Source organism: Manis javanica, chromosome 15, assembly GCF_040802235.1.
Source record: "Manis javanica isolate MJ-LG chromosome 15, MJ_LKY, whole genome shotgun sequence".
NCBI classification, from domain to species: domain Eukaryota; kingdom Metazoa; phylum Chordata; class Mammalia; order Pholidota; family Manidae; genus Manis; species Manis javanica.
The window spans coordinates 56,239,733-56,304,580 of NC_133170.1; the positions used below are offsets into that span (position 1 = coordinate 56,239,733).

At 36.9% G+C, this 64,848-nt stretch overlaps 1 protein-coding gene across 4 annotated transcripts; it reads left to right on the forward strand.

Moving 5' to 3' along the window:
• The first annotated feature begins 258 nt into the window (after positions 1-258).
• PDCD6IP (programmed cell death 6 interacting protein) lies at positions 259-54,851 on the forward strand. Of its 4 annotated transcripts, none has more exons than XM_017648560.3 (18): positions 259-674; positions 9,567-9,621; positions 11,274-11,343; positions 15,846-15,973; positions 18,134-18,287; positions 19,453-19,553; positions 21,791-21,922; positions 23,063-23,285; positions 24,284-24,407; positions 27,579-27,756; positions 33,437-33,548; positions 34,467-34,636; positions 41,923-42,171; positions 42,518-42,652; positions 43,789-43,883; positions 51,247-51,370; positions 53,230-53,429; positions 54,179-54,851. In XM_017648560.3, exons 1-18 carry the CDS (start codon positions 466-468, stop codon positions 54,351-54,353), a joined length of 2,634 nt encoding a protein of 877 aa, XP_017504049.1. In that variant the 5' UTR covers positions 259-465; the 3' UTR covers positions 54,354-54,851. The 4 variants fall into 4 exon arrangements, with proteins under 4 accessions (XP_017504049.1, XP_017504051.2, XP_073079659.1 ...); XM_017648562.3 differs by having other exon boundaries at positions 280-674; positions 53,303-53,429; XM_017648561.3 differs by having other exon boundaries at positions 298-674; positions 21,806-21,922.
• The last annotated feature ends 9,997 nt before the right edge of the window (positions 54,852-64,848 follow it).

A 64,848-nucleotide genomic window follows, 5' to 3' on the forward strand; every position in this document is an offset into this window, starting at 1 on the left:
GGTTCACTGTGTACTCAGTAGTGCACACAGCCGCCTGCTAGGTCGCAATACGCCTGAGACTGGTAAGGTCACCGCAAACTAGTGGGTGGCTGCAACGGGAGTGCTTCATCGAGTTGTTCGAGTGGAGGAATAGTTACTTTTTCATGAAAGCGCTCTGCCCACAGGCGCGGCGCCCCGAGGAATGGCAAGTTACCACCAGCTGCGATAGCCAAGACCTGACCACACAGCGGAGGCTGATCTGGACCCAGGTGAGAGGAGCCACCGCCCCGACTGCATCACGTGACCGCGGGCGGCACGGCAAGTGCGCCTGCGCAAGGCCTCCCGGAAGTGGCCGGACCCGAAGCGCCGGCGAGCACGTCCGTCAGCCCGTTGGTCCGCCCGTCCGCCAGCCCGGTCTGCCGCCCGCGTCGGCCCTTCAGCTGTAAAGCCGTCTGTTGGGCCCGAAAGGCGGTTGAGGCGCTTGCCATGGCGACGTTCATCTCGGTGCAGCTGAAAAAGACCTCGGAGGTGGACCTGGCCAAGCCGCTGGTGAAGTTCATCCAGCAGATGTACCCGAGCGGTGGCGAGGAGCAGGCCCAGTACTGCCGCGCGGCGGAGGAGCTCAGCAAGCTGCGCCGCGCCGCGCTGGGCCGCCCGTTGGACAAGCACGAGGGCGCCCTTGAGACGCTTCTGAGGTGGGCTTGGGCCGGGCGGGGGAGGTCTGCAGCCCGCCGCCCCTCCCTCCCCCGCTCTGGCCCTTCCGCCCGGCCCCGGCCGCGCAGGTGTGGCCCGCATACCTTCCTGGTGAGCGGGAGAGGCCCAAGGGCTGACGCCCGCCCTGCGTCCGTGTCCTGCCGGCTCGCTCCAGCCTTTGGTCCGTCGGCCTCGGCAGAGGGGATGCCTGGGGGCAACGGCGTGACACGCACCGACCTTTCCAGCCACATTAATCCAGAACTAGTTTCATTCACTGTTTTGGGGTCTCTGAGACTCGCTTCAACCCTTTCCCCGTTTTACATCACCTCAAAACTTTGTTGGCAAGATTTAGATTTTGTTGTTGAGGGAAGTGGGAGAATTGGGACACTGGAACAAAAACGTTTGTTATTACATTGTCCACCCGAAATGAGCCATCTTCCTAAGTTCATCATTATCAAATGACATATGAAGAATTCCAAAGGTTAGGACCTGTAATTATTTGACATTAAACTTGAGTGACATGACAGAACGTTCTAGGTAGGTTGCTTAAGATAAGTTTGTTCTTAAGCAGGGTTACTCCATTCTTTACTTAATGGAGTAAATTTGTTAGCAAATGTTTATTGAGCTCATGCTGTAGTGAGTTTTTTTTTGCGGTTCATTACAGTTAGGGTGGCAGAACATTTTACTTTCTAGTTAAAAAATTTCACCTACCTTGTTAATGATCTCCTTCCTTGTGTGTGATAGGTTTTCCTTATTTCACAGGATAAACACAGATGTGTTAGCATGCAAGTAGAAGCCCAGGTTAAACTAGCTTATTCCAGGAACTGAAGGGTCTAGGAATATTGTTTCCTTAGCTTTAGGTGTCACTAGAGGTCATCTTGCCTCCATGATGATTCCTTCTTAGGTGAGTTTTGTTTCTGTACTGGGAGAGGGCCACTGGCGGCTCCACTGTAATCACAGTGGTCTGTAGCTCTCAGGAGCTTACATAAGAAGAGTGCCTTTCTCCTTATCTCTGGCGAAAGTCCATGGGAGAGGCCTCTGATTGGGTTGGCTTGTGCCCATTAATGATGGTGGGAAATGGACTGATTGCCCTTGTCTGAGTCACTCTGATGGCTTAACTTCTCCATCTCTCATGGATCAAAACAGTGTTAGTATGGACTAGGGAAGGAAATGAGGATACTGAATCCATAGTTCAGAGAGTGGCAGTTTTAAAGGTAAGACTGTTACCTTTAATAGTTGCAAAGATCATTAGTTTGGTACTTAGTATGAGCATTTTTTCACTTAATTTAGGAATACTTAGCCATCCTTTAGAATTAACATAATTAAAAAAAATCTCCAAAGCAATTTTTATGTAGACTGAAATCATTCAGTGAGGATGTTCCATTAGTGGTATTTAAAAAGCATGGGTGTGGTATAATGAACACTGTAATAACAATCTTGTTGAGTAGATTAGATGTGTTCCCAACCCTTAGGGAGCTTGAAATCTTAGAGATAAGACAGTTGGAGCTTGGGTTTAAGACCAGAAGAGGAGAAAATAGTGGATTCCTTTATTCTTTTCCCAGGCTTAAATGTGAGAACTGTTCTTAGGGTCCACGGCTGTTGCATAGATAGTCTCTGAAATTTACCATGTTTCTTTAGTTACCTTTGTGTTATCCTCTCTTAGGACATTGAACAGCTACATTTTTTCACTTTTTGCTCTTCTAGTGGGGTTAGGGTAAGCTAATAGAGATACTACAGTCTATTAAATTTTATAATGGAGTTGTGTACGAAAGCTCTTTGATTCTATATCCTGTAAAAATCAGTTTTGAGATGTTCATTCTATTAAGCAGAATATCTTTTTATTAATTATGTTTGGGTAATTGTGTAAACTGAACATTAATTTATGTATTTTTACCTTAACATTTTAAATAACATTTCTAAAAAAGTGGGTTTCAGCTAATTCCTAATAGAAGCTATCTTGGCAAGTGTTGATACACAGCTCCCTGTAGGGTCTAGTGATGGACTTCCTTTTCATTATTACTAACTTGTAGATGTGCTATTAAAATTTAAGATATATATTTATGTGTATGATACTGAGAAGGAATGTTATCTTTTATAAAGTGGCATTAATGAAAAATTAATTAGAAAAGCCTTGGTAAATGTTGGAACTCTAGGGTTATCAGATGGGAACCCAGCTATTTTTTTGGACAGAACTCCAGATATCAGCATATGTGTCTTTTGTGGCACTTAGTTTCTTTAGAGAGGAAACTTAGGGTTTCCTTCCATGAAAATGCCCAGTTGTCAGTTTTCTGAAATTTAATAGGGGGAATGGAGGTTGGGGATATCAACAACCACAACAGTGGTGTACACAGTCTTATAATCTGTTTTTAGCATGGCCCCTGCATTAGGCTTGGATTCAGCTGCATGTAGTTGATCTCAAGTTAACAGTGAATTAAATTACGATTTTATTTCTGTGTAAAAAATTGGTAGGTAGTTCTAGTAGTCTAGGACTGGTAGAGTGGTTCTCTGAAGTTGTTGGATTTAGGCTCCTTCCTGTCTGCTCTGTAAAACCAGTGTCCTTGTTCTCAAGGTCCAGATAGTCATTATATCCAGTGGTGATTTTTTTCCCCCTACACAACAGTAATAGTTACTTCTACACTGCAGTAATAGTATACAGCAGTGTAACAGTAGTGTAACTCCTTTTGGGTTCCGGGATCCAATTTCAATGTGCGTGTGAGTGAGTGTGAGGGTGTCTTACCCTCCCACACAACACCAAGCAATTCTCAACACCAGCAGGGTGTTAGAGAACTCAATTCTGACACTAACTACCTGGAGACAGCACCAGATTTCCCAGGGTAAGGGCTCCATGTTACAAGACTGTACTCCACCCCCTGCACCCCCCAACTCCAGACACAGGTTCAAAGCCCCAAGCTGTTCCCTGTGTTTCTGACCTACTGGCTACAGATTGGAGGTTCCCATAACCTCCCCCTTAGATTTGATTAATGTGCTTCAGTGGCTCACAGAATTCAGGAACACTTAGGTTTACCAGTTTAATAAAGGATACAACAGCTAGATGAAGAGAGACATAGGGCAAGGTCCAAAAGAAAGGAGCTTCTCTCTTTGTGGAGCTTGGGGCCTGGCTAGGTGGCATGTGAAGGCGTTCGGTTTCCCAAGTGTATAAACTCTTTCCTACTGAGAAGCAGGATCCAAGACAGTGTGATAAGTGCTTCTTAGGGTTTTTTGTGAGGGCTTCATTGTGTAGTCATGATTGACTAAATTATTGGCTATTGGCTGATTCAAACTCCAGCCCCTACCCTTGGGTGGGGGTCCAAAAGTCATTAACATGACAGAACACCTTTACTAAGACTGCAGTTGCCATACCTTAATTTGGCTCACTAATTTTATTCTGCGTAGATGAATAAACATGAGAATTTAAAGAAAGATTTAAAATCTGATCTGTTTTACTGTGTTCTGACTTTTCTAATGTGCAGTAAATGAAATACCTTGTTAGGACTATCTTTGGTCTGTGTATTCTTAAGAATCTGTGAGAATCTTCTGCATAAGGGAGGTTTAAACCCCTACTGCTAACTTTGTGACAGAGTTAGACCAAGATGCTGACCTCTTGATTCCTTAACTAGTTACTTTCTGCTATACTCAGCTTCAACAATGCGTCATTTATGATTCTTCATGTGACAAATTAGGTGGAGAAAACTGTGTGAAAATAAGGTTCAAGAAGGTTCTGTTAACTGACCACTACCTGGCCCAGCTCTTCAATCTCCTTTCTCTTCCTTGATTGATGGCTGGGAAGTTGCACAGCTCTAAATAGTGACTGGAGCTGTATTGTGAATTTGCATTGCAGTATCACTTTGGCTAATGTGGATTCATCATTCTTGAACTTCCCACATTCCCCCTAAAAAGACTTTTTTAAAACTACAATTTTTAATGGAATTTGTCCTATGCCTACCTTTGGTATATTCAAAGAAATGTATTTCCTAGGTTTTTTTTTTTCCAGGAGATTTTAAAAGTTGAGTGATTTTATATTTGCTTCAAAGTAATCTAGCTTTATGAAATATTGGAGAACATAAAAGCACTTCTGAATATTTGCAAAAAATAATCTGTAGCTACCATTTATCCAATGTACTATGTGTCCAGGTGCTATTTTAAGCATTTAGTATATATTGTTATCATTTGTTCCTCATGTTTAAATGAGGTATTGTGCTCACATTAGGAAGGGTTTAGAGAGGTTGAATGACTTGCACATAGTCACACAATTGAATTAGTGGAGTTGCGATTCAGACTCAGAGTTAGATGTCTGACTTATAGCCTGAGCTCTGATGGCATCATACCTTCTTAAGTATGTTTAGGATTTTATAGTTGATAAATTTTTTTTTTACTTCTAAAGTAAAATCTTCAAAGGTACAGATTCTGTGCAGCATTATTTCCCACAGTGCACTCTTTTGGGCAGGGGGCAACTCTGGCATAGCATACTGGCTTTCCATCTTCCTACTTTTGGAAAATTTACAGTCTACATCTGCTTTGTTAGAGTTTTATCCTGGGTTAGAATCTGCTGATAAAGTAAGGCATATTTAAGTGATAAAGAGAAGGGTGTAGTAGATTTTCTTCTTTCTGCTTGTGTTCCCTCTCTAGAGAATTTTGGTACCTGAGATCTAGGCTTGACTCTGAAAGTATGTGTGGTAGAATTATAAGTAGTGGCTCATTTGGTACTGGAGGAACAGCATTTTCTCTGTGCAAACTGCAGTTAGCAATGGCTGCTTTCTTTCTTTTGAAAAGCATGGTCTCTGTTGGAGTTTATTCCATTTACTCCATATTTGTTGGTATTTAATCCACATTGTTGATTTCCAGTGAGTGCCCTCCCCTAATACATCAGATTGCATAACCTGTCCTAAGAGAGCTGTTTTACTTGGAGGATAACGTCACATAGTTTCTAGTCATTTAAATATAGGATGTAAATAACTTTCCTCACATAACTCAAGTTTTAAGAGTTGACCCCAAAAGCTTTGGCCTGAAGAAAGTGGGTATAAAAAATTTAGTACACTCTGTTTAGTCTTTCTCTTTTTTCTCATCATTTGCAAACCAAGTGGCTTCATCTACTACTTCCTTGCTTACTTAGAGCAAAGGTCAGCAAATGAAGTTCTCCCCAGCTACCTATATTTCTATGGTCCAGGGGCAGCACTCTACTGGATTAGATCTAGCTGGGGCATTCTGTTCTGCCCCTTCCTTCTCTTTATTCCAAGTGCCCACCTCTCTGGCCAGTAGCCAGGCCTCCCTGCTGCCCAGGGCTCATTCTGGGGCCACCTACACATCAGTACCGTGTTTGCCAATAGCTTGGCACCAAATGGTAGACTCTTAGACTGGGAATTGGTGACTCAGTAGATCGCCTTGCCTCCAGCCAGTTGTGCCAGTTGCCCAAGTTGAGATGGCTGGGCTCTGGGAGGAGAGAAGGGCATGCTAGAATTTGGGTGTCACTGAGGCAGAGAGTGAAACTGACCACGTTGGCTATTACCCACCTCCCCTCCTCTGGGCCCATCTCCACCAGACTATATACTCTTCCTTTGGAGAACATTCCAGCTAATGGCAGTTGTCACTGTGTACTTAGTGTGCCCACCATCTTGAGATGGCCCAACTCAGGGAAAAAGGGTCCAGGGCAAACAGGCATTTTCTCTCATTAGATTATACCTTTATAATTCTTGGTATAATAGGTATAATAATAGTACCTATATATGGTTCGTGATTTTGCCTTTTGCTTGGCAAAGCCTGCAGCAGCCCTTTTCAGAAAAGGTTTGTTGGTCCCTGCTGCTTCATAGCCATATTGGCCCCCTTGCAGTGCCATGCACACCCTTAGGCACACTGTTACCTCTTACTTGCTGTTCTTTCCTCCCGGGCGGGTTCTTTGGTAGCTGCTGCTTATTCTCAAAACAGAGAAATCTTAGGTTTTACTTTTCAGAGATAAGAAAAAAAGTTACTTTTTAAAAGCTTCTCATTTTATCGACTCATTTGTTTGGGGCTAGCAATAAAACGATGGACCAACTCTGAAAATAGATTAGTCATGTTATTTCTTTCAATCCAAACCCTCTGATGGTTCCCCATCATACTGTATATAGTGGAAGCCAAAAGTCATACGGTTAGACTCAAGGCATCATTCCTTCTTTGGTTTCATCTCCTATTTTCTCCCGTGCTTGCTCCATGCTGGCCTTCTTGCTATGGCACGGACATTTAGGCATGCAGTTCATCTTCCCTTATTGGTAATGCTTATATCTCACATGTTTGCTTGGCCCATTCCAGCACCTCCTTCATGCATACTCTATTATTCACAGTATTTTAAGCCTTCTTACCTTTTACTTTTATGTAGTTAAATGACTGTCTGTTAATTATTTAGTTACATCTTCTCACCTCACTCCCCCCTCCCCACACTTTATCTCTCTTACATCTTTGTTTTTCTCCACAGCACTTACCACTATGTACTCTATTTTTACTTATTTATCTTGTCTTCCCCTCTTAAGCAAGCTTTTACAAGTATACAAATTTTTAAATGTTCATTTATTGTTGAATTCCTATAACTGTTGAATCCTAGAACTGTTCGGTGCACAGTAAACAGTATATATTTGTTGAATGAATGAATAAGGAAAGGCTTCTTTGTGACATGTCAACCTAGACAAGAAAAGTGGGAAGTTGTGGTGGGAAAGGTTTCTAGGTACAGTGTTAAAAATGGGTGAAGACACTAGGCCAGGAGAGAACAGAGAATTCAATGACTAGAATGTGCAGTGAATATTCTGAGATGAGGCTGGAGAGTTGAGTAATGGCCAGGAAATGCCAGACCTTGTCAGAATTTTTGGGTGTAATTTTAAATGTAAAGGAAATCCATTAAAGGTTTTGAGCACTTAATACTTCAGAGTTTATTTCCTTAGTACAAGAATACTCCTAGATAACCACAGCATCTTTTTTAAAACCGGGGTAACATTATTACCATTTAATCCATATAACTCATTAGGATTTTGCTTATTCTTCCTGGAGTTCACAGCTGAAGGATTTAATCCAGCATTGAATTTAATTTTCTCTTTAGTCTCCTTCAGTTTGGAAACAGTTTCTGTTTTCCCTTATCTTTCATGACTTGACATTTTGAAGAGTATAGGCTAGTTACTTTGTAGAATGCCCCTCTGTAAGGGTTTATTTCATACTTTTTGTGATCTTTGCATTTTTGGGGCAGTAGTAACACAAAAGTGATGCTGTGTTCTTTTTCATGTGTACCCGGAAGAGCTAGATGTTGATTTGTTTCATGCTGGTAACGTTTAACTTTTACCATTTGGTTATGGGGGTGTCTGCCAGGTTTCTTGACCTTACAATTTATAAAGTAAGTATGTTGTACTAATTAGTATTTTGTGGGGAGATACTTTGAGACTTTGTAATATCCCGTTTACATCAAACTTTTGTCTTTTAGCATCTATTGGTGGATCTTACCTAAGTCAGATGTTATACTCTGAAAGGTGCCCTTTGGTGGTTTTTCTAAGTCCTTCATTTCTTCTAAATTTGTTTGTCATTGGAGAGTAGGGTAGACTTCCCTATTCATCTATTCATTTATAATCTCCAGAATGTTCTTATTTTCCTTAATTGGTTATGAGTTCTTTATTTCATATAAATTATTCTGGAGTTGGCTAGTGGGAGTCAAAGCTAGTTACTGTGCTCTTTTGACATATCCTCATTATTTTTTTTAGTACTTTCTTTACTTTCTGGCATAGGAAGATGTTTTAGGTTTTAGTCTTCAATTTTCTCAGTTTCAGCTGTGGAATCAGCTATTGCTCTTGGGGAGCTTTGGCTCCTTTTAATGCAGACCATTATTTATCTGGGCAGTAGGTGTACTTATTGCTGGGGAGGTGTGAATGCTTCTAGGCCCTCTCAGCATATTATACACTTAGGAAATATACACACACATATTTATACCTGTTTATGTATCTCTCCAAACTGATTTAAAAAAATCAGTTCACACTGATATCTCTCCACTTCCAATCCAAAGCAACAGAGTTTATTCTAACCTCCTTTCTTCCCATATTTGTAACTCCTTTCTCTGATAGTTAGAAACCTGGCTTCCATTATCTTCAATGTATTTACTTAACTGCTTAAAGTCTGTTTGTAATGAAACTCATGGCCATGGCTATCAAAACTTGGTCTCAAACATGTTGCCCCTCCCCCTGAAGACTTGGCCTCTGAAATAACCATTGGAAAGATAGCCCGGATGAAGGGGTGGGGGCAGGTTGTAAGGGAAGGAGGACTGGTTAGAGACCCACCCCAGGTTCAAAGGTCAGCCTGCTGCAGCCTGCTGAAAGGGAAGACTAATGATCTTTCTGGCTGCTTTGTGGAGAATAGATAGAAAAGAATGAGAAAGGACAACAGGAGACAGGGAGATAGGCTAGGAAACTTGGATTAATCTGCTTTAAAGGGAGGGTGGTAGCTTTGATGAACAGTGTGGCAAGGGTGGGAATGGACAGAGGTGGACATGCCCAAAACATTTTTGAAAGTTAGTAAACCTGTTTTTAATTAGTAGTTTACCAGAGACAGTAGTTTGCCTGATGGATATAAAGTTACCTTAATGAGACATACTATATTAAATACACTGGTTTCCTGGGCAGAGGTTAGTTTGCTTTAAGTCAGTAATAGTTCATAAATATTTTTCTTTGGTGTGAGTGTGAGTTTTTTGTTCACAGTTTTTGAAATTGTATGCATTTTAGCTCCTGTATACATGTTAAGAGACTATGTTAATTAACTGAAGTGGCTGCTTAAATTTTATTTGTGGGCCACTCCAAGTAAGCATGAATAATTTTAGTATATTCTTAAACCAGTTGTGTTTACAGAAGTGTGTATAATATTTAGCTTTGGTAATTTTTAATTTTGCTGTTTTTTAGATACTATGATCAGATTTGTTCCATTGAACCCAAATTCCCATTTTCTGAAAATCAGGTAAGTCAAGTTTAATTTGTTTCAAAGTTATATGATAATAGCAAATCACCCATTTCCTTCCACCCATGGTAGCATTTTATTAAAATAAATTGTGCCTTTTCACTATTTTTAGTCTTTTATGAGACTTTTTTATACAAATTGGAAGATTTTAAGCCCATCTGATATGAATCTTATGTCTTTTTGAAGAGTCTCCTAGAATTTTGTTCATGTCATTCCTCAGTCACTTCTGGCTCATGGAGAACATTGGACTTCATATTTTTTTTCCTGCATTTATATCAGTATCTATTCACTGATCAATACAATCCACAGTATCCTTCCCTTTGGCTTTTACAGAATTAAGAAGGAAACTAATTCAGGAAGTATTAGTCGCAGTTTATATGCTTTAAAAATTATTGGTACAAGTTGTACTTACACATAAAGTTGCAAGTGCTGTTACAAATAGGTGTTAACACTGTAAGAATGTCAGCTTTACTATCTTTTAAAGGCTAGATACTAAAAATGTCGATTTCTTACAGTTTTGTTTGGGAGACTTGTTAAAAGTTTTTGATTTGTATAGCATTTCTAAATTTTAAAATAGTTAATGAAAAATATTTTAAATATTCTTGTACTAAAGTTTTTACAAGTGATTTGATACCTTGATCTGGGTGATGGTTACATAAGGGTATACACATATCAAAATTGATCAAGCTGCACACTAAGATTTCTGCATTTTATTGTATGTACCTCAGTAAAAAATGAAAAAAAGGAAATTGAAAAAAAAGGTTTACATGTGAAATAATGCACTGAGATTTACTTTAAAATACCCTAGGGAAAAAAGTGTGTGTGTGTGTGTGTGTTGGAGGAAGTGGAGATGGGCAGGGAAAGTGGGAGGATAAATAAATCAAGAAAGATAGGAGGCTAAATGGGGATTTATTTAAATAGGGATTCATTATTATTCTCTCTAGTTTTGTGTATATTCAAAATTTCTCTAATCCAGAGTTAAAAGAACTTTTGTGTTGGATTGCAATACACAATTTGAAAGAGGCTAAGTTCTTTTTAACCTTCGTATGTGGAGTACTACACAAGCAGTGTGAGATGCAGTTTTTTAATAAAGAAAGCTTTTTATTCATGTATAACATACATACAAAAAAGTGAATATGTTGTGTGTATAGCTTGAGTCTTTACAAAGTGCATATACATATATAACCACCACCCAAATCAAGAAACAAAGTATTATCTCATCCCATCCCCCAAAAGGTAACCATTTTCCTCCTTTTGTCATCCTGGAATAGTTGTTAATTTTGTCTTCTGGGAAACCTGTGGCACTAACTTTTCTTCTCTTGGCTTATTTGACAGTTATTTATTAAGTGCCTGTTCTGTTCAAGCCATGTGTGTTTGTAAAGATGATTTAAGACAGTGTTTTCTGGAGAAGACAATGATATATGTACAATTCTGAGGCAGAATGACCATTTGAAATATCCTAGTGCCAGTATTTTACTTTAGGAAATTTTATGGTTCAGGAAAAGGAAAAGGGGTTGGTTGGTTTGATAAAAATGTTTTAGGTAAGTTGTAGCTTTAGTCTCTTTCCTCATTGTGAATTTTTCTTCAAAAGTGACTTAATTTTAGTGAGATCTGGGAAGGTAACATCATTTTCTATTTTCTTTTTTATCAAGATCTGCTTGACATTCACCTGGAAGGATGCTTTTGATAAGGGTTCACTTTTTGGAGGATCTGTAAAATTGGGTATGTAATTTTTTAATAAAAATAGAAAACTTGGTCTGAACACTTTTTACTGTTTTAGGTTTTTGAAATTGGTCTCCTATTGACTCTTTGTAAATAATAAAAGTTTCTTCGTTTTCTTTTCTTTTTAACTTCAACTTCTAATGCAATTAAAAAATATATGTAGAGAGCCTATGCCTTGCCAGGCACTGTCCTAGTTATAAAAATGAGTAAGACATTTGTTATGTCTGAAGGATATATCAGTTTATGAACAAATGTAAGGGAGCATAGATGAGGAAGAAGTTAATTCTGCCTGTTGAAAGCAAGCAATGTTTGAGTTAGGGCTTGACACATGAATTTGTTTTTTTTCAGGTAGAAAATAACAGTACAGGTACAGCATTATAACCAAAGGTCAGAAGAGTGAATGCTTTTTGATCTACCAGCTTGGCAAGTTGATCTCTGTGTGTGTTAAATTTTCTCATCTGTGAAATAGGGACTAGTACTGTGATACTCTTTATCTCACTGGGTGCTTGTGTGGACTGAGTGAATACATGCAGAGTCCTTATAGCAGTGTCCAATAATACTAGCTGCCATGAATAATATTAATATATGTAACTATCTGCATATATACTATATAATATTGCATAGCAATATCATACCATGTAAATCACATACAATACATTTTAATATAATTATTGTTAAGATTTGAAATCATAGGTTCATTTGGGGATTGTGGAGGGCAAAGACATTGGAAAGTAGATTGTGAAGAGTTCCAAATATACTATGAACTTGTATTCTTCTCTCATATGTTAATAGCTAACATTTACTAAGTACTTATTCCATCAAGCCACCCGGGAAGGGCTTTACATGTATCTTAGTGAATTATCTTAGTGAAGTCCTCAGTAGCCAAGCCTCAGAATACTAATTGAGCAAACTGGTTTGGGAAGATTAAGTGGCTTTCAAAGATCATATGGCAAGGATTTGGTGAAGTTGGTTATGACTCCAGAAAGCTTAACTCCAGAGACTAGAGGGAAACAGACTATTTAGGATACTGAAAATGAGAGAGAATGAGGTTAGAAGTGGTAGTGTGTGTGGATCAGAGGAGAAAGTACGGATTTGAGAGACATTTTAGAGGTGAAACTGACTGGATCTGCTGACTACCTGTCAGAAGGAAGGGTAGGAATTGAGAATTGACTCTGAGATTTATAACTTGCTTTGACCTGTTGGATATTCCTTTCTATAGAGAGTTGAGTTCTCACTTTTCTGTGTTAGATCTGGGTAGAAATTTCTCTGGAATTTGAAATAAAAATAACAGCTCTGAAGAAAAGAGAATTGGATGTTTATTTTTAAAAATACTGATTTTTAGATTAGATATGATAGAAGAAATAAAAAAGGGTATAATTACAAGAAAAAGTTTTCATAAAATCTCTTATACGTGAGAAATTATCAAAATAAAACGACGGTCTACAGCCTGGTGTGATAATGTTTATGGAAAATATAATACCTGGGGATATATATCTTGTATATGTCTGTTTCATATTTCATTCTTCTTGAAACCCACTGATTTTCATATAGTGGATCAGTTACTTCATATTTTAGACTATGACTTTCTTGTACTGTTCTGTGTGTGTGTGTGTGTGTGTGTGTGTGTGTGTGTGTAGAAGTTTTAATTGCTCCACCAACATACACATCCTGTGCTTTTATCACATTCTGAAGATTTTCCAAACTCTCAGTGTTACTATTTATTTACCTTTCTTGAGAGACTCTTCTCTCCTATGGCTTCTTGTGTTTTCTTGTTTGAATCTGCGCTGTTTGCTATCTAAAGCTGCTGCATAACTGCCATCCTGGACTGTGACTTCTCCCTTAGGTTAGAGCCATTGTTTCTGGATATTGTGTCTTCCTCTTTTGCTGGAATACATTCTTAAGTAACTTTTCTGTGTAAAGGTCAATTTCTGAATCCCTAGGAGTCATTCTTGACACTATTTCACTTCATTCCCCACGTTCATTTAATTCATCCATAAATCCTATCAGATTTTCATTTAAAAATATATTCGAAGCCCAATCACTTCTTCGCACCTCTGCCGCTGCCGTCTGGTCAGAGCCACCTCACTGCACCTCTCTGCACCTTCCTGCAGCAGCTGCCTGTCAAGTCTGCTTCCATCCGTGTTGCTTCTCTATGGCCTGTTTTCCACAATATGGACTCAGTGATTCTCTGCTCAAAACTTTTGACTCCTACGTCACTTAGAGTAAAAGCAAAGAGTTTTATAGCATAAGTTGGCTGACTCTTTTTTACCTCCCTGACATTATTGCCTCCCATTTTTTCCCTTGCTTTCTTTTTTTCAGCCATGTACTGGCTGTAATATGTATTTGTTGAATTCATTAGAGTTACGTTTCTTCAGAACTTGAGCCTTTTACTGTCTAGTGTTACTGATGACAAGTCTGTTTTTTGTCGTTTTGTAGGTGACCTGTTTTTTTTTTTTTCTTGGGATGATTTTTACAATTTTGTCTGTCCTTCATAGTTAGAAACCTCCAACGATGCAGTTGGCTTTCATTCTTTATCACTGGTCCTTTCAGTTTGAAGACTTGTATGTCCTTTTAGCCCTGGGGAATTTTTTTATATTTCTTTGATAATTTCCACTTCACTTTTTTTCTCTTTTCTCTTTGGAATGCTTTATTAGTCATATGTTTGAGCTGTTCTGAGCTACTCATAACTCTTAGGTTTTTCATTTCTTTGACTTTATTGGCTGCCCATGTGTAACTTGTTGTTTTGTTAAACCTTTTGCAGTTGTTTTTAATCCAGAATTTTTTAAGTTCACAGATTGTTCTTTTTTAATAGCACCCTATTTTTGTTTGTGGATCTGTCATTTTTGAGTTTTTAAGGATTCTAATTAGGATCTTTGAAATATTGTTTTATGTTATTGAGATTGTCTTTGCTTACTCTGGGCTCAATCTTCAGTTCACCTTAGTTTCCGTTTTGCTGCAAGCTCTGCTCACATACTGGTTATTTTAGATTTTTCATGTATTTATTTAAGGAAGCAGGTTAGAGTAGCTGGTGCATATGTCTGCCTCTCTTCTGGGTGAAGGGCCTAGAACTGGGTGGGAGGCAAAGTGAAAACTGGCCAGTATTACAAGGGAGACTACTAGGATGCTATAACAAGGAGGGTTTCACTTTATGGCACTGCTCTGTGGCACAGACATGTACCTGTAGTGTTCTTATTCTCCTAGGTGAGTTGTTGAGTGTTTTTTTGTAGGGAGCCTTCCGATTATTTTGTTTGGTGCTTCTTGCCTGGTGCATTATGTATAAGACCCTGAATGTCACTGTGATTGAATTTGTCTTTTTTTTTTTTTTAATTGCGGTAAAAACACAGAGCATAACATTTACTATCTTAACCAGTTTAGGTGTACAATTCAGTAATGTTGAACATATTCACATTGTTGAAACAGATCTTCAGAACTTCTTGAACTTATAAAACTGAAACACTACATCTGCTAAACAACAGCTCCCCTTTTCATTCTTCCCCCAGTTCCCAGTAACCACCAGTCTATTTCTATTTGGCTGAATGTGAGTGCCTTAGTTACCTTACATGAATGTGATCATATGGTTTCTTTCTGTGACTGGCTTATTTCAGTTAACGTTATGTCCCCAAGGTTCATACATGTAGAATCTGACAGGATTTCCTTCCTTTTTAAGGCTGAATAATATTCCCTTACATGTTTAGGCCAGACACTTGGGTTGTTTCTGCATTTTGGCTATTATGAATAATACTGCTATGGGTATGGGTGTACAAATATCTCTTTGAGACCCTGCTTTCAGTTATTTTGGGTATATACCTAGATGTATAATGGTTGGATCATACAGTAATTTTATGTCTAATTTTTTGAAGTGCTGCTATATTGTTTTCCACAGTGGCTGCAACATTTTACTTTCTTACCGATAGTGCACTGCAGTTCCTGTTTCTCCATATGCCTGCCAACAATTGCTGTTTTCCACTTTTTGATAGTAGTTATCCCAGTGGATGTGAGGTGTATAGATGCTTGATCAGAGTTATATTTTAACCAAATAGTCTGCTAGCCTTCTGAGAGATGTATTGGCATAAGGCAGCAAGGCCAGCTAAGAGTACTTGCTTTGGCTTAGGTTTGCAATAGTGAGGAATTGTTGTAAATGTGGTGGGAAGATATAATTTTGAGAGAGGTGATGGAAAATGGAAAGAATTTATTTGAATTTAAGTGAGAAATGACATTAGGATGATTTTTTTAGTTTGAACCTCACTAATAGCAATGTGGATGTAGAGGAAAGGAAAGAATAATTCACTGATCTTTGGAGTTTTAAGTGATGGGACTGTTGTGGAAATAAATGCCTGGCCTGGCAGCTGGAAATATGGGGGTATATTATGGGTGAGAAAGCAGGTCTGGAAACTTGTTTTTGTGAGAATCAGTGGGATAGAGGTCATAGTATTTCTCTTTGAAATATTCATTTTCTTTACAAAAAATAATCTGATACATTTTTCCTTCTCGATTTTTTACAGCTCTTGCAAGCTTAGGATATGAAAAGAGCTGTGTGTTGTTCAATTGTGCAGCCTTAGCTAGCCAGATTGCAGCAGAACAGAACCTGGATAATGATGAAGGATTGAAAATCGCTGCTAAGCATTACCAGGTATGCAGAACAAGTAGTTACTACATAATGATCAACACTGAATTGGATTAAATTTAAGATAATTTGCTTTTAGATTTATAGATGTTTCTTTACACACAGATGCTTTCCTGAAAAGTAACATACTTCTAAATGAATTGATTCATATTTTTGAAGCCTTTAGGTATGCTTACCTATAGACCAGCTCTGTTTGTATACCCAGCACCTAGCACAGTGCCTGGCACATAAAGGCTCAGTGAATTTTGGGAGAAAAAAAATGATTAAGTATTTGAGATTAAATCCTTGGTAAATCCCTTTTAAATAAATGACCACATTAAAAAAATGTATACATTATATATTTTTTTCTTAGAATGGGCACACCCAAAATTTCACCAGTATCACAAAAATTAAGACCTCTGGGCAAGAAAATTTTAACTGAGACTTGTGGAGAGGTCATATTTAAATGTCAGATATGTAATGTTCTTAAGTTAGCTAAATTTAGATTTTAGATACTGTCATTTACTAATATGGCAAATTATTTTGTGACAATATATTATTTACTCAGCTTTTTTTTGGTTTCAACTTAGAGAGCAGTTAAGTACTATTAAGTGATAGCATCTGTAGCTGTGTTTTCAGGTTTTATATTTATGATTTACAGCTTTATTATGATTTATGAATAACAGCTTTATTGAGATAAAATTCCTATGCAATAAAATTCACCATTTAAAAGTATAGATTCTTCTATTCATGTATATTATTTAATTCTCAGGTAAATCTTGTGATGCATGTTTTAGAATGTCATTCTCATTTTACAGACAAGGAGGCTAAAGGTCAGAAATGTTCATAAAGTGATCCATTGGGTTTTCAGGTGTTCTGATTCCAAATTTTATGGAATTCCAAATGGTTCTTCCACTGTCTCCCATGGCTCTGGAATTTGCTTGTCTCAGAGGTGGGGGTCTGATTTTTCCCATTGTTTGATTTTAGGGGAGGGGTGAGGAATGATGTTCTAAGAAGCTGAGAGGAAAACATACTTTAGGCAAGCCGTGTTCTCCAAATTATGGTTTGCTATACAGTTGTGGATGGGCACAGATGACAGACATGATGCATTTAACTTTTCTTTTTGAGGCCATAAAAGGCATATATTTTAAAATGTGAAAAGTAAAATTTTATTTAGTTTTCTATTAGCTATAATGCAGTTAGTTGGCATGTGGTTTCTTAGAGGGCATTCTGAATTTTTGAGGACACATTCTATTCTGTGAGTTACCTAGTGTGATGGAAAGAGAACTGGTGGTATAGAAGACCTAGATCCTTGTCTAGGCTGCTTGCCAGCAAAAAGCCATGTGCCCTTGGGTAAGTTCTACCTCTGTAGGCCTCCAGTTCCATATTTGTGAATGAGAGTCTACATCCCTTGCTGTTTTAGTCTGTGATTCTGTTAGTTTACTGAACAAGATCAGCTGATCACGCCTTGCAGGTATTCTAGAGTTTTGTGATAGATGCTTCATGACTGCAGAAAACATGTTCACTTTAATACAGATAACCCTGAGTTATCTCTGGGTAGCTTCTCTGTATAACTCACAACACCTTTTAATCCCAGAATTTCTTTTCCCCAGGGTCATTTATTTCATAAAAGCAGTTATGTTAGCATTAACCTCAGCAAAGTATAGTTGGGAAGAAAAATTAGATGGGGAACATTTCATCAGGGAGCTCTAAAAGCCAAATAGGGACCCCTGGTAGTGGGTGGTCACCATGCTCCTCAGAGGGCTAGGCATCTGCATGGTGTGAGATTTCACCTCAGTATGGGGTGTTTAATTATTTGAGAGATGAATTTGTTTGGGACTCAAACAGCATTTTAATAATGTTTTATCCCTGTGTCAATTCTTAAGTTAGTCTTGAGGAAATATATCTAAAAATAAGCCTAACCAGTTAGTTTCATTAACTTACTTAGATTTTTGCTGCAATTTACTTTTAATAGTTATTAAATCTCCTGTTACTTTATAGCATTTTAGAAAAACACCCTTATATTGTAGGTCAGATGTGTTAAAACCATTTTGTGCACTATAGAAGTTAAAATATACTTACTGCTCATCGGAGTTAACATTTGAAATGAGTTGTGTGTAATTGGAAATTTAAGTCTTACTGAGTTCCTGTAGATTTTAAAGAAATCCTTTTTTTTCCTTTCTCTAGTTTGCTAGTGGTGCCTTTTTACATATTAAAGAGACAGTTTTATCTGCCTTAAATCGAGAACCTACTGTGGATATATCTCCGGATACTGTTGGGACCCTCAGTCTGATCATGCTTGCACAGGCCCAAGAAGTATTTTTTTTAAAAGCCACAAGAGGTAATTCTGATTTGTCTTCTGTTTTATTGCATATGAAAAAGAAGTGATAGGCTTTTAAAATAAGAAGGTCACTGGAATGTAATATGTTCAATGTGGAGCTTTCCTCTTTGAACTTGATTACAAAGATTGTTTGAAATTTTCAGGCTTCCTTTTCTGAACTTAGAGTGGTACAAATGCACATTTAAGAATGTAGGCTGATTTTGAAGTCCTTTATGAAATGGAGATTAGCTGTTATCTTAAAACACTGAACTCCAGAATAGTATTTATGTAGGTTTGTAATATGTCAACAGTTCATTCATTCAGCAAGTACTATTGGTGTGCCAGTCACTGTTCTAGGCTCTAGATAAATAGAGCTTATTTTCAAGAAGCTTACATTTCAGTGTGAGGAGGTGATAAGCAAGACATTAAGTAGTCAAGGTAATTTTATAGAGAGTCAACTGCTGTAAAGAAAATAAGACAAGATATGTGATAATGACTGGTGGCTGGCTATGGGGTAAGGTGTAGGGAAGTCACACTAATCTTAGATTCATTAGTCAAGAAGAGTTTCTCTGAGGCAGTCTCCTTTGAACCAGACCTAAGTGACAGGAAGGAGCCATTGCAGAGAGTCCTGGCCCTGTGAATAAAGAAATAAGAACAGTTCTTACAAGTCATGTATGTTATACATGTTATTACTTACAAGTTAGTATGATGGGTGGGACTGTGGGCTGAATATGGAAGTGCAGGGAAATTGGAAATAAGGAAGCAATCCTCATATGGAAGTGATTGGAACTGGGATAATTACTCCTTTTAAAATAACAGCTTTATTGAGATAAAATTCCTATGCAATAAAATTCACCATTTAAAAGTATAGATTCTTCTGTTTTTAGTTAGAGTTTTGCAACCATCACTGCTTCCTAATTTCAGAACATTTCATCACCCTGAAAAGAAATCCCATACCCTCTGGAAGTCACTCCATATTTCCTTCCCCAGCCCCGCAACCATTAATCTGTTTTCTGACTCTTTGTATTTGCCTTTGGAATTAAATTTTATGCAGAGGAATTGATTTCATCAATGAGAATTTTTGTAGATAAATGTACAAAACTAGGATCTCAGTGTCTATACTGGCTTATGATATATCAGATTATATTTATTTTATTATAACGGTCAATTTAATATTTTATTCCAGATAAAATGAAAGATGCCATCATAGTTAAATTGGCTAATCAGGCTGCAGATTATTTCGGTGATGCTTTTAAACAGTGTCAATACAAAGATACTCTCCCCAAGGTCAGTTATTATTTGTGTGAACACTTACTTATTTTGCATGTGAAGTATTTGGACATTGTTGTGGACAAGGAACAAGTTGAAAAAAATTATGTTTTATAAAGAAATTTGAGATTTTAAGAGAGGGATTTGAAGAATATATTTGTAGAAATAGTTTTCTGTTTAAGATGCATGAAAAATTCTGTTCTATTGAGGGGATACCTTTGCCTCTATTCTTTACTAAACTTGTTTTTCCAAGCTAAAACTCTTTCTGGAAATTTTTGGACATTTGTTTCCAATAATTTTATCAAATCTCAAGGCATTGTGTACCTGAATCATTGGTGATTTGGTAAAAGCATGAATACTTGAGCATGTTGATTTTTCACACTTTTAATTACTGTCCTGTTTTCTTAAAGATGAGTCTTAAAGCGCAAAAACAGTCATAAAGACAAAAGGAAAAGAAAACTTAACAGATTCATCCAATACTTTGATTAGAATTAAGTTTTGCCAACAGGGATAGAAAATTGGTCTGCTATTGGACAGCTAAGGAAGGCCACCATCTTAAACCACATATCACAGGAAGTATTACTTGTTTTAACGTAAGCTTTTCTGAAGTGGGATTTGAAAAGACTATGATCATCATTTGTAAGTGACAAAGCAGATGATTAGACTAAAAGTAAATTTGGAATGGTTAGAGAAGGAAATTTACAGATTGAGTGAAACATAAGTTTCAACTATTCTTTCAGAAATGTTCAAGGAATTGGTTTCATCTGTATGATAGCATATAATTGTTACATATTTTTTTTTGTAGGGGAATTTATTGATTTATCAGTTCAGGAATCTTTGTAAATTATGAAATTGCAGACACTTTTGTGATGAAGTAAAAGAGCATATAAGTACATCAACAATATACATTAGTCAGAAAATGAACATTAATGTGAAGCTTCCTGGAGATTGAAAATACACCAAGAGATTAGTAGAAATTTGCCCAGGACTCTTGGGTATTACTGTTTCTCTTAAAAAGAGACTTGGTATCTCCTCTCACCGTTTTTCATCTGAAAGACCTCATGTTCAGCTGCACAGGGCACCAGTACATCCTGTTGAGTCATTAGTTCGGTTCTGTCATGGAAAGAAGAATGTCGCCTACAAAGGCTTGTGAACTACCTCTGCAGCATTTCTGGTATTCCTTGAAAATGTCCTGTTTAAGTACCAAGTTGCTCCAGCCTCACCTTGAGAACCGACAATTAAGTGCTGTTTGAGATTTAGATGTCTTTTATTTTTGCCTTTTTACTAATAAATTTTAAAAGGTATTTTCATATTATAATCATAAAACTGGAATAGCTGCAAAATAGGACATTATTCACTGGGACAGGGAAGCATGCAAGGTAGTGATCCAGTTTTTGATTCTTTAATTTTTTTGTCTAGACAGTGATTGTCTAGTATATTTCTTGATTTTTATATGTCATGTACTTCCTAAAAATGAGCTTGCAGGGTAGGATTTGACATTTTGGAAGAGCTTTTCCTACCAGTAGAACGGCTGTTCTTGTTCATGTTTTTGGATCTTCTAAAAATAATTTTGACTGGAATTTTTTCAAAATAAATTAGGGTAAAATAATACACTTTATCATAATAGTTATTAACTTATTTCATTTATCTGTTCTGTGTTTTTGAGTATATGATACTGAAATGTTAGTGTTCTTACTAAATGATTTTTATATGGCTAAAAACCATCTTTATTAAGAAGTCTCTTAGGATATGAATTTAAGTGGGAACTTAATTTGCTGTCTTTTGTCTTTTGAACATGATGAAACAGTCAACTATAAAGCAATTTCATTAGTATATGTGAATAATGGTGGTTCAGTTGCCTCTAAGGGCTGGGTAAGGGTTCATAAGAGTTTCCCAAACTCTGTGCTTGGAGTTCCTCTGTGCTTGGAATGTCTACTCCACTTTTCTTTCTAATGCATGCTTTCTTTTTTCTCTTTGGTAAACAAAATGTTGACTTCATGGCTCTGTTGAAGAGAATTGTAAAAACTTAATTGGCTTCAGTTAACAGTATTTAAAAAAACCTTAATTAGAGGAAAAACATTGAATTCATTGAATTCAATTCATGCAAAATCATGTGGTCTTCTCTGTTTACACCTAATAACTAACTACCTCTAAGCCATTAATTGGGTGATTCTAATTTCTGTCTCCTTTTCCTTTTTCTTCCTGCATTCCATGTTGTCTGTGGTGGTTGTGTGGTTGGACTCTCCCCTGGTCAGTATTTTTATTTCCAGGAGGTGTTCCCTGTCTTGGCTGCAAAGCACTGTATTATGCAGGCCAATGCTGAATACCACCAGTCTATCCTGGTAAAACAGCTGAAGAGATTTGGTGAAGAGATTGCAAGGTTACAGGTGAGTCTTTTGGGAATAAATATATAAGCAACTTGTATCTCCCTTTTTTTTTTTTTAAGTGAGATTCCCAAGTTTGCTCATAAAAACCTTTCCCACTCACCCTACTCATTGTCCCCATCAACAGAGACAAGTGATTGCTCTTATCTTTAGGCTTCACCTACTCAGTTTTCTTTGAAGCCTCATATTTTATCTATAAAAATCCACACAAAATCTGCATTCAATTCTCTTTTATTTATCCATGTTTATTTTAATGTATTCTAAATTAATTACAATGCTCCAGAAAGCATGTGCAGTGTTCAGTTTGTGGCCTAGTCTGTGTCTAAATTGGGGCATGTAATTCCACAACTTGAGCAGGACAGTGGTAATGTATATAAATAGATGTTGGAAACAGCAGAGTACCTTCTATGCAGTTGAATCCATACTGTTAGCATTGGGGTTGTCAGAAACTTTCTGGGCTGTCTGGGGCTACTTCACAGCAGGGGCGAGGGCTGTTAAGTGAGTTCTTTTTTATTTTGAGTATTGGTAAGCATAAAGTAGGAAATGGACTTTAAGGAATTTTAAATATGGTCTAGACATTAGAAGGTACTTTGCAAGTGTCGTTTAGGAATTTCAGATTAATCAGCTTTTTCAGGAGAAAAGAAACTCAACTTTTCTAAAAAATAAAATGTATGCTTGTATTTGTTGACTTCCTTTGGTGCTGGGTAATTTTTCTCTGATCTACTCTTTGAGGCTTGCTTCTGCCTTCATGTGAGGGGGTGGTGGATATTTCTCAGTTCTCTGTCTGATAATTCCAGGATCCCTTTCTTGGGTCTTCTTGAAGGCTTTTAATGTATTTTAATTACTAGTCCTTTAGGTTACAGAAATATGCGACAGCCAGCCTTCCTCAATGTCAGTTTATACTTAATGGCCCATGGATTTCTTCTACTTTCTTGGTAATTCACTCGTGTTTAAAGGGATGTCTGCTATATATTATTCTTCATTTTTGGTATTTTGTGATAATGCAGATTTCTAGGTTATTCTCTTGACCCATATTGCTGGAAATTCAAGTCATCAAATTTATAAATATTTTTTAAAAACACCAATGCTTGAATGTTTGAGAAAGAAAAGCTTTTTTCTTTTTTTTGAACATTTTCTTTTTAGCATGCAGCAGAATTGATTAAAACAGTGGCATCTCGTTATGATGAATATGTCAATGTGAAGGATTTTTCTGACAAAATCAACCGTGCCCTTACTGCAGCAAAGAAGGATAATGATTTCATTTATCATGACCGAGTTCCAGATCTTAAAGATCTAGACCCTATTGGCAAAGCCACACTTGTGAAATCTACCCCGGTCAATGTACCCATCAGCCAGAAATTCACTGGTATGTCAAGTATTCAGATACACTTTAATTTTACTCATCTTTTTTATGATTAATTTAATCTGTTTTAAAATCACAATTAGTGTTGAGGCTTTGAATATAATTTGCATTCATGTTGTTCAAAATGAGTATGAGAATAAAAGTTAAGCATTGTATTATAGTGAAATTTTAAGATGGAAAATAAATGGTGGTAAAGCACATGTAAAGTATACAACAGGGTTTAAACCTTGAAACTGAGTAATGATAAAGACTAAACAAGCACTTGTTATTTTATTAACACTTCTTATTTTATTTATGATTCTGTCATTAAAAATAAACATACATACCTATGCCTTTAAAGGTACTAACTCCTGGAGTCATGGTTGTATCACATAGATGTTAATAATATTGTAGATACATGCAACCTATGGTAGCTTCTAAATGAGATTGGAGGATAGTAGTCTAAGTTATTGGGAAAAAGTGATTGTTTTACATGTCTATTTAGCAAACAAAGTGTTTACCATGTGCCAGGGGCTCTTTTTAAGCACGATACAAATATTAACTTTATTATTTATAACAACTCCATGATAAATGGACTGTTATCGGCATTTGACTGAGGAGGATCCTGATGCACAGAGGAGTAACTTGCCCAAGGTTGCAGAACTAGAAGTCCTGGAGCTGGAAATCCAACCATGTTACTGTGGCCCATTCAGCAATTTATTCAGCAAATGAAAGGTGTTTTTTTACGTGTAAATCTTCTTTTACCAAAGATCCTTTAAACTCAGTGGCAAACACATCTTAAAAAGTTAAAGAAAATTAAGTTCAAAGAAAAAGCCTTCATTGTTATTGCCTGTGAATACAGTGATTTAAAATTTCTCTTCATCATACTTCCAATAGTGATTTAGTTTTGATCTCTGAATATTTGTAGACTTTTAACATGACTATTGGAAAGGAAATATGGTTACTTTACAGTTTGAATTTTTTTCTTAAAATTTGATTGAAATTTTCATTCCTAATTTTAGATCTGTTTGAGAAGATGGTTCCTGTGTCAGTGCAGCAGTCTTTGGCTGCCTACAATCAGAGGAAAGCTGATTTAGTTAATAGATTAATTGCTCAAATGAGAGAAGCCACCACTTTGGCAAATGGGTGGGTAGAACTTAATTTTCATGAATTCATCTCAAAAGTTCTCATATTTTCTGTTTGATTGTCTTTTAACTAAATAATTTATGAACTTTTAAGTTTTCTGAGCCTAGAGCTGAATGTCAAGGGCACGTGAAATAGCAAATAATAGACACAAATGCATGCACACGCACACATACACAGACTCTTCTTGGGGATGCTATATTTATTAAGTTCTAGCAAATATATTATAGTTGGAAGAAATGTAGCTACTGAAGAAATTATTTGACCACTGATTTGTATTTTAGGGGATATCTATTTGAGGGAAATGAGAAGTAGAAGTGAACTTTAAAGTCATGATGCATGGGACAGTGTATTCTGAACCAGTTTTTGTTTCTGGTGGATTGAAGACTAAGAAAACAATTTATTGGTTTTTAAAATACCTTAAGTATTATTTTCACACAATAAAAGTATACCAATTTTTAGTGTACAGTTCGATTCTTTTTGATAAAATTGTATACCCATGTATCCATCACCACCACAATCAAGATAGAGAATATTTACATCACCCTATAAAACTCCCTTATGCCTCTTTGCCTTCACTCCCTCCTCCCATAGCCCCTAAGTCACTGCTGATCTGCTCCTTGTCACTGTAGGTTAGTTACACTTTTCATACTATTTAATAAATGTAGTCATTAGTCATGTGCAGTATGTTCATTGATGTATATGGCACATTATAGTATTGTTACTCTATGTAAAGCATGCAGTTCTTACAGAAGGTGCACCACATAGAGGATGTGCTCCAATTATGTTGATCCCCTTTCACTTACTGTATTGTTTTTGACATTCATCTATGTTGTATGTATTAGCTTGATTCTTTTTATTACTGAGCAGAATGCCATTTTATGGCCAAGTAGCAGTTTGTTAATTCTTTCAAGTGTTGATGGACATTTCAGTTGCTATGAATATTGATGTACAAATCTTGGTGTGGGCAAGTTTTATTTCTCTTGGATAAATATCTAGGATTAGAATTGCTGAGTTGTATGGTTAGTGTGTCTTCAATTTCATATGAGATCACCACATTGTTCTTTAAAGTAGTTGTTCTGATTTATCCTCCTGCCAGCAGTGGTTGAGAAATGCAGTTGCTGTGCATCCTCATTATCACTTAGTGTTGTCAGTCTTTTTAACCTTGGCCTTTGATTGTATCCTATAGCAGTATATCACTGTGGTTTAATTTGCATTCCCAATAAAGGTGATGTTGAGCAACTCTTCATGTGCTGTTTGGCCATTCATATACTTTTTGTGAAGTGTCTGTTGAAATCTTTTGCTCATTTTTAAGAAATTGTGTTTTTCTTCTTACTAATCTTTTTTTAAAAATTAAGGTATACAATCTTTTTTTAAATTAAAGTATAATTGATATACAATCTTACGAAGGTTTCACATGAGCAATGTTGTGGTTTCAACATTAACCCATACTATCAAGTCTCCCCCATCCCATTGCAGTCAATGCCCATCAGCTCAGTAAGAAGCTATAGAGTCATTACTTGTCTTCTCTGTGCTGTACTGCCTTCCCTGTGACCTACCTATATTGTGAGCGCTAATTATGCCACTTGATCCCCTTCTCCCTCCCTCTCCACCCATCCTCCCTAAACCCTTCCCTTTGGTAACTGCTAATCCCTTTTTGGAGTCTGTGAGTCTGCTGCTGTTTTGTTCCTTCAGTTTTGCTTTGTTGTTATACTCCACAAATGAGAGAAATCATATGGTACTTGTCTTTCTCTACCTGGCTTATTTCTCTGAGCATAATACGCTTTTGCTCCATCCATGTTGTTGCAAATGGGAGGGTTCTTATGGCTGAATAGTATTCCATTGTATATATTTACCACCACTTCTTTATCCATTCATCATCTGATAGACACTTAGGTTGCTTCCATATCTTGGCTATTGTAAATAGTGCTGCAGTAAACATAGGGGTGCATATGTCTTGCATACCCTTGTTGGATATGCTGTTTATGAATATATTCTCCCATACTATAGGATGCCTTTTTGTTCTGCTGATGGTGTCCTTTGCTCTACAGAAGCTTTTTACTTTGATACAGTTCCATTTTTGCTTTTGTTTCCCTTGCCCAGGGAGATGTGTTCAGAAAAAAGTTGCTCATGTTTATATTCAAGAGATTTTTGCCTATGTTTTCTTCTAAGAGTTTTATGGTTTCACGACTTACATTCAGGTCTTTGATCCATTTTGAGTTTACTTTTGTGTATGGAATTAGACAATAATCCAGTTTCATTCTCTTACATGTAACTGTCCAGTTTTCCCAACACTAGTTGTTGAAGAGGCCGTTGTTTCCCCATTGTTTATCCATGGCTCCTTTATCATATATTAATTGGCCATATATGTGTGGGTTTATATCTGGACACTCTATTCAGTTCCATTGATCTATGGGTCTGTTCTTGTGCCAGTACCAAATTGTTTTGATTGCTGTGGCTTTGTAGTTCTTATTAAACTTTAAAGAATTCTTTAGATATTTTAGAGCAAGTCCTTTGTCAGATATATGTAATTGAGAATATTTTTTCCTAGTCTGGTTTACTTTCCATGTGTTTAATTTTGATGACTGCATGGATTTTGATCTCATATTCCTTTTTCTAGCAAGAAAGTAGCAAAAATTTACTCTAACATCCCTCCATTATGTAAATGAATTAACAGAATAATTGTTACTGTGCCACAATACTGAGAACAGATGAAGATTCTGTAATTAATACCTATGTCAACTATGTTCTCTTGACATTTTGCTTAGATATGACATAATTGTTTTGTATATTATTTCTGATTTGTCAGTAACAGTATAATAATCCAGAGTATGATAAAAGATTGTATTTTTTGAGATAGAATTTTTGACTTCTAATTACTTTGAAAGAAGTTTGAGGTACAAACCAAAGGTTTCTAGTATATTTTAATGTATATTTCTTTTTAGTTTTTAATTTTTGAACTTTGTACTTAATTCTCTAATGATTTTTTTTAATTTCACCAGTCACTGATTTTCTGTTTTTCCTTCTGTCTTTGCTGTAGTTTTACATTGGTTGGGCTTATCCATGTTTTTGGGTTGCTAACTCCATTGTTGCTGATTGAGATACAGGAGATTAACATTTTAAAGGTGATTTAGACTTACAGATGATACAGTTTCTCACTTTTATTTTTTTTAGAGTGTTAGCTTCCCTTAATCTTCCAGCAGCAATTGAAGATGTATCTGGAGATACTGTACCTCAGTCTATATTAACTAAGTCCACATCTGTGATTGAACAGGGAGGCATCCAGACTGTTGATCAATTAATCAGAGAGCTACCTGAACTACTACAAAGAAACAGAGAAATCCTAGATGAGGTATGTTTTAAGAAATTTATTTTTCAAGTAAAAACTCTTTACCGTTTCGGTGTTCAGCAGGGATTAGGACTGGAGGCTTCCTCCTCTTGGGGTTCAGAGGGTAGTACTCCCCATCCTGGTGAATTTACTGTGGCCCAGAGCCTGCTCTTCAGCCTCAAGAGGAATTCTGATTGAGTGAGAATGGGTTCAGACATGTCTTCAGGGTGTATACATGCACATTAATGAAACTCATGTGACCATTGTATGAAACTAGTATACTGTGAAGAATTTTTATCACATGAACTTCTCAAAGTCTTCCTAATTAATTATTTCTGTTCTGTGAAAGATTGGGTTTCTTGGTGAACATGGAATCAGACTAAGGAAGTTAGGCCGTCGAATTATTTATAAGCCCACTGTATCCATCTTCCAATAGAGAGGGCATTTTATCAATAGAAATGTAGCACTAAAGTTTCTTGGTTAAAGCCGCTGTATACCAATGTTACTCTTATTTTATTGTGCATTCACCTCTTTCCTGTAATTGATATGTTTCTTTCTTTAGCTATGAATATATTCACACTGGTTATATTGGCTTTTGCCAGTTAAGAAGTCACATCTCTTTGAGGTGACTTCTCTTATAAATATTTTAATTCATAATGTTTTGGTCTTTCGGTTAACTTTCAGACAATACTGTATTTACATAATTTTCATACTTTGGGGCATGGGTAGAGTACTTAAGTAGTTATGACTGTGTGAACCTTAGGAATGAGAATTTTTATTGCCCAGGGTTATTGAAAGGATTAACTGAAGTAAAAGTGAGATGCCTAGGCTATAGGACATGTAGTATGTGCTTAATAAATTATAGCTGTTAGTACTATTACATCACTATGATGATAATGGTATTGCAGTTAACAATGACTGATACTGTGGTGGTGATGGTGATGGCAGTTGGTTACCTTTCAGTGCAAATCAGCTATTAAAAAAGGTTAGGAAACTTAAATGGAAACTTACTGCATAATTGGCCTGGAAGATATGAATCATGAAGCACTCTACATTGATTATCTAGTCAGTATTACTGACTGTACCTAAATGGAGATGTAGTCAGTTATCAAAAAAACAAAAGCTAACAGAGTTGATGTTACATAGTTTAGTACGAGAGCCTTGCTGGTCTGAGCTTAGAAATGCAGACTTTCAAACCCCACCCTAGACCAGCTGTATCATGATCTGCGTTCATCAAGATCCTTGGGTGATTTGTGTGCGCATTAAAATTTGTTAACACTGCTCTTAAGGTAATAGACTTTATTCATGAGAATACCTTATAGTCTCTCAATATTTGCTGATGGCCGATCAAGTTTGTTATCTGGCATTGCAACTGAAAGGACATTGAAACAATAGATAGACATAGAAAAAAGCGGAGTGCTGTTCCAAATTGCCCATGAGTGAAAGCATCAAGCAGTAACTGTCTGACAGTTAGGAAGAAGGCACACTGGAAAATGCAGGCTGAGCATGTCAAATGGCCAGCAGTTTGGGGCCGTTATTAAGTAGAGGTTATATTAAGAAATCATTATTTAATATTTCATAGTTTACACATTTGGTCATTAAGGCCTCAGAACATGGAGTTAGATTTGGACTTTGTTCTCAGTTCTTACTCCTCACTGTGACCTAACATCTTCATGCCTCAGTTTATTCATCCAAAAATGGGGATAATAGTATTTGCACAGAAGGTAGTTGTGAAGTAGGATCACGCATGTACCTGCTAGCTAATACATATTAAATATTGCCATATTTCCTTGATCTTAAGATGCCATTGATTGTAAGATGTATATTTGGTTTTGAAACAAGTTTAATGGAAAAAGAACATTGCTTAATGAGTTACCATTTGTGAGGTATATCTTCACTAGAAATATTCATGGGAAAAAGCTCATCTTAATAATTAAGGATAAACTGGCGTTATTAGTTTAGATGATATATGTCTGTTATCTGCCCACATTCATATGACGTTTTTTTATTTATCTTACTTGATGTTCCTAATAGCCTGTGAGTTAGAGTCACTGTTATTCTGTCAAGTTGTGCTTGAAGAGTCTCACTTTGAATGAGTAGTGCTGTAAGTAGGTTGTGAAGCTTCTCCTCTCTCTGAGTGTTCAGTTCTCTGGCAGCTTTAGAAATTTAGTTTTGGTCTTGATTTTCAGAATTTTTGAAGTGTCTGCCAATTTGTCTTAAATAATACATTTTTCCTGCTTGGGACCTGTTGGCCCCTTTCTGCCTTAGACCCCTGTGTGTGGATTCTATTTCTTAGTTATTCCTTCTTCTCTTTCTCTCCATTATCTCCTCATTAGTTCCATTAGCTTGGTGGTGGTGCTTCTGGATCATTTCTTCCTATCTCCTAACATGTCTCCTTCTTTTCCCCTTTGTGCTCTGGTTCTTCCTGGGTGACTGTCTCAGGCTGGCCTTCTGGCTCCTTAATTGGCTATTTGTATGGTCAGTTGTGCCTTTGGTGTTTATCGGCCATCCTATTGAGGTTTTTCTGTTTTTTGTTTTTATTTCATTGATATTTTTCCTTTCCAAGTTATCTAATTGGTTCTTTTAAAAAATCACCTTCTTTATCTCACAACTACATGTGTTCTTTTTTCCTGAGGTAAAATTCACTTAACATGAAATTCACCATTTTAACTTCTTTAAAGTGTACTTTTAGTACAGTTACATGTTGTGTGAGCAGCAACACTATCTAATCTCAGAACATTTTCATCACCCCAAAAGAAACCCTGTACCCATTAGCAGCCCTTAATCTCTCTTTCCCCTTCTCTGATTTTTGTTTCTATGGGCTTGCTTATTCTGGACGTTTCCTGCAAATGGAATCATAAACAATATGTGGCCTTTTGAGTTTGCCTTCTTTACTTACCACAGTGTTTTCAAGGTTCTCCTTGTTGCAGCATGTGTCAGTCCTTTATTCTTCTTATGGCTAAATGATATTCCATTGTATGCATATACCTACCACATTTTGTTTGTCCATTCATCAGTGATAGATATTTGGGATGTTCCACTTTTTGGTTTTTCTGAAAAATGCTGCTATTTGTGAAAAAGTTTTGTTTGAGCATCTGTTTTCACTTCTCTTGGTTCTATGCATAGGAGTAGAGTTGCTGGGTCATACAGTAATTCTATGTTTAGCTTTTTGAGGAACTGTCAACTCTTTTTCCAGAGCAGCTGCATTGTTTTACATTTTTACCAGCATTGTCTGAAGGTTCCAGTTTCTCCACATCCCCACCAACCCTTTTATATATATATATATATATATACACACACACACACACACACACACACACACACATATGTGTATTTTTTAATTATAGTCATTCTTGTGGGTATGAAGTGGTATCTTGTTGTGGTTTTAATTTGACCTTATACATAGAAAGTCCTAAAGTTAGAAGTTTGATAGGATTGCATTGAGTGTTTGGATCATTTTGGGAGTATATTGCTGATCTTAACAATTTTAGGTCTTCTAATCTATGAATATGGAATGTCTTTCCACTTATTTAGGTCTTCTTTAATTTTTTTAGGAAAGGTTTTGTCATTTTTAGTGTACAATGCTGCACCTCCTTGGTAAAATTTATTCCTAAGTATTTTATTCTTTTTGATGCTATTGTAAATTGAGTTGTCATCTTAATTTCCTTTTTGAATTGTTCATTCCTGGAGTTCATTCCTGGAGTATAGACATATAGTTGATTTTGTGTGTTGATTTTGTATTCTGCAACTTTAGTTAATTTGCTTATTATTTCTTAAGAGTTATTTTGTGGACTCCTTAGGATTTTCTATGTATAAGGTAATATCATCTGCAAGTAGAGAGAGTTTTACTTCTTCCTTTCCAGTTTTGAGTGCCTTTTATTTCTTTTTCTTTCATAATTACCCTGGCCAGTACATTGTTGAATAGACACGGTAAGACTTGTTCTGTTCTTGATCTTGGTGGGGAAGGCTTCTAGTGTTTCACTATTAACTATGACGTTAGTTGTGGCTTTCTCAGGTTGAGGAAGTTCCTTTTTATTTCTAGTTTATTGAGCATTTTTATTATAAAAGGGTGTTGGATTTTGTCAAGTACATTTTCTGCATCTTGAGATGATCATATGGTTTTTTTCCCTCTACTAATTTTTCCCCTAATATTGATTAGTAGAATTAATATTTTGCTAATAGAGAATATTATATTAATTGATTTTTTGATATGAACCTTCATTGCATTTTTAGGATATCCCACTTGGTCAGGGTATATTATCCTCTTAATGTGCTGCTGGATTTGGTTTAGTTGATTTTGTTGATCATTTTGCATCTATATTCGTAGGATATTTATTGGTCTGTAGATTTCCTGTAATGTTTTGTCTGACTTTCAACTTGTGTGTCCTTAATGTGTCTTTTATAAACAGCATCTAGCAAAATTTTTCTTCTTAATTTAGCTTGACAGTCTTCCTCTGTCTGTGGAAGGTTAAATCCATGTATATTAACTGGGATTATTCATATATTTTGAATCACATTCTGCATTTTGTATTTTCTACTTATTTCTTTTGGTTTCTATATTTTTCCTTTTTTTCCCTTAGTGTTTGTTTTCTGCTATAAAAAGGCATTATGTACCTGACACCTCTTTAAATTTAGGAGGTTTTTTTTTTCTTTTTGTGGTTAATGTTTTTATCTGGAGTTCAGTTTAGGACTTTGTGGCACATGGGTAGTGAGGTTTCCAGTCCCAAGTTCAAACTTTTGATTGGGAATCTTAAGTGCTACTTCTTTTCTATTTAGAGTCAAGGCCTAGACAGACAGGTAAGGTTCCTTGTTTTGGGCAGTTTGCCTTTTTAAAAAAAAAAAAATTCATCTACTGAGAGGAAGTGCCCCAGCTTGGGGGAGAAGAGTACCTACCTCCTCTTCCAGCCCCATCTGTGTTTCTTGTCTCCTGCGCATGTGAAATTCACCCTCCTAAGCCAGTGATGTAGTTGGTGAACTATGGACAGTGGGCCAGTTCTGACTTGTGTCCTTTATTTGTATAGTATACTCGTTAAGGATGATTTTTGCCATTTTTAAGGGGTTATAAACAAAAAAAAGAATAATATGTCACAAAGACTGTGGCCCACAAAGCCTGAAATATTCTCAGGTGTTTGACAGAAAAGTTCATAGCCCTCTGCTCTAAACTGTCAGGGGTTAGCAGATACCATTGACCCCTAGAGTTTGTTCCACTGGTAGGTTGGCACCTTCTTGTGTTTCTGGCCCCCTACTATTCTGTCTTCTCAGCTATGCATTCAAAAGGCATTTTTAATGTTAATTTTCAGTTTGTTGTACTGGGATTGAAATATAAATATTTTATGTTCATGTAGTGAAATTAATCAGTTTTTGTCTTTGTTTTGCTTGTGACTTCTAAGATTGAAAGGTTTTCTATTTTAATATTAAAAAAATTGTAGTCTTGGTATATAAATATACATAATCTAGTTATTCTTCCTTTTTAATTTTACTGATTTAGATAATGGCTAACTTAGTCTTAAGTTTTACAAGATTTTTAAATACATTATAACTTAGATTTCTTCAACAAAAATTGTATCCATTTGTGTTCTAACCAGTAAAAAGTATTCCTGTCTTACTAATTCTTAACTCTATTGAATCAAGATATGTAAAAAATGTTTTAAATTTTTTATACCAGAAATGATATCTCATTGTTGCTTTGCCTCCTTTTAAAAAGTCATTAAGATTGTTGGATGAAGAAGAGGCAACTGACAATGATTTAAGAGCAAAATTCAAGGAACGCTGGCAAAGGACGCCATCCAATGAACTCTATAAGCCTTTAAGAGCAGGTAAAAATGTGTATAAATACTTTCACTTGAATAAATTCCGTATTTGGATCTACAATTTTGCTTGGTTAAATTAGGATCAGTTGTAAACCTGTTTTTACCGAAACTGTGTGCTATTATGAAAACTCAGGTTTTTTCCCTCAGTTCAGTATAAGCTAAAAAATAAAAACGAAGGTAATCCATGTTAATTATAAGAAGTTCAGATTCTTATGAAGGTTATGAAGTGAAAATTAAATGATCTTACAACTCTCTTTTCCTCTTCCAAGTCCTGTGCATATTTAAAAAATATAAATGATATTATATACATATATATGGTTTTATAATTCCATTTCACTTAGTATTATGTGGTAAAATATGAGTTTTAACAGTTAATTCGAAACCAAATTATTAATTTTGAGACTTTGATTATTAAGATTTTGTGCTTGTTAAGATAAATGATCTCTTCATGTTCATGTCAACAAGGTAGAAACTTATTTTACTTTTTTTGTAAGAGGAATGAATACTTTTGAGATTTTTATAAAAATACATGTGTTCTTTTAAGTGGAGTTGAAACAGCGATCCTTTGAGAGGGGAATACTTTATAAATAAGTTGTAACAATTTTTGGAGTGAATGATTTCTTTCTATAGTTGTGAGTTGTAGGAAAATATTAGACTAATGTCAGTGAGCTTTTATTTGGTGGACAGTAACCACACATGTAATCTAAGGCAAAACTGCTTTTGCTTTGTGACTGATTTGTCATTTTTCCAAAAAACAAAAATGCAAGAACTGACAAGAGCTCAGATTTTATTGTTTAATGAATTGGGGCCTGGAGAAGGGGAAAAAAATTGAAGTTAGATAAACAGCTAAAAGTACAACCAATCCCCCCAGACATCACTTTAAAGTCAATGCTGTGCCCTGGTGACATTTTTGTTTTTCTAAAGAGGGAACCAACTTCAGATCAGTTTTGGATAAAGCTGTGCAAGCAGATGGACAAGTGAAGGAATGTTACCAGTCTCACCGCGACACCATTGCACTTCTGTGTAAGCCAGAGCCTGAGCTCAATGCTGCCATCCCTTCTGCTAACCCAGCGAAGACCATGCAGGGCAGTGAGGTGAGAAGATGCTTTTTGATTTGGGTGGTCATCTCCTTAGGAAAACTGTTCAAGCCACATTATACATCACAAAGTGCCAAGTTCATTCTTATTGCCTCCATTGAAAAATGCAGACATAAATTGAGGTTGTTATATTTAAAGTAGCATAATATATACACTGTATAGTAGGCAATTACACAGATAATACTACTATGCTGTAATAATAATTCCCATTTATCGAATGCCTCCTATGAGCTGGTACTGTGTTCTGGATATGTCATTTGTTTACAGTATTTTATTCAGGTTTTACAAAATAGGGAGAGGCTTGGGAATATAGATATTTCTTTGAAGTAGAAGGACTGGGTTTGACCAGTTGCTCTTCTGACCACAAATTCTTTGTTTCTTACATCATTTTATACTGCCTTTCACCATATTTCCCTGTGACTAGCTCTGAAGGAAAATTGGCAAGGTGTGCATGTTACTAAGTGGATAACATGATCATGGCATTTGTACTGTGACAGGAAGGAGAAAACCATTAGTGGGCCATCTGATTGGGAAAGTCCTAAAAGAGGAGGCAGTGTAAGTACTTTTCATGCCTGATCACTGTGTGATAATGCATAGACTAAGGTAGTTGCCCTGAAGCACCCAGGAAAATAAGCCAAAGGCCAAGGAACAGTGCCAGAAACTTCTTGAAAAGGGTGAATTTCCAGGGGCAGTAGGTGTCAGCAGTTATCAGTGCTGTTCCATATTTGTCTTTCCACAGAAGCATTTCATGTATTTATTCAACCAAGACCTACTGGATGTCTACTCTGTATATAGTACTATGTTAGTGTATTGAAAAATTAACAAATGAATCACAGCCTTTACCCTCAGTTTGTAGTCCAGTGTGGAAGGTGAGACATATACAAGGACAGCTATAACAGAGAGGAAATTTAAAAGTGTTCTTAACTTTGCAAAATAAGCTGTGAGGATTTAGATGAAGAGCTAATTAAAGAGAGCTTCTTAAGAAATTGGTATCTTATGCGAACAGAGGAGACAGGCAGAGGAGGTGAACATGTTTAGGGTCCAAGAAGGATTGGATGAGTAGGTGTGTCCAGAGATGCTACCAGCAGCTCAGTGGAAAACAAAGTGGAGAGAAGACTATGTAGCATAGAACTTGAATCTCAAAAGGCGGTGGGGGTCGGGGTGGGGACTTGATGGAACAAAGAGTATCAACTAAATGCTTTGAGAAGTTGGGGAGAAAAGGAAGGTATTTAGAAGATTATTGTGTGAAGAACAGAGACCGTGGACTTTCAGAATAGCAACAAATTCTGACCCATTTTTATTTTAGAAAAAAATCTCCTTTTTCTTTTTGGTGTTTTTTACATGACTGAGAACTTACATGGCTTTTATCCTTTAATTCTCCTGCTCTTAATAGACAAGTAAAAATGGTTTGTACTGGGCAAAATCAGAATTAGTTATTTGATTCAGTTGGTGTCATAGTTGCTTTTGTTAATCCATAGCTAGATTTTCTGGATAGATGTAGTCAAAAAGTTTTCAGTACTGTATATATTTATTTATTATGTACCCTTATCAAAAAAGGCAAATGTCAAGCTATTTCAGATAGTTGTCCAAGTAGTTGATGACACATTTTAGCCAGAGTTTTTATAATTAAAACTCATTTGAATCGCTGGTTATAAAAGTGCTACAAAATATATCTTTTATTAAGAAGTTCAACCTTAATGGTAAGGTTTTTTTTTTCTTTTCTTGTAAAAGGGTGTACTGTCTAGTATTTATCTTTGGTCTCTTTGGGCGCCTGGTTTCAGATATTGAGATGATCTGAAAAATTTTGCAGGCTAATGGTAATTTGTATTTAAAGATGTTTTTAAAAATAGTTAGACCACTGCATGTGATTGTGTGCCTGTGATAAGCTGGGGTCTGGAATCTAGTCTACACTTGGCCAGTAAGCCTTGGACCTAGTGTAGGGCTTAGTCTGCCAGAGTAAGGGACATCTTTCCTTAGCATGGGGATGATAGCCACTTACTCAGTGTTACATCTGCCTGCAGTGGTGGAGTGGGGGCCTTTGACAGAAATCTTCATCCCCCTCAGAGGCACTGTGTAAAGTAGCACTGTTCAGGGTGGGTGTCCACCCAGGGGTGCTGTTCTGTGGTTCACACAAAGGCACCTTACAGGCCTGTGTGACCTGCAGGATTTGTTCTAACAAACATAACAGAAAGTTTATAAACAAATGTTGAGACTGCCTGGCATCTGCTCATTCAGTTCATCAAACACTTGTTGAAGTCCCACATATGGCAGGAATACAGCACCATGGTTCCTAATACACAGATGGCTAACTTCTAGGTTAGCTTTAGTGTAGGGTGAATGCACTCAGGTTCCTGCTGTTCTATTGCTTGGAGGTATTCTCATGTCTGCCTTTTCTGAAAATACAATGACAAGGTCTGAAAAGTAAAGTTGGAAATTTCTTATGTGCCCAAATGTGTTTGATGCTGTTAGATGCTACAGAAAGTTTTATCATTTAAAAAGGGGGTTGGCAAACTATGGGCCAAATCCAGCCTGCTTCCTGTTCTTGTATGGCCTGCAAGCCAAGAATGCTTTTTACATTTATAAATGGTTGAAAAAAAGTCAAAAGAATAATGTTTCATGATATGTGAACATTATATGAAATTCAGATTTCAGTGTCCATAAATAAATTTTTGTTGGGACTTACATTCATTCATTTACATTTTGTCTATGACTGCTTTTGTACTACAAAGGCAGAGTTGACTAGTCCAAACAGAGACTGGGCTCACAAAGCTGAAAGTATTTTCTGTCTGGTCCTTTCCAGGAAAACCTTGCTAGCCTTTGATCTGAAAGATGAAATACACAAAGGCTAGGTGATTTCATTCCTGCCTTTCTGTTTGACCCCATCTCCCTCCATTCGGTCTTTTGTTTACTGTTCTTCAGCCAGACTGGCCTTTTTTTCTTTCCTTTGAACATGCTAAGCTTGTTCCTGCCTCAGGACTTTAATATTTGCCTCTCCTGTCAGGTCTTCCCTTTGCATGGCTACTGCCTCTTTTTCATTAAAGCCTCAGATGTCACCCTTGCCCTCTTTGTCATTGCATTGTCTACCACGTTACTCTGTTTTTGGGTATTTGTTTAATCGTCCTCTCCTTTCCCATGCTCACCAAATAAAGGACACCGCTTCTTTTAATAACTGTATTTTGGAACCCAGAGCAGTGCTCAGCATGTAAGGATTCAAAAAGTATTTGTTGACTGAATGATAACCATTGGCAGCCTCACTTAAATACAGGGATGCAATTAATTTCAGTTTAAAGTTAATTGGAACTTTGTAAAAGATACCTCAGGATCCTAATTTTTTTTAACTTTAAAATTTTTTATTTTAATTGCGTATAATTAATATACATTATATTAGTTTCAGATGTACAATATAATTATTTGATTATGTGTTGAAATGATCACCATAGTAAGTGTAGTTAACATTGCTACTATATAGTTACATAATTTTTTTCATGTAAGGAAAACTTTTAGGCTCTTTCAGCAACTTTCAAATGTGCAATAAGTATTATTAACTACAGTCACTGAAGGGTCCCCACCAATAAGATGGCGAACTTCCGGCTTCTCTTCGGGGTCCTCGGTTCCCGCCGGCGCCACCTGAAGCCCAATCACCTCTCGCCCCCCTCCCAATCCCAGCACCTAGCCAACAGCCACCAGCCCCGTAGAAGTAACACCACAATCACCCTATGCCCCTTCCTATATAACCCAGCACCTTTCCCTAATAAAGTGGAATTCTCCAGTGAATTGCTGCTGTGTGTCGCTCCTTTCCTTTCAGTCACCATGCTGCACATGACATCCCTGTGACTTACTTATTTTATAACTGGAAATTTGTACTTTTTGATCCCCTTCACCTATTTCTCCCATCCTCTCTACCTCTGGCAACCAGCAATCTGTTCTTTGTATCCATTGGCTTGTTTTTTTTTTTTTAGATTCAACATATAAGTGAGATCATGTGGTAGTGTTCCTTTTCTGTCTTTTTCTCTTAGCGTACCCTCAGGGTCCACCCATGTTGTCAGAAATGACAAGATTTCATTCTTTTTTATGGCTGGAGAGAGACAGAGAGAGACAGAGAGAGAGAGAGAGAGAGAGAGAGAGAGAGAGAGAGAGTGAGAGAGAGAGAGAGAGAGAGTGTGTGTGTGTGTGTTGTGTGACCGTTTCTTTATCCCTTATATGTGGCCATTGTAAACAATGTTGCAATGAACATGGGAGTCCACAGGGATTCAAGTGATCAGTGTATCTTAACTTTATAAAATGGTAAATCTCAAACTTTCATTTATAAGAAAACTTAGGCAGTGATTTCCTTTTCTTGCTATCCTGGTCATTCACTTGTGGAAACAGTTAAATTCATTTTCTACTTTATACAGTCTGTTAAAATGAGGCTAGTATCATACAATCTAAAATAGAGTTAAACTATTAAATGTGATAGCTTAAAAAATATGTTTATCGTACAAGGAATCTCTTTCTTTGTATGGTAGTCTAAAATTTGTTCATTTATAAACTGATGATTTCAAATAGCAGTTTTTCCAGACACTTAGACTCATAATATTTTGGAATAGGACTTAGTAAATAGGTATTTGGTCCTTCTTTAATCACTCTAATTAGACAACTGACTACCATAAAAGTTTGCTTTTCTTAAATGGAGCTGTTATTGGAACTTGTGATTCCTGAATTTGATGGGATTCTCTTCCCACATTACCCTGCTGCCCTGTGAGATTAGTTCCACACTGAGGAGGAAATTGATTCCATGTGAATCCTGTTTGTCTTCTTGTTTATTGTTGGGGTACTATTACCACAATTTTGACCCATTATTTGATGAGAGAATCTCAGTTCCTATGCTATTTAAGAGACAGTTCAAAATAAAAATGTGGTAGTGTTCCTGTCTTTGTTTATTAGCTTTGTTTATTAGACTGTTTTTCTAAACCAGTTCTGCATATTCCTGTTTCTTCCCCAGCTTTCCTTTTCTTTTTCTGTCTACTTTTTTTTGGACATAGCTTATAGAGATAAAAATGACATTCTTATTTTTCTGATAGCCAAACAATCTTCACATAGGGTCCAAAGTTATCGTTGAGGTTCTGTTCCGTTTAAATGTGCCAACAGATTATACTGTCACAAGCCTTTAACATTTATATCCTATTATATACCCCCAATACAAAGTGTGTCACATAATTACATAAATACTTATAATTCAGCAAAATAGGATACTTTAATTCTTATCTGTTCCTCCTCATTTGCAGTATCCTATCTGGATGCTTAGGGTTTTAAGCCTCTTTAGGCCATAATGTATCCAAAGTGTAGGGTTAAACCATAAAGCCTGACTCCAGTTAGTAATGGCTGCTAGTGATGGAATGCTTACCTGTCTTAGAAGTTACTTAGAGTGTGTTACATGCATTATTTCAGTCTTCCCAGCAGTCCTGAGATAGGTGCCATTATTATTATTGTTTTGTAGTTGAGCAAATTGAGTTTTTCCAGGTTTCTTGGTTACACAGTTAACTAAGTCCATTATGTCCACTAAAGGAGTGTAGTCAAGAGTTGAAAATTTTTTACCATGTAATTATGTTTCATTTTGATGGCGAGCTAAGTTTGTTTCTGTATTCAAGTTTTGATTTAATTTTATTTTGAATGTGTAAAAAATGTTCATTCATGATTCCAAAGGGTCATGCAGAGAAATGTCACTCCTATTCTCTTGTCTCACCCACTCTCTGTAAGCAACCATTTTCATTAGTTTCTGGCTTGTCCTTAGTGCTTTTCATTTTGCAAAAATACACAGGCACACATATATGTGTAATGTGTGTTTATTCTTATGTTCTCATTTTCCTTTCCATTCAAAAGGCAACATACTATATATATGCTTTGCACCTTTCATTTAACAATATGTTATGTAAGTCATTTGGAAGCAAGAACTTTATCCCTGTTGTCTGATGTCAAATTCCACTAGATCCCTTAAACAGACTGCTGTGTCCATCCAGGTAGGAGGATTTCTCTCCTCCTCCTACAGCATCTGTGGTTTGCTGCTTCTCGGACTTCTAGGAGTCATACTTCTTTTCACTGTTCTGAATGTTAAAAGACTAATACTTTAAGATGGGACACCAGGAGATGAGCAGGGTAAACAGAGGCCAACATGTAGAAGAAACTTCAGATTTTTCCTTTGGTCTTTGGTCTGCACTAAGGAAAGTTACTCTGGAACTTGGGAAAGAGCTAACTAGGACTGTGCAGTGAAGAGTGTAGGACAGAAATTCTTAGAAACAGGCAGAAGGTGAGAAGAACCACTGGAGTTGGAAGTGCTGCGGGCAAGAGGAAAGACAGGGATGGGTTCCTGGAGGTCCGCTCGTTCTGTTGTTTCCCCCAGCTCTCGCTCTGTGAGCATCATTGGGCACAAGCCGAGTAGCAGATTGGGGCGTCTCTTCCCGGTAGCCCTAGCCAAATGTGAAGCAATGTGAGTGAGAGGGGCGGCGTGTAGGTGGCAGTAGTGGGCACGTGGGCATGATAACACTGTTACTAGGAAGGGTGTTTTTATGTGTCATGTAGACGTTGAGACCACCTGGAGTAAATTAAGACAGCCAAAACACTTAGTGATATCAGGGGGTATACAAGAAACCTTGCTCCCTCTTTCTCTCCCAGGATATGAAATAAACATATGGTTTATGGCTTTCTGTCTTTATCTCTTTTTATCTAGGGTGCTCTGTCTGTATATATCTCTATCTCTATTTCTGTCTCCATGTCTGTCTATATATGTCTCTAGCTCTCAATCTCTCTTCGTTGGCAAAGGGTATCTACTTACTTGGCAAAACATACCTTCCCCTACCTCAAAGTCATGCCAGGGATGCAGTATAATATAAAGTGGCCCAGAGGTTGGTTTGGAGTTAGGCAGACCTACATCTCATATTCGCCTCTGCTTTTTTTAGTAGCTCTGTAACCTTGGGCACATTACTTAATTTTTCTGAGATCCAATTTCTTCATCTTTGAAATAGAGGTAAGAAATAGATACCCTCTGGGGTATTGTAGGGAATACATTAATTATATTTATAAAGTGTTTAGGATAGTGCCTGACATAATATATGTTCAGTAGATCATAGCTCTTGCTGCAGCTGATAAATCTGAGTCCACTTTATCTAAACAGCCTGATTTACAGTTTATACTTGACTGTCTGAGAAATCATCTCTCCCTGACTCTGGGTGAGTCTTGAAACCCCTTCTTGAAATTGGGTTCAGGCTTTTTGGGCAATTAAACTAATGTTTTTTTTGGTTGTTCTTTAGGTTGTAAATGTCTTAAAATCCTTACTGACAAATCTTGATGCAGTCAAGAAGGAAAGAGAGGGGCTGGAAAATGACCTGAAATCAGTGAATTTTGATATGACAAGCAAATTTCTGACTGCTCTGGCTCAAGATGGCGTGATAGATGAAGAAGCTCTTTCTGTTACTGAACTGGATCGAATCTATGGAGGTCTTATGACAAAAGTCCAAGAATCTCTAAAGAAACAGGAAGAACTTATTAAAAATATCCAGGTAAAGTTTATATTCTTTAATAAGAGTTAGGGTAAAATAACTACAGAAAGGATAAGCCTGGACTAAATAGTCTATTTAGGATTCTGTTTTTTTGCAAGTGTTACATATTAATAGAAATTCATAATCATTATTGGTAATGGTTTGACATCCACTGAATTTGTTTTGATGCCCATTTAATTCTTTAGGAAAGACTTAAAGTACTGTGTTACCCCAAAAGAAACATTTTTTAGGGAAAATCTAGTAATTGCTGCATGTAAATATAAGTTGAAAAAGTATCAGTAGAAATGTAATGAGCTATATTAATTTGATAAATAAATGTTAATACATAAATCTTTCTTTTAACAAGGTCTCACACCAAGAATTTTCGAAAATGAAACAGTCTAACAATGAAGCTAACTTAAGAGAAGACGTTTTGAAGAATTTAGCTACTGCATATGACAGCTTTGTTGAACTTGTAGCTAACTTGAAGGAGGGCACAAAGGTATGAACTATAGAAGGAACAATAGCTAATAGTATAGTAGTGAAAATAGAGTTTGGGAACTTAATTGGTGTTTCCAGCTGGACCAAATTATTTTTTGCTTTGAATTTGTTAACTTTAATGACTTTTGCCTCTGAGAGGTTTGTTAAAGTCAAAGAAAGCTTAATGAAGGTGATGGTATTTCATGGGAACTTGTGAATGAATTGTATTTTTTACCAGGAAGAAAGGGATTCTAGGCACTCCAGGTAGCAGGAATTAGCACAGAGATGTCAAAAGCCAGTGACACTTTTTTGGGGGGGATAGAAAGTTGACCAGTTTGAGTGAATTGTAAAGGAATAGGAGTAGCCAGAGATGATCTGTGGTGGGATGGCTCTTAAGTTCTGTGCTGATGGTTTGCATGGGGATAGACTTGTGATCTGCCTGTGCTTACTAACTGTGTTTTAATATTCCCTTTCCTTCCCTTTAAGTAGTTCAGGGAAATGCTTTAATTTGTTTCTACCAGCTACTTTGCTTCTGAGGGAACAAGTGATTTTTAAATTTTTCAGATGTAACACAGTTCTTTTTGGTACTGTAACTCCAAAATGATCATTGAGTAAAGTTATCTTGATGTAAATACAGTAGATAAAATGTAAAACCCTTCAAAAAGAGAGTAAGAAACTGCAAAGCCTTCAAATAGAGAGGATAGTGTAAAATACCATGTTAATTTGGTTTAAAATGCTTTGTTGAAACAAGTAAGCTGAGAAAACTCCCGAGAGCCTTTGGAAATACTTCTAAGGGTTTCTGAAATGCCTGCATTTCTGAAGTGAATACGCAGACCTAGTACTTGCACTTAGATAGGTTTAGTGTCTTTTTATTAAGCAGCTGATTTTTCTCTAGGAATTGGGAATATGAAACTTTTAACTTGCTGCCATCTAATTTTGGTGACAGTGTTGTCTAAAAATGATTTTACTATTTTTGTTTTTTTTTTAGGAATCTTAGGTCACATTTAATATTAAGTTGTTGGACTTAAGTGACATGACTGTGTCTCATGCAGAGGATTTTAGTTTTTCAACTTTAACTGTTACTGACAAAGAGCTTAAGATTGTGTTCCTCCTTAAAAAATTGTTCTTGTTTATTGTGTATTTGTCTTTTGCTTATAGTTTTACAATGAGCTGACTGAAATCCTGGTCAGGTTCCAGAACAAATGCAGTGATATAGTATTTGCACGGAAGACAGAAAGAGATGAGCTCTTAAAGTAAGTTTTTACTTAAAAGTATTTTTCTTTTAAAAAATCATACGTAGAGACTTTTGGGGTGAACCTGGCAGTATAAGATAACAATTTTCTTCCTTTGTTCCTGGGTATTTTATGAAGCAACAAGCAAACTGCATGATCTGAGAACAGAGGATAAAGAGAAGCAGAAACTCTAATTGTTGGAAGTACAGTGATGTCCCAGAAATGAAAACAAAACAGCTCAGGGGGGCGGATCTAAGAAATGCCAGTGAACTTCAGTTTGCCCTGAAGTGGCAAATAGATTCCTTACATAAACTAGAGGTTCAGAACATGGAGAAGACAGGTGAATAGCTCAGAAAATACCTGCAAAGTCACTTTGTGAAGGAGCCTATTGAGAAAGCTGGGTCAGCATTCCATGCTGAGTAATCAGTAGCAAGTTGACACAGCACTGATTTGAAGATACTGTATTTATTAAGGTGAAAAATGAATGAAATTTACAAAACTTGGATGTTTTATAGAACATTCACCAGAATAATACTGTCACTGAGAACAGATGAAAAATGTGAATGGATTCTTCACCATGAAATAAAAAACAAACAAAGAAGATTAGGAAGTAATCTAAGGAACAAAGCAAACAGAAATGCCAGAACTCAAGGAAGGTGGTAGAAAATAGGAGGTGATAAAGCATGAGGTGTCAAAATTCAGAAAACAAGTAGAAGAGAAAACAAAACCATCACACATATAAGATCAAATGGGAGGGACAAAAAGAATAAACACTGAAGGAAACACAAGAACCAAGTAGAAAATAAACCAAAGAAAATGAAGCCAAAATAAAGAATTTAAAAGGATTATGGAAAAGATGGGCAAAGAAGAGCCAATATATACAAAATTGAATTCCTCCCAAAGAAGAAAAACCAAAACAGTGAACAGACAAATATTTGATATTACTCAAGAACATATTCCTAAAATAAATGAAGGCTTGTTGAAAGGGTGTGTCTTATGTCAGGAAAAATGAACAAGAACTGTCATTGCCAAGGCATTTAATTATTAGCCTTAAAAGAAAATGGCAGAATCTTTGAGGTAGTAAGACAAAAAGATCAGTCAGTTCTTGAAAAAATTTAGGCTGGCAGTACTAAGTGGAGTGATTGCTGTTGGAACTCAAAGCAAATAGGGCCAATGATTTTATATCCAAACTCCCCTTCAGGTATACACAAAGCCATGGGTTCATTAGTAGTGAACATAAAAAAACTCAGAGACTTATCTCAAGAGCCTTTCTTGAGCCCTTTAGCTAAGCTGGCCACTAGTCACCTCTCTGCTCATATTTAAATTGTTTTCAATAGAAGTGGGAGAAGTTGCCAGAGAGCTGCCTCCCTCCACCCCCAAGAAACAGCTGTTTATACAGTTTTTTACTAAGCCTTAAAAAAGTAAATATTTAGAATGTTTTTTAAAATGGTTCTAGAGGTTTAAAAAAACCCTCCGAATTAGTATCATTGATTAAAAAAAATCTGACAGATTTAAACAAAGAAGTCTTCAGAACAGTGTCATTTATGAATAGGGATGTGATTAAAGTCCTAAACTAATCACCATTGATACCGGTATGTTAAAAAAGAACCATGAGCAAGGGAGAGGGGCCTTTATTCCAGTAATGCAGTGTTTGGTTCATATTCTTACATCTAAGGAGAAAAGATTCTTTTCATAGATGAGGAAAAAGCATTTGAGAAAATAATTATTCTGGTACTAAGTAAAATAGTAGATGGATACTCCCTTAACGTGAAAGTATATGAGTGTGTGTTTGTGTTTGTGTATACACACATACAGATATCTTCTATCTGTCTATATCTGCATAATGCTCAGCATCATGGTTAATGGAGAAGTATTGTAAAATTCCCTTAAAAGCGGAGGCAGACAACAAATGCTCACTGCCAGACTGTTATTTAATATTGGCAGTACTGCCAGCACAATTAGAAAAGAAAAAGAAGATAGAAATGTAAAAGTTGAAAAGGAGGAGGTAAAACTACTACTACTTAGAGACTTTGTGATTGTATAACTGGAAAACCCAAGAGAATCAAACTCCAAATTCTGCATACAATAAAATAATTATTACTGAAGATGGTTGATCATAAAAATAATTTGTAGAAATAAATAGCTTTCATAGAAATAAACATATAGAAGATATAATGGAAAAGAACCCATGTAAAAAAGCAGCAATAAAATACATAGGAATAAGTTTGTCATATATGAGACCTATTGTGAAGAAAACTTTGAAACATTATTCAAGGACACAAAAGATGACTTAAGTGTGTTGAAAGACGAATCATGTTCTTGGATAGGATGACCCACTTTGGATAGCATGACTTAACCTCAAAGATGGCAATTCTAAAATGGGCACATTCAGTATAATTTTGATTTAAAAAAACAAAAGGTTTTCGTTGAAAACTAGGACAAGTTGATCCTAAAAGTCAACTAGAAAAACAGTCAAACAAAATTAGAAAGGCAAACCATAAAAAGAACAGTAAGGGGAAACTAATTTTACCAGATATTAAAATATATAATATTGTCTCTAATTAAAATACAGTGGTACCTGGTACATGATAAGTCAAACCAAAGACAGAATAGAAAATAGTAATAGAATCAAATACGTATGTGAAGTTAGTGTAAAAAGATCCTAAACTAATCAGAAGACATTAGAGATAATTGCCTAGCCATTTAGAAAACAAAAGTTATAAATTCCAAAAGGATCAAACTTGAAATACATAAAATGAAATGTAAAATCTAAAAGAATATGGGAGAGTTCTGTAAAAAAGCTGAACTGGGAAGGGTCTTTCTAACTCCAACTTAAAATCCAGAAGCCATTGAAAAAAGGGTAATGTAATAAACTGGGGAAAATGTAATAAATATTTTTTATTTATTATACAATAAAATATACTAAACTGGTGAAAATATTTGAAACTTATTCACCAACAAAGGCAGATTTGCTTAATTTATAAAGAACTCTTAGGCACTGAGGAGGAGGATAAAGAAACCTATAGAAAAAATGGCACAAGATGTAAACAGAAATTTTGGAGATGAGGAAATACAAGTGGTTCTTAAGCATATAAAGAAATGCCTATCCTTATTCCAGATAAAATAAACACAAATTAAAATTACTGTGACAGAACACTTTCCAGATTGGCAGAATCTGCCAGTTTGGTCACATGCTCTGTTGGCACATGTGGAACAGGTCTCATCCATTGTTGTGAGAGTACTCACTGATGCTGTCCTGTGTGGGTCCAGGGCAATCTGGCTGTTCTGTTTTTGAGAATTTATTCCGAGGATATATTAGCAAATGCTGGAAATGACTATTTATGAGCTAATTCATTTCTAAGTTGCTTGTAATATTAGAAGAATAAAAACATGTCCAGGGCTGGTGAAATAAAGCTAACATCTGTACAGTGAAATACTATGCTGTTTTTTTTTAAATTAAGGTATCATTGATGTATAATCTTATGAAGGTTTCACATGAACAACATTGTGGTTACTACATTCACCCCTATTACCAAGTCCCCTGCCCCCGACCCCATTGCAGTCACTGTCCATCAGTGTAGTAAGATGCTATAGAGTAACTTCTTGTCTTCTCTGTCTATGCAGCTATTTTTAAAAAAGAAGATGTCTCTTACTTACTGATATGGAAAGATCTCTAAGATAAATAGTTATGGTAAAAAAAAGGTACAGAACACTGTAAAGTATGCTTTTTGTGTAAAAAGGGTGAAAATAGAAATACACGTTTAACTTGATTTATCCTTAAGGAAGCTCTGGACAGCTTCATAATTAACAGTGGGTAACTCGGGGAGTGAATGGTGAAGTGGGAGCTTGCAGATACGGGTCTTTTACTCACTTTAAAAGGCTTTGAATCAAGTTGACTATATTACCTTTAAGAAAATTATATTGAGTTAATCTAAATAATTGATGGGACTTCATATGTTTTTGTAGTCACAACCAAGTAGTCTGATTTTAATGTTTCAGAACTGTTCCTCCCCCTATGCCCCTTTTATTAATCTGTAGAACACTTTGTTCAACTCAGTCTTACAGAAAAGCCCAGTCTGTAAAACAGATAAAAATGGATCTGGCTTAGATCCAAGCAGGGTGAGGAGTTTGGAATAAAAACGTTTTGTCCCTCCTTTCCTTCTAAGCAGCAGCCATTGAGACATCTGTACAGAACCCTTGAATTCTGTAGCTCAAAGCAAGTGGGAGCAGAGAAAGGATGAAAGTGATTTCCGAGTTTAAGTTGAAGATTGGCAAACTGTAGCACCCAGACTAAGTAGTTTTTGTAAGTAAAGTTTTATTAAAACACAGCCACACTCTTTGTGCCGTATGTATGGTCTGTGGCCGCTTGTGCACTAATGTCATCAGTGTCTAGCAGTTGTGACAGAGACCCTACCTGCGAAGCATATTTACTATCTCTTTTCACAAAAAATTTGCCAGCCCATTTTGAAATCATTTTTTGTCCGTGGTAATTGAATTTTTCGAGTTGGACTGTTAGTTTCTTCATTTAAATGTTTAGTGTAAAATTGGCTTATAACATAACTACTTTTAGAATTGTATAGCGTAATAGAAGTTCATTGCTTAGGAAGATGTTTTTGGATATTCTCATTTTCAAATATTTCATATTTCAAATCTCTAGGTTGAAAATTAGGTTTGTTACTATTTGCATATGTATTCCTGTGTATACTGAAAAGAAAATCAGTTCTGAGGCAGTCAGTCATCAGTTTGTCAAGTGATTTTCAGCTTAGTGATTAAAAAGTAAATGAATGATGGGAAAGTATTCAGAGTCCTAATAGCATCTAAAAATCTGAGATAGTTGAAATCACAGGGCCTAAAATCTTTGAAAACATTATTATTAACTATAAAATAACACAAGGCAAGTGTACATAAGTGTACATCTTGTTGAATTTTCACAAACAATGCACTCATACAGCAAGTGCTTAGATCAACATAGAACATTCTCAGCAGCCCAGAAGCATTCTCCAGGGCAAGCAGTGTCACCTCTGTGAGAGCACAGACTTTTCTCCTTTTCAGCACTGTGCATAACTGGAACTATGTGTGCTCTTTTGTGACTAGCTTTCAGTCAGCATTATATTTGTCAGACTCAATCATGCAGTTGTGTGTAGTTGTAGATCTTTTATTTTCATGTCTGTATTTTATTGTGTGAATATACTACAAATTACTTATTCTACTGTTACTGAGTACTTGAGTAGTTTCTAGTTTTGGCTATTGTATTATAAATAGTGTGGGTATGCATGTTCTAAAACATAACTGTCCAGTATTGCTGGAGGCAGTAAAAGAATAGAAACAAATCAAATGTCCAGGGCTGGTAAATAAATTAAGTTATATCTGTATAGTGAAAATACTATGCAGTCATATAATAGGATTTAAAATTTCTAGTACATTAAAAAAGTTAAAAGAAACTGGCAAAATTAATTTCAGTAATACATTTTGTTTAGTCCAGTATATCCAAAATAATGTAATTTCAGTGTATAATCAATGTAAAAATCGTGAATGAGGTATTTTACATTTTTTCCACTGAGTCTTAGAAATCTGGGCTGTAATTCCTACTTAGAGCACATCTCGGTTCATGCATGCTAGCCACATTTCAGGTGTTTAGCAGCCACATAGGGCTAGTTCTGAATCATGCTGTTGCTGAGCATATATATGCAGTGCTGTTGGATATATGCCTGCGAGAGAAATTGCTTGGTCACAAGGGTATGTGTTTGTCTAGCTTTATTTGGTATTGCCAAACAATTTTTCAAGTGGTTGTATTAATATATATTCTTACTAGCAGTGTAGGAGAGTTCTGCTTACTCTGTTTTTGCATTAGCTCTTCTGGTGGGTGTGGAGCTATGGTTTTAATTTTCATTTCCCCGATGACTAGTATGTCCTCATTATATAGAGTGTGCAAAAAAGAGTAAATGTTTTACTCTGAGCTTTTTATCTTCTTTTCACTAACAATTTAAAATTAGTGTCAATAATGATGGTTTTTAGGCATTGGAATTATGGTGGTGCTTTATTTGATATGTTTTTGCTTTTTTATATTCTTAGTCTTATGATTTAATAGCTTTGATTTATATAATCCATACATAGCTTAAGAAATTCTTAATTTTTCTATAAATGTGTTGTTTATTGTAACCATCTCTAGAATTTATCAAAGGAAAAGTAGAATAGTATGTTAATGCTTTATAATGTAATGATTACATCTATGAATAAATATACTCAAATATCTAAATGATAATAATTATATAAAAAACTATAAAGAAGTAGATACAATAAAAATTAAACAATTAAATGTATCATATTTACTATACATATGAGAGTACACATAGATATTTCAGAATCTGACCTTTTTGAATTTTAAGATTGATTAAAAACTTCCACTTTATGTTGTAAGCACGTATGACAAACTTAACAAATGTTAGTAAGTAGTTCTGGTTTCTTAATGAATATATATGGAGAGACTAATTCATCTTCCAACTGGGACCCTTTTTGAAAGTGTGGTCTGGGAGTCAGTTAATTGTCATAGTAGGACAACAGATGCTGTCGCAGATCCTGTGGGACATGTCGTATATACTTCTCTGTGAATGAGACCAGTGCAGTGAGAAGTAGGTCAGTACCATGTATTTCAGAGAATGCATTTTACCTTAGGGTTTTGTTTTGTGATATTTTTGGGGTGAATTCAAATTTACTGTTGGAGGGAACTTTATAATATTTTTCTAATTTTCAGTGCTGTATTTTAGTGGTCCTTTCAACAATCTGTAACTCTTGAATTTAGCTTAGTAAAAGATTGAGGTATCTTTTAACATAAAGTATCTCAGTGCCACATTTCTTTGAATATCTTCAGTAAATTTTCATCAAGACACTTGCATAATGGTTGGAATAGGTTAGCTTTCTCACCTGTTGTTTTGTTTTCTGTAAGCGCTGATATATGGTACAGTGATTAAAATATTAGCCAGGGGACTATGAGCAGCTGTAGTTTTTCTGATAACTTTCAGGTAAGTTATTATGTTAGGAGCTTCTCATGTAGGGGGACTACCTCGTACTCTAGCGTAGGTAGTCTTGTAGGACCATTTGCTCAGTTTGACATGATCCTTACTCCAGCTGTAACTGTGATTTCTGAAAAAGATTACCTATTATTCTAGTTTTCAGAAATAAAATAATAAATTTAATAAAACTACATTTTATTAAATAGGAAGAAAGAAGGTTTAAGTTGTAGTCAAGAATAGAAATGTATATTTAAAATATCTATTGTTTTGAGTCTATTTTCTGTGTTTTGTATATGAAGAAAATTAAGAAAAATACCTGGTATTTTGTTAGTTTTTTTATTGTGTTAATTTATAACACTTTAATCTTTAATAAGGGACTTGCAACAAAGCATTGCCAGAGAACCTAGTGCTCCTTCAATTCCTACACCTGCATATCAGTCCTCTCCAGCAGGAGGACATGCGCCAGCACCTCCAACTCCAGCACCAAGGACCATGCCGGTTAGTAAGCAACCACATTTTTATATTTGTACTTTGCCAGAGTTGGGACAATATATTATATTAAATGTCTAGGTTTCAATAAAAAAATTGAGATGTACAATGGTACAAGGAAGTGTGACTCATACACAGGAAGCAAAAGTGACTCATAAAGTTACAGAGTGTAAAATAAATTAAAAGATCACTTGTGTTTCTATATATCAACAATGAATAATCACAAAACAAAGTTAAGCAAACTGTTCCATTTACAGTAATATCGAAAATAGTAAACTACTTAGAAATAAATTTAAGAACAAAAGTTGTATTCATAAAAATAAAAAAATACTGTTGAAAGAAATTAAGGCCTAAATAAATGGAAAGCTCCTATGTTCATGGATTGGAAGAGTTAATATTGCCAAGATGGCGGTACTCCCAAGTTGATCTACAGATTCGACTTAATCCTTATCAAAATTCCAGCTGTCTTCTATGCAGAAATTGACAAGCAGATCCTAAAATTTGTATGGAAATTCAGAGGACCCAGAATAGCCAAAACAGACTTGAAATGGAAGAACAAATTGGAGGACTCACACATTTCCAAATTTCAAGGCCTATTGCAAAGTAAGAGGAATTAAGACAGTGTGGTTTTGACCTTTGGATAGAAATAGGTCCATGAAATAGAGCTGAAAGACTAGAAAAGAAGCCTTTACAGTTATGGTGAAATGATTTTTGACAACTGTTTCAAGACTGTTCAGTGGGCACAAGCACCTTTTTCAAATGGTAGTTTTACATTAATGACAGCTTGTTTGCTGTAAAAGGTAAAACAGTTTACCTTGTAGGGAACCGGTAAGTCACCACTTAGATCATGTTACCAACCTAGTGTTTTGCAGTATGAAGAAGACAGCATCATTCATGAATTCTTGACCAAAAAAAATGTTTGATTTAGATTTCGTCAAGTCTTCAGAATCAACTTTCAGTTTATAGATAGTAACAGTGATGAAACAAGAAGTTAGATTGTGCCATTAGGAAACAAGTGGACAGATCTAGAGCTGGGCCATTCTATGAGACCCCTGGCATGGTTTTCTGTAAAAGTGAATGTCCAGAAGAAAAAAATAGGCAGGGTGCATACTCTAGATTAAAAGAGGAAATAGTCATAATAATCAAAAACATTACATGAACCTTGATTGGATCTCGGTTCATAAAAGCATCTATAAGAGGTTTTTTTGTGATAAATAGGGAAATTTGAATGTGGAGTGGATACCCTGATGTTAAGGAATAATTGTTAATTTTCTTTGGGTGAAATGGTTATTGGGATTATTATATAGGAGAATATTAGTATTTATATGCTGCTGTCTTTCAGGCTGATGTCATGAAGTGTACAACCTACTTTAAATGTTTCTACATATATACAGATAGATAAATATGTGGATATATAACTATAGATGAAGAAAATATGGTCATTGTTAATTTCTGTATTTAATGGCTAAATATATGATTTTTTTTTATTATACTATTTTCTGGTGTCTGAGAATTTTTATATAAAAACTGTTGGCCCAGGAGGAGATTACAGTAATAAACTACCTGACCTGTTTCGTCCTCCTACTTCAAATATCTAACCATTGGTGGAAACAGTAATAAGCAATAAATGATTGAATAAGAGGTATCAGGGAAAGCACAGTGCCTATTGAATATCCACAAATAAGGAACTTAATTCAACTCTGATAAGTTTCTAGAGTAATAAGCAATAAGTCCTCATTTAAGAATGGCAATTAGAAATATATTTGTTTGGATTCTAGAGTTTCTCATATGTCCTCATTTATTTCAGTTAATAGCAGTTTGATAAAAACATGAAAAGTTGTGTAGTCAAGGCTGACTTTTTCTTATAGCCTGCTAAGCCCCAACCCCCAGCCCGGCCTCCACCTCCTGTGCTTCCAGCAAATCGAGCTCCTTCTGCTACAGTTCCAGCTCCAGCTCCAGCTCCAGGAGTTGCTGGGATGGCTGCAGTGGCTCCACCACAGACTCCTGGCTCAGCTCCCACTCCGCAGGCCCAGGGACCCCCCTATCCCACCTATCCAGGATTTCCTGGGTAAGGCTGAAGCTTTCGATACTCCTGTGACTAGCTAATAATATTTCTAGTTCTGGTTAATCTTTTAAAAACTTCTCCAAATGGAGGTATCCTGAGTGAATAAGCTACACTGTTAGCTTATACAGAAATAAAAATAATATCATGTCACCTATTTAAGTAGTTGGAACAGCTATTTCCCAAGCATTGAAATCTTGGCATTCTGATAAACTGTTAAACAGAAATCTAATTGTGGCACATGCTGTCTTAAAGATCAGCTTTGTGATAATTTTTTATTCACATGAAAACCCAGACTCTTGGCTACTTTTTAAGATGTGTTCAAAACTTTACTTAGTAAATACATTCTGTCTTCTAAACATTAAAACTTTGTAAACAGTAGATTTATGTGAATTACAGTGAACATTAAATCTTGTGAAACAGGAAGGTACTTAAGATTGCCATGTTAAAATGAAGGGTCTCCATTTTTATTTCTTGTTAATAGTTGAATAAATAGTTTAAATTTCCTTTCACAATATTCTGGATAATATTAAATGCTTGATATTCTTTCATTTCAACTACTAACAGGATAGAACACTTTTCTCTAACCAGTACCTTGAAACAGCTGTTTTTTTCTCTTTACTATTCCTTAACAGACTGAGAAATAGAGAAAAAATGACTCTTGAAAAAACTTGGCTTTGGAATAATTACTGTATGTTTCATCTTCTGCTGTTTATTTTACCAATCCAGTTGTCTTGTTTTCTTCTCCCCACCAGGTATTGCCAAATGCCCATGCCCATGAGCTATAATCCTTACGCATACGGTCAGTATAATATGCCATATCCACCAGTGTATCACCAGAGCCCTGGACAGGCTCCGTACCCAGGACCCGCGCAGCCTGCGTACCCCTTTCCTCAGCCCCCACAGCAGTCTTACTACCCACAGCAGTAATATGTCAGCACAGAAGCTCAGCTGGTTTGGTTCAAAGGGAAGGAAATACCAGCTCTGCAATAAGTGTACTAAACTCTACGTTCTGGTTAACACAATGTACTCTACTGTACTTAATGCACTGTCTGATTTCTGTCTGTGGCTGAAAGCTAAAAAAACTGTGCCCAGCTCCAATTTGATTGCATACATGCGAATTGCTGCTGTTGTGGCATAAACAACACGTATAATCGAAATTGAAATAGATTACAGTTCAGCTTATAAAAGTTGAAAATGAGAAATTAAACCCACAAGTGAAATGTTTGAAATTACTATACTTTTGTCTACATAAGACGTGATTGGGACATCACATACTTAAAATGATGGTTTAAGTACTGATATTCAAGAAAACTAAATTTTCTTTCTCTCTCGTTTATCGATTTGCTTTAATTTCCATTATGCTATTTTGCATAATCAAAGCATTGTAAATCTTACAATTTAAAAATAAATTACTTCAGAACAGTTGTCATTGTTATGTTTTGTCATTGATTCTCATTACTGTCTAATTTCTTTCTGAGAGTAGTCTCATATGTATGTAAGTTAAACAGATACTGTGTTCAAGTGCATAGTTAGTGCAAATTAATAGTCTCAAGCACGTTTTAATAGGAAAACTGAAAGAATAGCACCATGACTTATTTTTTGCATGCTGATTAGGAAATCAATTTTGACATTTCTTTTGAGAAATTCCATAATGTGGAAGAAATATAATTGCTACCAAAGATTCTTCAAATACATATATGAATAAATATGTATATTTATTTAATGTTTTATTATTAGCCTCTCCAAGAAGAAGCTGATACAAATTCTGGTAATTTTTTTTCATAACCTGGTTAAAATAATACATGTCAGTACTGTCTAATGTAATGGAATTGTTTAAAGAAAATTTACTGTACCTTTCTATTCCTTTTTTCTACCTTACTGTCTTAACTTAGTAACATTTAATGCACAATGTATATGGATATAAATAGATCTAAGCCCTTTCATTTTTACGCTCCTAAAAGCTTGGACTATTTTATAATGCAGGGAGTGCACAAAACATTGCTGGGAGCATATGCCAATTATGGAATAGCTGTATATTTAATACTGATCTCTGCTGTTGGATACTAATTACTGTATAAAACTCACTAAAAATAGACACGTCATAGAATGAGAAAATTAGAGAAGAATGAATTGTCTAATATCACAGTGGGATCTGTTCTGCTTGAGGTTCATTTCTGAACACATCAGGCATATGAGCAGATTTCCAATGTATCTGTTCATGTTTATTTTCTGAGTTTTAATGCTAACCTTTTCTTGCATTGTTTCATTTAAATGATACTGTCACTTGGTCCACTGTTGTTTTCATTGACAGTTTGGGTTTATATTTTAAATGTTGGACTGAGGGTGTGTATTGTAAAAGGGAGTGAATTGGTTAAAAAATACACATGTATTTTAAAAAATCTTGTTGTATGTAGAAAACATGAAGGATGTTACTTCAATATAAGAGTGATCTTTACATTGAATATTGAAATTGGTGTAAAGTCCAATAGTTAAAAGATTGGCGAAAATAGTGTTTTACATATAGCTAAGTTTTATTGTGGAATCATTGAAGTGTGACATGGGCTGGTTTGACTCTTGTGTAATAGGCATTTAAGTTCTACATTCTTACTACTCAAGGTGTCGTAACGTAAAATACTCAGTGAGAGGGGTATATCAAATTGCTAGTTTATAGTTCTTGCTCATGAAGAAAAAACAAAAACAAAATTGGCCTGAATATTCTCTTGGGGGAAGAAGGCACTAAAGAAAAAAGTAAGTGCATCAGAGGGCCAAAAGAGAAGTTGGAAGGCTGTTTAGCCCATTCCAGTGCTGAGCTCGGCCTGTTCCCAGAGAGCCAGGGGAAGATGGTTCAGAAACTGCAGGACTGGAGGCTCCGCAGCCCCTCTTGATGCCTCTTCCAACCTGCCTGACTTGCTCAACTCTGTTACCGAGCTTTTGTATGCAGCAGCTGCATGCATTTCCTCTAGTCAGACCACTCATCCTTTAGGTGTTGGTCCTGTGTCTAGGTTCAGAGGACCAAGTTCCTGCTCCCTTCATTGCTGTGTGTCTGCGTAGGCCTATCTAGTTTCATTAAGGTGGCTAATGGGAAGAAGTTTCCCCTTAGGTCTTTTTTGCACTCTAGCAAACACGAAGGAAGCCCTCACTTGGGTTGTTTTATTACAAACTTTTTCATCCTTTGCTTAACTTTCTATATTCCACAAAATACCTTGAAAAGGTGTTATGGATGATGCTGTTTGAGGTAGGAGAGTATCCCTCTGGTTCCATTTATTATGAGGCTTTAAAAGTTTTCTTTCTAAAGAAAGGAAACCATTTGTAGACCATTTATGTTGGGCTTTGGAATACTGCTTTAAAATGGACAATGGTTTAGGTAGTAAAGCTCTGGGTGAAGAAGCTGGTCAGAGGTGGGGAACAAACTGCTGATTTTTAAAATTTCTTGTTCCTGGTTGGAGACAGATGACTTATTGGTCTAGTGTAAAGTATTGGCCTATTCCTAGCCCCTTGGTCTTTCTTTTCAGTTAAGAAAAATATTCATGTCATGCAGCCCATTGAATCTGTGAGATAGCTCTGTACCCATATCCCCAACTTCTTTGTGATTTATAATCTTTGCCTTCCCAAATCTCACTAGTTACAGAAAAAAAGAACATTTCACAGAGCCTTCTGTCCCTAACGTTCCATCCCAGGCAGCAGCCTTTCTAGTCAAAACAGATTTAAAAAATATTTTCCATAGAGCTTTACAGTTTGCAAAAGTGCTTTGTATACATTTTCTTATTTCATGAACATGATAAAATGCAATTTGTTAAGTAGGTTTCAGTTTGCTAACAGAATTTTTTTTTTTAAACCAGTTTATCTTGAATCTTGCCAGAACTTAGTGGCATCTCTCTCTCTCTCTCTCTCTTTTTTTTTTTTAGCACTTCTGCAATTAGTTGATTCACAGTACAGAACAGGACACAAAGTAGGGAAAAAAACAGTTCTATACTGTTATAATTACTAGTTTAAAAATAGACTTTAGAACAAAATGGTTGATTATAAGATTTACATGGAAGAGAAAAGAAGGAAAATTATATTTTTAAAGAAAAAGAGAATATTCAGGCTTTATTTCTGGTATGAAGTTTATATTTTTAAAGAAATTCTATATTATCACACCAGAGATTTTAGATTCTTTTCTGGTTACAAACATTGCTGGTAGTTGGGTTATATTTTTATTGTATTCATTTCTCTTAGGGGGAAAATTGTAAAGAATCAAAAAAGTTCCAGATGAATGTATCCTTAGAAATAAAAGTTGAAAGATTCTTACTTCCTTGGAGTATGAATTCTTATTTAAGTGTTTATCCTTCAGCTTTATAGTTTCTATAATTTCTTTGACAAATGGTGGGTTGGAAAATAAATACCCACTTTGACTTAATGCATGAGACTATAGAAAGAACACAGCATTGTTTAAAAGTTTTCTTAACAGCTGTCAGCCCTGTAATTTATCAGGGATGGACCATGGTTTTCATTACTTGTGATTTGCTCTATTCTTTCAGATGAGTAATCTCTTCTTCAAGTGTCATTTTTGGGGCTAATTTTTGGAAATTGTTTGTCAAGATCACTGTATTCAGTTGATCAAGGAAGGGGGTGCTGAAAACTGTTCATCTTTTAAAACATGTATGTTTTCTTGTTCCTGCTGCTCCTGTGTTTAAAGGTCAGATGTAGCTCAGAATACACAGTTGATCAGACAGTGTGTTGATTTGATTTATCTTCCAAATTTGTTGAACAAGCCAGCTCCAGGAATGAATCTATAGTTGAATCCCTTTTAGATACATTTTATGTTACATCTTTCTTTTTCATTTTCATTTACCTGGCATCTGGGTTGGAGCATCCAGGGTTCACACTGAAGGTTTTGGCCGCCCCGGTGAGTCTCGTACGAGGACACCGGTGAACTATGGGACCCTCCCTGGACCTGGGGCTCTGCTGCAGCCTGAAGGAAAGTGACAGTAGCTCTGTGCTTCGGGCTTGGCTGCTTCAGCATTTACTATGGCAGGGTGGGATTGGCATAGGAACGGTGTGTGAGGGGACTCAAACTTGCCTGGAGCCTGCATGCCAGAGAGACACAGGCCATTGCCAAATGCCAGTTCCTGTCTGCTGACCAACCTTGCCTTTGTAGAAAGTCAGTCTGGAGCACATCCACCCTTTCTGCCAGGGACCCTAGCTTCTGTCAGTTCTGTGGCTCCTGATATCCTTACTTTCTGCTTAAAAGTTGCTTAAGTCCCTTTCAACTAATGAACATCAAGTGACACAGATGAATAGGTTCAAGTCTATTAACCATTGTGTTTAAGTTTTCCTGTGTTTTTAACTGTTTTAGACTTGACTTTTCTTGAAGCCATGTGATTCATACTCATGTCAACTATGTCTTTATTGTGAACATCAAGTGACCTTTTTCTATTTTTTAACCTTGTAATACATTGTTATTTATATCACCATTGTTTTTGAGTGCATTAGCAAATTTTCAACTTGTGTGTGTCTGCCTTAGTTTTAGGTGTTTAGATTTAGTTATTTGACCCAATCAGATTTTTTTTTGTAATTAATAGGAAAGTTCAATTTAGTACTTCATTAAAACTATATATATGATCGTTTGACATTTTTGTCTGGTATGAATATTTTTTATTTTTTATTTTTGTATTAATCTATAATTACATGAGGAACATTATGTTTACTAGATTCCCCCCATCACCAAGTCCCCCTCACATACCCCATCACAGTCAGTGTCCATCAGCGTAGTAAGATGCCACAGAATCACTAGTCTTCTTTGTGTTGAACAGCCCTCCCTGTGGCCTCCCCCATATTATGTGTGCTAATCATAATGCCCCCCCCCTTTTTTTTCCCCTTGTCCCTCCCTCCCCACCCATCCCCTCCCATCCTCCCCAGTCCCTTTCCCTTTGGTAACTGTTAGTCCATTCTTGGGTTCTGTGAGTCTGCTGCTATTTCGTTCCTTCCTTCAGTTTTTTTCTTTGTTCTTATACTCCACAGATGACTGAAATCATTTGGTACTTGTCTTTCTCCACCTGGCTTATTTCACTGAGCACAATACCCTCTAGCTCCATCCATGTTGTTGCAAATGGTAGGATTTGTTTTCTTCTTATGGCTGAATAATATTCCATTGTGTATATGTACCACATCTTTATCTATTCATCTACTGATGGACACTTAATATTAATCAAGTCATGTAGTATGTAAACATGGTCTGTCATAACCGGGGATAGCTGGGCCTTCTCTTTTCCCTTCTTGGGGTTGGCTTTGGAGCACTCAGGAGTTGTCTCCCTTACCTCAGATCCCTTAGCGCCTCCCACCTTACCGGCTTCTTTGTTGCCAGTAAGTGGCAGTGGTTCCAGATGAGGGGCCCCCTGACCAGCCAGTGTCTTTTTTCTCCACCAGCACCTGGAGGAAAAAAGGGGGTGAAGAAAAATCACCCCTTAAACCTTCACTGCTCTCCACACAGACTGGGACACATGAAAGTTCTTTTTGCAATTAGTATGTGTTTGAATAAGAATATATGCACATAGCATACATTTCAAAGCGGAGTGTGATACCTCTATCTTGCTTTCCTCCTTGGAGACAGTCTCTGCCGCCAATGCTCACAGAGTTCAGGTTTATCACCTCCCAGAAGCAGGTATATGTGACCTTCTGTAGAAGCGATGCAGTCAATTTTGACAGCTGAATCTAACACCAAAATCTTCCGTGGCTCTTCTTCTGTGGACTCCATGGACTGTGTTTATAATCTGGGAAATTTAAAGAGTTAATTCTAAGTTCAGCTACACCTGACATTAACACTGATGAGACATTTGAATGATTGCTAATCCAATCCCACTATGCTTTATGATTTTTCATAATTATCCAAGTATGTCTCATAATTTTTGACAAAGATTTGCATTGTAGAGTGATAGTTAAATAATTTTTCAGCAAGAAAACTTTTAATATGAAGCCAGAGAGAACAGACACACCTAAGAGGACAGAGCATGACCACATTTAATTTTCTTTCGATATGTAGGCAGAAGAATGGCCTCTGGGTTTGTCTGTGTCCTATTCCTGGGGACCTGGGAGTGTAGTAGAGTGCATGGCAAAGAATTAAGGTTGCTAATCAGCTGACCATCAAATAGGTAGTTCATTCTAGATTATTCTGGTGGGTCCAATGAAATCACAGGGTTCCCTAAAAGTGGGAGAGGGAGATAGAAAAGGGAGACCCAGATGGCTGCATGAGAAGGACTGGGCTCGAAGCTGCTGGCTTTGCAGGAGGGGAAATGGGACCTTGAGCCAAAGAAAGCAGGCAGCCTCTAGAAATTGAAAAAGGAAAGGAAACAGGTTCTCCCCTAATGCCTACAGAAGGAACAACCCTGCTGACACTTTGATTTTAGCCCAGTGGGACTCATTTTGGACTTCAGATATTCAGAACAGTGAGATTATTAATTTGTGTTGTTTTAAATCACTGCATTTGTGGTAGTTTATTACAGCAGCAATAGTAAGTGAATTATATTCAATTTGGTTCATTAACAAATCATCTCCTCACTTAGCTCCCTGGGTTATATGGACTATAGTGTGTGCCTCTAGCATCTCATGAGCAAATGGGCGGAGATCTAAAGAGTGGTGACTCCCCAGAGCACATGGAGGCCCAAGTGTCTGCTTCACCATTTCCCTTTAATGAAAGACTATTTGCTTCCAAAAGGATGATTCACTTTTTTTTAGCTCAATTAAAAAAAAAGTTGATGAGATGTATATAATGTAAGGCAAATTATTAAGCAGTGAATAGGAAGATGAAAGAAATAAGCACAGAAAATAATGGAAGATCCTTGTTTTCTATTTAATGTTCTGGGTTGGAAACAAAGCATGTATTGTTGAAAGGCAATGAACAACAAATACAGTAAATAAGAGACAAACGGCAGATAACTTTGGGATAGTTGAGGAAGGCCTTAAGGCCGTAATGAAAGGATCGGGTTTTTTTTTTTCCTTAGCAAAATAGAGTTGATGCACAACATTCAGTTGGTTTCAAGTGGACAACTCTGATTTGACAGTTACCTACATTATTAAATGCTAACCCCAACTAGTGTAGTTAACCAGCTGTGACCAAGCACAATTATTACAATATTATTGACTATATTCCCTCTACTGTACTTTCATCTCTGTGACTAACTTATAACTGGGATTTTGTGCCTTTTTATCCGCTTCACCTATTTTCACCTTCTGCCCCCTGCCCCATGGCAATCACCAGCCTCTTTGGTGATTTTCTTTTCTCCAAAAGGGTTAGTCCCTCTATCAGTTTCCTTTATCCCTGTGTGGAGTTTTCAGATAGGAAGTACATCATAGATGGAAGTGAGGGGAACCCTGCATGCGGGATGCCGTTTTCAATCTTACACTGTAGTGTCATGGAGGCAATGTCTTCCTCAGAACCACTGTTTTTCCTTCTAGGAGTTAGAATGTTTACTGTTTCTTCTAGGTTTGTTTGTGGGTGTCTGAGGCTTCCATTTCCTCTGATGTCCTTGTTTTGCCTGTCCTATTGTCTTTGGGTTTCTCTAGTAACTCCTTAAATAGAGCCTGAACCTGCCAGCTTTCAGCTCCAGTATTTCGTTTATGTGGGTAAGGTGTAGTCCTAAGATTAGGTCTCAGTCTTTTAACAGCCTGTGGCCATGGGCTGTAACTTTCTAATTCAGAATTCCATTTTCTGCAGCATTAAGTCTTCAAAGCATTTTTAAGCTTGACTATCACACATACATTTCAATGCCATCTTTACTGGCCTCACATTTCCCTGTGTAGTCATCTGCTGTGGTTTCATTCATGTAACAGTCAGTGACTTGCTCAACATCAACTACGTGCTTCTAGTTCTGTTACCAGCAGACACTAGAACAGGGTCTTCGGTCCTTGTCTTTGAGTATTAACAGAAGTTAACACAGACCTAGGAGTATACCAGCAAGCACTTTTTTAGAGATGTGAGGACACAGATGCTCCTTGACAGACCAGGGTGGGCTGCTCAAGAGAGAGCTCTGAGAAGAATCAGGGTGGCTCTGATTAAGGGGAGTGAAAGTGTCTATTATTAGTTATTAGGTCATGTAGTGTGATTGGGAGGATTTCAGCACATGTGCAATTGGATTACATATGTACACATATGGCAGTGTCATCTCATGTAACAGTGTATAAAATCTCCACCTAGGGATGGGAAATTTAGTATTACAATGAGGAAAAGGCAACTAAAGGACACCAAAGTTACCTTATGCTCATGTCACAAGTTGTGTCTTGGTCCATTGATTATCTGACCAGGGGTCTCTAAACCTAGGACATGGAGGTTATGAAACTTGTTAAAATAATAGGTTGACATGGAAAACAAGATGTGTTGGAGCCTCACAGGGCCAGTTGTCTGAGTCACAAGGCACTTTGCCAGGACTTAGGTAGGAGGGGCTGGACTGGTGTCTCCATCTTTTTTTCCTACCATCTCAGTTCTAGGCACTGTACTAAGTCTGTAAGTAATTCATTTGTTTCGTAAGAGCCCTCTGAAGTTGATACAATCTAACAGAGGAGTCACCTTGTAGAGACGTTGAGCAGCTTGTCCAAGGTCAAACGCTGCTGGGTAGCTGAGCCAGGCTCCTGTCTGTCTTCCCTGTTGCCTTTAATCTGAACTGTAATGACAAACTGACTTCCTCCTGAGCTATGATTATTGCTGCTAAAAATAGCAAATATTTATTCAGTGCCCTCACATTCAGGTCTTCTTGTAAGCATTTAAAATCCATTACTTTAGCTGAATGGCCATTTACGAGGTGGCCACTAATTTCATCCCATTTTACAGGATGAAAATTCCAAGGCACAGAGAGGTTGAGTACCTGGAGCTGGCATGCAATGTGGAGCTGGGATCTCACTGCAATGGAAAGTTAAGAGACTGAAGTTTCTTCTGTTTCTTGGAGTATTTTTTATAGAAGGGCATTTGCCCTCATTCCTCACATCCATCTATCCACTTGCACATTCAGTTTTTTCTTCTCAATAATTCCAAATTGTATGTTGAGAGACTGCTGATCATTCTAGATGCTGGGATACAGCTGTGTCCTCCAGGAATTTATATTCCAGGGAAGAGTGAAATCGAACCAGGAACAGCAGTAGGTTTGAAGGTGGATGTGATATGAAGATGTGAATTTGTGGAGGCAGTTCTCCATGTCTTTCTCCTTGTTTTTGGTTCCAGCTGGGTGGCTAACCCCTCTGCCTGCTCCAGGGACTGTTGGCTGGGTGGGGAGCAGAAGCTGGAATCTCTGGGGTCAGGGGTTGAAGAAAGAGGTAAAATCCCAGAGGGGACAGCTTTCTGATGTGGAGGGAGCACAGCACTTCTAGGGGCATCATATTCTAAATGAGGCGAATCTTTCACATCTGCAGGGACCAGGAGGCCAGGCAGCATGGGATGGTGACCCAGCACCTGGCACCACCCAGGTATCGGTTGGGGGGAGCCAGTAATGACTGAGACGGAATTTCTCATCACCTGTAGGATGGGATTCAGAGTCAGAGAGGATGGCTTCAGTAAATAAAGAAATGGATATTTCTTGGGTACCTGGGTGGGTCGGCTTCAGTTCACAGCCACCTGTGATGCTCAGGCCACCATCTCTGGGATGGCAAAGGATGTTCATGCTGGGCACATCTGCATGCTGGTCCCGTGGCATCTCTGCATTCATCCTGGTGGACTGGCTGGGACCCTGCAGGAATGGTGAGCAGAAGCAAGGCCTTCAGAAGCTTCTCCTGGGTATGGATGCGACTGAGTTTAAGAGGGCAGTCCAAACGTTTCCACCACTGGTCAGATGTGGACGGGAGGGAAATCACTTATTTGACAGTGGTAGGGGGTTCGTTTTTCTCATTCCCAGCAGAAAGTGCCCTCAGTCTGGAAAGGATGTTGCTGAATCCTAGAACAGCCCCAGCCTAGTCATACCATGCAAGGCCTAGGCCAAGGGGTTGCCCCAGTTGTGGGGACGCCTGTTTGCCAGGGCAGGAATGAACCCCCTAGCAGCTGTGGGTGTTTGGGAAGATGACACTCTGACTTGGTCCCAGAAGAAGAGATTTCTGAGAGTTTCTGGGGCTCATGCCTGAGATGCAGTGAACAGTGACCGAGGAACTGTGGAGTGCAGTGAAATCCCAGGGGTGAGGCTCCCAGGCCTCCAGTGCTCTCAGGGCAAAGTAAGCTTCAGTGGCTAAGGCTGGCTGCGCAGGGCCCCTGAGCATTTCAGGGGGGCCGCCCCCTGGAGAGCACACAGCTGGCTGAGGAAAGGTGTGCACACCCGTACCTGGTGGGGGGAGAGTACAGAAGCCCCACTCAGAGAGTTCTGGAGGTGATGAGCATGGCCTGAGCCTGCAGAGCATGTGTTGGCTGACCCAAGCTCTTGGTGACATGCTCACCCTCACAGCTCTCCCATCCTGTGCTGTAAAGGCTGGG

What these genes read in the sequence shown, in the direction of transcription:
- PDCD6IP (XM_017648560.3), top strand. Translation starts at nt 466, where the DNA reads ATGGCGACGTTCATCTCGGTGCAGCTGAAAAAGACCTCGGAGGTGGAC. An exon ending in TCCCATTTTCTGAAAATCAG is followed by an intron (nt 9,622 to 11,273) that starts GTAAGTCAAGTT and finishes TTTTTTATCAAG; the next exon opens with ATCTGCTTGACATTCACCTG. An exon ending in AACTTATTAAAAATATCCAG is followed by an intron (nt 42,172 to 42,517) that starts GTAAAGTTTATA and finishes TCTTTTAACAAG; the next exon opens with GTCTCACACCAAGAATTTTC.